This window comes from Glycine max, chromosome 6 (genome assembly GCF_000004515.6).
Source record: "Glycine max cultivar Williams 82 chromosome 6, Glycine_max_v4.0, whole genome shotgun sequence".
Taxonomy (NCBI): Eukaryota; Viridiplantae; Streptophyta; class Magnoliopsida; order Fabales; family Fabaceae; genus Glycine; species Glycine max.
The window spans coordinates 18,657,978-18,730,066 of NC_038242.2; the positions used below are offsets into that span (position 1 = coordinate 18,657,978).

General features: G+C 31.7%; 2 protein-coding genes and 1 non-coding gene across 6 annotated transcripts in view; 2 read left to right on the forward strand and 1 right to left on the reverse strand.

Annotated features, from left to right (window-relative positions):
- Positions 1 to 14,267, reverse strand: part of LOC100811503 (DExH-box ATP-dependent RNA helicase DExH14) — a 56,432-nt gene extending 42,165 nt beyond the window's left edge. Inside the window, exons 1-9 of one of the 2 annotated variants that reach the window (XM_003527061.5) lie at positions 13,976 to 14,267; positions 13,773 to 13,834; positions 13,487 to 13,658; positions 11,752 to 12,196; positions 11,588 to 11,653; positions 9,293 to 9,397; positions 8,874 to 9,176; positions 8,436 to 8,552; positions 8,245 to 8,304 (exon numbers count right to left, since the gene is read on the reverse strand). In XM_003527061.5, coding sequence (XP_003527109.1) covers positions 8,245 to 8,304; positions 8,436 to 8,552; positions 8,874 to 9,176; positions 9,293 to 9,397; positions 11,588 to 11,653; positions 11,752 to 12,196; positions 13,487 to 13,658; positions 13,773 to 13,834; positions 13,976 to 14,082 — 1,437 coding nt within the window. In that variant the 5' untranslated portion in view covers positions 14,083 to 14,267. Of the gene's footprint in view, positions 1 to 8,244; positions 8,305 to 8,435; positions 8,553 to 8,873; positions 9,177 to 9,292; positions 9,398 to 11,549; positions 11,654 to 11,751; positions 12,197 to 13,486; positions 13,659 to 13,772; positions 13,835 to 13,975 lie in introns of those variants that run through there. The other variant, XM_014776602.2, reaches the window with a different exon arrangement.
- An 11,547-nt stretch (positions 14,268 to 25,814) lies between these two features.
- Positions 25,815 to 54,726, forward strand: LOC100812033 (PLASMODESMATA CALLOSE-BINDING PROTEIN 3). Of its 3 annotated transcripts, none has more exons than XM_003527062.5 (4): positions 25,815 to 26,099; positions 26,403 to 26,639; positions 27,361 to 27,394; positions 54,213 to 54,726. In XM_003527062.5, exons 1-4 carry the CDS (start codon positions 26,048 to 26,050, stop codon positions 54,427 to 54,429), a joined length of 540 nt encoding a protein of 179 aa, XP_003527110.1. In that variant the 5' UTR covers positions 25,815 to 26,047; the 3' UTR covers positions 54,430 to 54,726. The 3 variants fall into 3 exon arrangements, with proteins under 3 accessions (XP_003527110.1, XP_006582014.1, XP_040872560.1); XM_006581951.4 differs by lacking the exon at positions 54,213 to 54,726 and adding an exon at positions 35,100 to 35,858; XM_041016626.1 differs by lacking the exon at positions 54,213 to 54,726 and adding an exon at positions 49,777 to 50,229 and having other exon boundaries at positions 25,818 to 26,099.
- On the forward strand, positions 39,596 to 39,766 carry MIR4382 (microRNA MIR4382). Its single transcript, NR_048710.1, has one exon. It is a non-coding gene; the product is annotated as a microRNA MIR4382 (primary transcript).
- Positions 54,727 to 72,089: the final 17,363 nt, after the last annotated feature.

Here is a 72,089-nt window from a genome sequence, read left to right on the forward strand (position 1 = left end):
GGACTATGGATCCCTAATATAGAGTATCTAAATTGAATTAGGAAACCATAATTCTGACAGTTTGCTTGGTCCACAACTACCCAACATACATATAGACTCCCACCCTAATCACATAAATGCCTCTTTCATATTGCTGGACCAATGATGAAGCGATACGTCAAAGTCCTTATTCAGATTTTTTTGCCAAGTCCAGCAAAGAAAAACTGCATCCTCCAGTATCTTACTACCATTAAAACTGTCCCCTTCAAAAACAATGTTATTTCAATGCTGCCAAATACTCCAAGTCAAGGAGATCCACCAATATTTCCAAATCTGAGAACTAGAGCCATTTTGATTCCAAACCACGTGCTGGAGGAAATGCATTATTGGGAGCTGTAGAAGTGGTCCTGAAGTGTTTGTCCACGATACTAATTCCCACCAGAGTGGCAGTATTTTGCTGCAACTAAAGAATAGATGTGTTGCATCCTCATCTTTATATTTGCAGAATGGACATGTGGGATCATTTATTTCCACATTTCTCCTGTGCAGGTTCATTTTTGTTGGTAATCTGTCCCTGAGTAGTCTCCACGCGAAGAACGCAGCTTTGCTAGGAGCCTTTACCTTCCATAACTCAATAAAAACACCATCCTGATTTTCATCAGTTTGGGTTGACATAAGCTTCTTGTACCCGCTCCCTGCTGAATAGACACCTGATGCATCTTCCTTCCAAATCCACTTGTCTTCTCGGTCCGGGTGGATGCTGATATCTTCTAGATCTTGTAAAAACTTTACAGCCATCTCCATCTCATCATCGAAAAGTTGCCTTCTCCATTTAAAGTCTCATTCCCAACCTGTAGCTATGAAATCGCCCATCATCTTTATGAGATGTTGTTGCTGTTTGGAAATAGAGAAAAGTGAGAAATATTTCAACTTAAATGGTACTTCATCCTCCTTCCATCCATCCTCCCAAAATTTTGCCTTTTCTCCACACCCCCTTTCCATTTTATCCCTTTATCAAAAACGCTATCATCTGCACCTGAAGGATCTATGATATTTATATCCTTCCACCATGTTGATACTCTACTGCCCCTTGTTGCTTCCTCCAAATTTCTCCAATCGCCATATTTTGAGTCCAATATTCTATCCCATAATTCTCCTTTGTTATGGAAAAAGCTCCATTTCCACTTTCCAAGGAGTGCATAGTTAAACTTCCTTAAGTCCCTGATCCCTATTCCACCTTTCTCCTTTGGTAGGCACACCGACTCCCACTTTACCCATGTTATCTTCTTCTCCTCCACACCTATGTCCCACAGAAATCGTCTCTGAATCCACACCAATTTGTCTAGATTTTTATTTGGAGCCCTGAAAAAAGATAAAAAAATATATAGGAATAGAATTTAGAACAGACTTTATGAGTGTTACCCTTCCCCCAAAAGATAATTGCTTTTGCTTCCATTTTGCCAATTTACTCTCACATTTCTTGACTATAGGATCCCATGTGTCGGACCACCTTGGATTTGCCCCAATCGGGAGGCCCAGATATAGAAATGGTATGGCCAATAACCTACAAGTTAAATACCTAGGAGCATCCTCCTTCCAACTCTCTAACATCCTAATTGTCCCAAAACTACTCTTTGAGAAATTAATTTTAAGGCCTGAGACAAGTTCAAAGCTTCTCAAAATCACCTTGATCGCTTTAACATTTTCCATGGATGCTTTCCCAAAAAAGAGTGTATCATCTGCATATTGTAATATGCTAACCTCCACCTCATTTCTACCCACTAAGAAGCCTTGAAACAGATTTTTCTTCGTCGCCTCTCTCATCAATCCATTTAGTCCCTCCGCAACAACGTTGAATAATAACGCAGCTAGTGGGTCCCCTTGTCTTAGACCTCTTTGGACTGTCATTAATCAATATGGAGATAGAAGCTGATTTTAGGCAGCCCTCAATCCATAATATCCATTTTTCACAAAAACCCATCCTCCTCAACATATATAGCAAAAAATCCCAAGAGACTAAATCGTAAGCCTTTTCAAAATCTGCTTTAAAAACCAAACACGGCCTATTTCTTGACTTTGCTTCATGGATTACTTCATTTGCAATGAGGGTGTTGTGTAGCAAATGACGGCCTTCTATGAATGTTGTTTGTCTCTCATCTATTAGTGTTGACAGCACCTCCTTCAACCTCCATGCTAGCACCCTTGACACAATTTTGTATATGCTACCTATTAGAGAAATAGGCATGTATTCATTTAAATTTTGTGGATCAGATACCTTTGGAATGAGCGCAATGAAGGAAGCATTGCAGCCCTTCGGGAGAGTTCCATGAACGAGAAACATATTTTAACCTATTTGAAATACTAATACTGATAGGACCCAGCTAATTGAAGAATTGCCACATGAGCAGCTGATTCACCAGAGATCAAGTGGACCCAAGACTTGGAAGGTGTATTCTAGAAGGAAGGGTAGAAAGGGTATTGGTGGCTAGTTAGTTACAATTGTGTGACGTGGTTAGGAGTGAGGAGAGTACCATTGCACTTCCTGGATATAAGGAGTGGGAGGGGGAATATTCAAGGGGGGGGATTATTGTAATATTCTAGAATGTATAGGGAGCTTTAGCTTCCTATTAGGAGCCCTGCTCTTGTCAGATCTGTGGATTGTTATTTCCTTTTCTGTTATTGTCTCCATTGTTGATCATAATAATAAAGCTCTCTATTCCTCCATTTTACTATTTTTACTGTTTGATTGTTTTATTGCTATTCTGGTACGTATCAAATACCCTTAAAAAGACTGAATGTTGAACGCTAGCAAGAAATCATGAAAATGATTATATCTCACATCAAAGAAGTAACATCCTTGAAGATGCACGTATCCCTTTTCAACCACAAAACCCCATAAATAGCACATTGCCACAAAACTATTAATCACATACCCCTCTCATGTTTGAAGTGCCATAGTGTAAGACATGTTTCCAACCCCAACACCTTCATACAACTTGGATATTTAAGTTGAAACCTCCATATGGATGGAAAGACATTATTGTTATTAGAAAAATATTTATTTTTTAATTTTTAGAGAAGTCGACTTCAAATATAATATAAAATACAGATAACCATATCTTTTCTTTTGTTTGGTTGAAGAGAAAGTGGAAGGAAAAGAAAGAATCTTAGAATGTGGATTTGGGCCTAACTTAAACCCAAAAGTTAGCTCATAGAGTAAGGATTGTCCCCCACTTATATATTCTATATTGGCCTTATCTCTAGTCAATGTAAGACTTGTGTTTTTCCCAATACACCCTCTCACGCCCAGCACTTTTGGTCTTGGTGCATGAATGACATGATGGGTGACTCATTTAATGGATCTAGGATAAGCTCTGATACCATCTTAGAATGTGAGTTTGGGCCTAACTCAACCCCAAAAGCTAGCTCTTAGAGTGAGAGTTGTCCCTCGCTTATATACTCTATATTGACCTTATCTCTAGCCAATGTAGGACTTGGATTTTTCCCAATAGAAAAAAACTGACTTCTAAAAAGAAAAACTTTCTTTGAACTCCCTTTCTATTCAAATTTCAAACTTTTATTTCCTTCCTTATTTTCCAACCCACCAAACAGACTAGGAAAAATAATTTTTCTCACATTTTTTTAGGCTCACTATCATAGAAAAAACTTAGAAAGTTGGTTTAAGAAGGTAAATATACTTTTCTTAAAAGATATAGCTTCATTCTCTTATTTTGAGATTTTTTGTTAAGAGACCAAATTCTTTCATTGTAAATTAGTGTCTGATTAAATTTTTTTGTTAAGATATATTGGTCCACCAATTTACCAATATGCTTTTCAGCAGATTAGGATGGGTTTTAAAGGTGGGGATGTAATTTAGGAGGGTTCACAAGCCAAGGGGCCTGATTATGTAACCTCCTGAGTGGGTGGAGTTCCCCAAGCTGAGTAGCTTGGCAGGTGGATCCACTACATTTTCTTTAACTCTTTTGTAACTATAGTACCCCTGGTACTGATATCTTAATATATATATATTCTATTTTGCTGATCAAAAAAAAAAATTAGTGTCTCTTGATATTCTTATTGAGGCTCATTATCATAAGAAAGAGGTGAATATACAAGAATATGCAAATATTACTAATATTTTATTTCATTAGCCTTTTCTCTCTCCCTATCTTTGTATGTGTGTGTGTGCTATCTCGATGTCCTATAGTATAGACATTATTAGTCAAGCCAAAGTGTCAATGTTGTACCCGATGTCCATATCAAAGTTTGTGCTTCACAATCACACACCCACTACTCACCGAAAATACCTAAAGCTTATTTCAAAGGGATCACACAATTGGGCAACGGAGAAATAAATGAGGCATAGTTTTAGAAGCATATCCTCACATGACAAATGTCAGAAGAGAGATCTATGTTAGCCTATCTAACTTGCAACAAGTCATCTATACTATTATAAAACTGTCTACACTATTATCAAGTGTTAATCACAAGACTTCGTTTCCTTCTCAATTCATGGATGGCATTTTTGTTTATATTTGGTTTTCTTTTGTCTTTTTCCCCGTGCCTTTCACAGAGGGCCATATTTTTTGTAGCAGTCTAGTACAATCAAGGATCCAAATTCTTATTCAAAGATGAGAAGAAATGGGAGCACAAGGACTGAAGGTAAGGCCAACAAGGACTGAAGTTCAATAGCTTGTCTATCATTAAAGTTTCTAAAGAAGTGGGCATTCCAACAATGATCAGAATCATGGAAACAAAAGGGTTAACTACGTTTTTAGTCCTTGAACTTTTTTGAATTTTCACTTTTAGTCCTTGAACTTTAAATTGACCAGTCTAAGTCCCTGATGTTTTAGTCTATCAATGGTTTTGGTCCTTGTCGATAAATCTCACTGTTAAGTGATGATGTGGCGCTAGATTTATTATTATTTAATTACATTTTCCGACAATTCATTTTCTGGCAGTTAAAAACCGCCACAAATTGCCTTTCCTTTTTCCCCTTTCCGGCCATGTAAAATTTCCAATCAAAAACTTGCTTCCAATGTACATAAGATTCAATCACAAATTCAACAAAGTTTCAATCTCCCGGTGATATATTCCTAACTCAAGTGGTCTTTAACCTTTTATCAATAAAAGCATTGTCCCTTTCACCTTATGCCTCCATTGTAGCTCGTAAGCATATGGAATCAACACCGTGGTCAACAAAATTAGAACTACTAACGTTTGTATATGATTTGGAGTAATCTATATTTGAAAGAACAAGGATGAACAAAACAAGTTGGTTGAGTGATTCAAGTCAAACATGCAATACACTCGCTGTAAACTGGAAATAGCAATTGTATGATTCAAGTCAAAGTAACAAAAAATGCAGGTGTGATTTGATTGCAATTGGAATGTGGAAAAATCCAAGGACGAGACACAAAGAAAATCATTGCATAAATGATTGATTATTAGATTTACCTAGAAGCAACATTGGCAACAAAGAGCAAGTACAACGTGCGGCCAAAAACACAAGAAGCTACAACATGACCAAACCCTCTTAACCCTACAACTACGCGGGGGTCCAATGTGAGCAAGACCACATCATTCTCTCCAGCTTCTCCCTCTCCAGTGAAATCCACGTTGATAGATTCGACAAATCTAACCCAGCTTCGCACACTCAGTCTCGATTTCAACGCGCAAAGGAATTCCCTCCATTCAAATCTGGCCTCTTGCATCAACCTCCACAACCTTCAAATTTGGCCAACGTGGTCGACATTGCTATTGTGAAACATCGTTTGTGCGTTTTGCTAGCAAGAACCAGACTGAGACCGAGATTCACGTGCGTCACTCATCTCTGTTTCATCTGCGACGATCATCATTGTTGCATTTGCAAGACCTCGTATTTGTCACAAGGGCTCTTGAGTTTCTGGGATTTTTGTTCTGATTGCAGGTTTGATGTTGGTGATGTTGGGATTTGACGAGTGTTTTGCGAATTAAGAGAAAGGGGAAAACAATTTCTAGTGGTTTACAAACCGGCAGAATTTGTTTAATATGTTTCAAAAATTATCGTCAAGCAATTCTTGGTAGTTTTTAACCACCAAAAAATGAAGAGTCGAAAAATGTAATTAAATTGTAATAAACCTAGCGCCATGTCATCACTTAACGGCAAGGACTAAAATCATTGACGGACTAAAACATCAGGGACTAAGACCAGTCAATTTAAAGTTCAAGGACTAAAAATGAAAACTCAAAAAAAGTTTAAGGGCTAAAAACATAGTTAAACCAAAACAAAAACATGCTTTCCTTGGAGATTGTGAACATCTGAGAGCCAAAAAAGATGAGGAAAATCTTCCAACCAGGGTATATCTTCCACATCCTCCCAAAATCTAATTTTTGAGCCATCTCCCAACTTTAAACAAATCAGATTGATTAAAGAAGAATATCCTTCACAAAGAAATTTACAAGGATCATGAAATCACATTCAATAGTTGATTTTTTTTTTCTGCAAAAATAATATTCTATTAATTGAGTACCAGTGGTACTAGAATTACAAACTACATTCCAGATTAGTCCCAATACATAAAGGTTGGGACCAAAATCTGGTATAATATCATTTTACATTCAATAGTTGATGAAAAGCAACTTATTGTGATACTAGGTTTCTTCCTCTTTCTCTTCCTCCTAGGTCATATATACCACCAGTCAAGATTCCTTGTAGTCTCATGTCTAACTTATTTCAATACCACTATACCCAATAGTTTTTAGTACCTATACCCTGCTCAAATAACCTTAAATGTCTTCAGAAACTACTATTTTGCATCCAATATAAGACCTGCAAAGCCATCAGGTTCATGTTTTATTCAAAAACCAGATTTCCTTATGCCTTTATCAATCTGACAGAATCTGATGTTTATTTATAATAGAACAGTAGAGGCTAGCTCCAAATAGAACCTCTGCTGAGAATACAGAAGCCCAGACTCCTCAGGCGAGAGCTGAGCTTCCTACCTCCAAAAATCTTCTCTCTGCCTCCTCAGTCACGTTATCCCCCTTATACCATTTCCCTCGCTTATTCTGGTGTCATTCCAGAATATTCATTTCCCCATGCCCATCATGCTCATTCCATCTCTCATCAGCAGAGACAATCATGAGCATGACCCCCTTCAATTAACTTCTGTTTTGGCCTAATTATTCTATGCCCGTAACATCCCCATTACTGCTCCCCTAATTTCTTCTTTTGTGCACCCTCCTCATCCTTTCTTTTTCCTGACCTATACTTTAGTAATTGGAAGAGGTCTATCAAAATTCTACAGCCTAGAGTTCTGGTCAAATAAATCCAAACTTTGAAAGTTGTAAATGAAAAGAACTGGAGAAAATTGAAAGAAGGCGGAGCTAGGACACTAGCCTTTTAACAGAATTTCTCATTTACCTTCAAGTTTGTGATACATATGCAGTGAATAATATCACATCCAAGGAAAAAAATGTCGATCCAGTTAGTGCAATACACAACAAAATGATGGTGAACACAACAGAAAATGAATTGTAAATTAAACTATAACCTCAGACAGATTTACAATCAAGGAAGAATGCAGGGAATAAACAAAGTAATCAGCCAGTAAATCTAGTGATGGACATGGATCCGGATTGATCCGATAACCCAACCAATCCAAACCAAATTGAAGGGTAAAAAGATACAGGTTGATTCGGATCATTGGTTTAGATTGAGGAGTGGGTACAGCAAAAGGATAGAGAGGTGGATTCACTGCCAGTGCTCAAAAGGGTTAGCTGCTGGGTTTGTTGCCACCACTGCACACTAAAGGAACCAGCTTGGGTGGCGATAATATGAAGGGACTTGCACACTGAACCCGTTAGCCTTTTGCATTTGTCTGGTAGTGGAAAGAACTGGATCTCTCTCTCAAATCATAAATTAATGGGAACAGTGGTGCATGGAAGGCCAAAAGGTTATTTTTATTATTAGAGAATGATTATCAAGTCATATTAATATGCAAAAGACGTTAAAGAAACTAAAAGCTGCCTGCTTGAAACACTGCTTTTTTCAATTTTCATTTTGGGTTAATGAAAAAAAATAGTTAAAATTCAAACCGATTACAGTTGAATGGTTTGGATCTAAATATCCTGTAAATCCAAACTGACCAACCCATGCCCAGCCCTTACATCCACATCTTTCTTTGTCCCATGACACCAGGGAAAGAAATCAATTCAAAACAGAGATAGAAATAAATTATATCTTTCGGTAAAAGAGTAAATATAAAGCAAGTGATTATTCACCTCGTGTAAAATGGAAACCATAGCTATGTTAGTTTTGCCCGCTCCTGTGGGAGCACACACCTGCAGGAACATGATAAGCACTTCATTACACTAGAAAAGTAACATTTTTTTCTCTTTTTGCTAAATGAAGGGCTTCTATAATCATTTTTAATTATTAACTATGTTTGAAAAATAGACCATAGATCACTCACTAAAATATTCTCATTAGTTCCATAAACAGTTGGAAAAATCCTGCTCTGAATGCGATTAAGTGATTTGTACCCACGGAACGCAGCTTGTGCAAAGTCATCTAACTCCCTGATTTCAATCTGAAAGTGCATAATTGTGGTAGATATGCATTAATAGTGCTATATCATAAACCAGTACTCAGAAGACCACTTGGGTATTGGGGGAAGCTATAGTCATGCATTTGTTAATATCTAATTAAAAATAGAAAATTTGCAAAGGTGAGTTTTAATTTTTTTAATTGTGGCATGGTATTCATAACCAAAGATCCAAGGGCAATAGCACTCCATGCATCACACCCTTCACTCACCTCATATGTTATTAAAGTTACAGTGAACAAAAATACTTTTAATCTCTCAATGAACAGTTGAATGAAATTCACAAATCATAAATAAGAGATATACCAGCTTTTCTCCAGGTTTCAATGGTGCAGTTGGTTTTGGGGGAATATTAACCTCTTCATACCCCTTAAAATGCTTCCTTACAGTTCCTTCAGGAAGAGCAGTAACAGCTATTGACTCGAACTTATCTCCAGAACCAATCATCTCATCAAACATTTTTTTCCTCTCACTTGCTTGATGTAAAGATGAGAAATCCAGTGCAGACAATTCACCATCACCAGCATGTTCTACTCCCCGTCTATTTCGTTTTTCCTCCTTGCGTCGAAGCTTGTCAATTTGCTTTTCTGATTCTGTTTGAACAGTCACCTACAAAACGCAATTCCTTAAGGAAGGCAGTGTTTTAAATAAAAAAGGAAACATGTCTGGATTTTACTTTATACAAGTGAAGAAGTACAGATAATTATAAAGAACATGATCAATACCTGTGTTCCATAACTAGGCATGCGAGACTGAGCATTTGAAGCATTTTTATCAGACTTCAATACCAATAAGCCATGATGAATAGAATCAACAATCTCCTTTCGATGCTGCAAATTATCACAAAAATGTCAACTATGACTCGAACAAATCCATAAACAAAAAAAACAAAAAAAAAACTTCAGTATCTTTCACTGTTTCTGTCAAAACTGTGTTACTCCTATTTTATGAAGTTTTATATTTTATCCCTGCTGTATTTTTATTCTGTATCTGTTTTGCATCTTGCTATTAATACTAGGTGTGTATATTAGGAAGCAATCCCATAATCACAGGGATTTGTCCCCTAGAATTAACTGTCCCTATTTCCTAAAATAGACAACAGGCTTGTGTGTATATATAGGCACCTGATGTACCGCATAAAACATATACAATAATATTATTCCTTCTAAAACTGAGATGGTATCAGAGCTCCTGATCTTTGGGAGCCTCTGACTACGCAACCCTAATCCTTATCGCAGCCTTCATTGTTGCACACCCTAATCCTTATCGCAGCCTCCATTTCTGCACACTTCACTCTGTACCTTGATTGCACCTATCTGTGATGGTTGAAATCGTGAACCCTATTCTGGAAATTGGGGACAAATCCCAGACTGCTGGTGAATTGCAGAATGTTCATTCTGCTTATCGATAAACTGGAAAGAATTATCTCAAATGACCTCAACTCATTAGGACCATCTTGAAAGGAAAAGGAAAGGTCAGTCACCTGATTGATGCTGCCCCTGATGAAAAGGATGTCAAGTTCAAATCATGGGATGAAGAAGACTCCATGATCATGGCATGGTTGAGGAATTCAATGGTCCCAAAAATCAGTGATACCTACATGTTCCTCAAATCAGCAAAGGAAATTTGGGAGGCCGTAGAACAAACATATTCTAAGGCCAAGGATGCTGCTCAAATCTATGATGTAAAGGTGAAAACCGTGGCTGCCAAACAAGGGAATATGCCAATCAACTCAAGTCTCTATGGATGGAACTGGACCATTACCGAGTTATAAAAGCTAAGTGTTCAGAAGACTCAGCAATCCTTAAGGAGTATATTGAACAAGATAGGGTCTATGATTTTTTGGTGGGCCTGAATCCTGAATATGACCAGGTCCAAATCCAAATCTTGGGAAAGGAGAAAGTCCCAAGGCTTAATGAAGTGGTAGTCATTATCCAGAGTGAAGAAAGTAGGAGAGGATTGATGCTGGAGACCCCAACTACCAAAAGCTCAGCAATGGTGGTCGAAGGAGGAACAACCATGGTTGCTGATCAGAAAAAATACGAGGGGGTCTGGTGTACCTACTACAACAAGTCACGCCACACAAGGGAGAAGTGCTGGAAATTACATGGAAAACCCCAAGCCAAGAATGGGGGCAGAAAGGAGAGCGAGAATGGGGACACAAGGGAGGCCCTCCAAGAAAGGGGGGACAAGCACACATTGCTAATAGACAAGGTGAAGGATCTGTCCAGCTAAATCATGAAGAGATAGAAAGAGTAAGATTCCTCCTTAGTAAATTGGAAAAGCCCACAAGTACGTGCTCCTTAACATATTCTAGTAAGTTTCTAGTTTCCTTTGGATTTAATGTTTCAGATACACCTTTTACCCATTATTGGATACTAGACTCAAGAGCCGCTGACCATATGACACCACTCCCAAAATACTTCTCCACATATTCTCCATGTCCTAGCAACAAGAATCTATGTATCATTAGCTTGTTGTAAGCGGTTCTGTTATAAAACAGCAACCAAATGCACAAATTTATCTACAATGTAACCTTAGTACCTCTGGTACTTTTCAATATATATAATATCTAATTTTGCTGAGCAAAAAAAAAAATGTATCTATTTTGTATCTTGCTATTAATACTAGGTGTGTATATTAGGAAGCAATCCCATAATCACAGGGATTTGTCCCCTAGAATTAATTGTCCCTATTTCCTAAAATAGCCAACAGGCTTGTGTATATATAGGCACCTGATGTACCTCATAAAAAATATACAATAATATTATTCCTTCTAAATTTGAGAGTTTCACTATAAGATAATTGATAGGCATGCCTTCAGTCTTAAAGTGAAGTTCATCAATCATTACAAAGAATTATTCAAACAAAGAAAAAAAATGTCAGATTTCAAGAAAACCTAACACAGCATATGAAGCAATCATTACTTGGATATGGATGAAGGAAGAGAAAAGTTCACAAAGAATTATCAATGGTAATAACCTTTTGAAAAAACGAGAGTGGAATTAGCATATTCTCACCAATAAAAAAATTTGCACAGTTTCAAATGCACTATCGCCAACAAGATCCAACAGATCTCCAGCTATCTTCAAGGAGAGAGGGAAAAAACAAAGTTTCAACATTGCAGAAAACTGTAGTTATATATTATATATACCTGTTAAAAAGAGATTGAGACAAGCAATACCTCTTCACCAGGCTTTTCGGAATAAAGAACCCGACAAATGGCCATTGCCAATTCATCTTGGGATAATTGTGAATTACAATTCTTAACTATTTTATCACATGCATCTCGTAACCAAGTCAGGTTGAACTTTTCCCTGTTAACAACAGAATGATCTGTTGGGACATTATGGCCATACTGTTCTTTGTGAAATTCTAATGAAACAGTGCTTTCAAAATCCATCATATCCCCATCATCTAAGGATACATCAACCAAGAAACGAGCTGGTGCTTGAAAAAACAAATCAGCTCCAAATTCTAAATCCTCGTTAGCATCTAGATTTCTTTCAAAAGAAATGGCAGAGTTTTTATTGCTCGGCTGCAAATTTAAAAGTCGCTGTGCTAGAGATGCAACTTGCCTCAACTTGGCATCAGTAACTGTGCGTCCAACAAGTTTTTGTAATTCTAACCTGCATACCAATGTTGCACACTGAAAGTTTAAAATCTTGAACAAATTCTCCAATCTCTCCATATTCAAGACACATAATAATCAATCATATATTTACGCCATATTATGGCCTCTGTATTTGGTAACATGCACCTGGCAATACAAATAAGAGAACTTCCACAAACAGTGTACTCAAAATCCTCTATACAATAGTTAGTAAGGCTCATTAAATTCTTTAGATCCAAAAGCCATGCAAAATTGAATAATTACTTCATGAAAAATGCAAAGGCACTGGTTAATGAACTAAAAGTGGAAAGCTCTTATTAAAAAATGTTATTAATGCACCCCCACCATGATTTCCAATGCATCCCCAACATAATTTCCAATAAAAATCTTCTACTATTGATTGCTTAACCAGAAACCTAAGGCCACCAACCAGCAGGACCCTTATTCCAATAAAGTGTGAAAGCGAGATCTCAAAAACCAACTATCAATGTGTGTTTGTTTACCAGTTTGAGCAGCAGTTTCAAATGTTCCAGTTCCACGAAATTAAGCGTGACAGGAGATTTTTGGTGGATTCATTCAACGGGATGTTAACACTTTTACAAACACCCTCAAGCATTTCAGAATTCAGATTACTGACAACTATTATCAAGGTTGTCAAACTCTCAAGTTAACTCACCATCAAACTCTTTTAGATAAAGATAAACTCAAGTAAACTCTTTAAACTCACGACTCAAGAAGAGAGTTAGCAAGTTTGAAATCAAATGTAATTTTTGCCCCCCATTGACCCTACAGTGTTAGTGTTTTACTACGGCTCAAATGATTTGAAGAAATTAACTCCTTTTTTAAATGATTTTACTTTAGGAACGTACGAATTTATCTATGATTTGATCATTTATATAGTTTGATCTTATTTAGTACTAATGTACTATCACACTTTATTGTTGTGATTTTTCATTTTACTTTATTATGGAGTTGAAATGTCATGTTAAGAGTAATATGTTACACATATAAGTTTTTTTAATATTATTTTTTATAGGGTCTTGCTAACCCATGCCCTAAGGCATTGGTTAAGGAACTAAAAAGAAAAAAGTATTTAGTGGGAAAATCATAGGAGAGTGCAAAAAAGATCATGCACAGCACAATTTTCCACCTTCTAATAAAAATATTTCTACTTAAGTTTCTTAACTAGTGCCCTTAGCATTTGCCTTTCTTATAATAGGTAAACTCTTACAAGTTTAAGAGTGGACTCTGCAGAAGATCCCCGAGTTTATGTAGACTCTCGAGTCTCGAGTTTGAGAATACTTACTTTTTATCTGAAATAATTTTATCAATGTGATCCTCCTCCTCCATTGGCCTGCCAAATAGCCGGTACATAGTCAGCGCCACCTCGTGGAACTCCTCGGAGCGCGTTTCTCCGTCAACCAAGTCCACCACCGCTCCTATAAACTGCTTGTAGGCCTGCCGCACGTCCGACGAAGCTGCTTCACCAATTCACCAAACACACAAACAAGTCATCGATCGCTATCAACATTCATTTTTTGCATCAATTGAAAATTACTAACACACTGCTTTTACAACCGCACACAACGTACCTTTTTCCCACCCGTGCACAATCTTCCGCGCCAGTTCCGATTCATCGAGTGAACTTGCGGAACTAAATGCCACAATTCAAAGAGTAAATATTAAACAATCAATTAATTGCACAAGCAACATGAAGCAATACCAAACAGGACGTAGAGGAAAAAGAGGAGAGAAAATGGAAAAACGTAATTGAGAATGCGATTAAATGGATTACTTGCTAGGTTTTTGGTTGTGGAGAATGGTTTTGCGATGAAGATAGTACTGGTCCACGTCGAAGGGATCTCTGAGAGAGTTGGTGAGGCGAGGAATCTGAAACAACATTTTCGACGATAACCTGAAACTCCTTGATCAGAACCGGTCGCTCCTCGAAAGAAGAACGAAGAAGATGATGATCGGTGGAGACGTGATACTGCGCTGTGATTCAACTCAAGTTGCCGGTTTCAAGGTCCGGGTTATGCTTATGTCTTGGACTTGAGCGAACCCTCACAGCGTAAATGGAGAAGATTTATAGTTACATGTCCATAAATTTCAAACACTTATAGGATATTTTTGACAAAACCAAAGTTAAAAGTTAATTAGAAGTTGAAAAGTTGGGTGACTTAAAGTTTTTATAACTTATTAAATAATAAATATTTAATAAAATTAATTATTAAAGTAGTTAAAAAAATAAAAAAAAATGATATATTTTAAAAGAATAATAAGAAAGTTGAATAAATATTTTAAAAATAAATTGAAATAAATAAAAAGTTAAAAGTTAATGTTAAAAAAAATATTTCAAGTTACATTTTGAAAAAAATGCTAAAAGATACTAAAAAACACTAGGATGTACTTAAAAAAGATTATTTATCGAACAGTCAAGTAAGTTTTTCAATTATTAAAAAAAAGTTTGAAACTAACTAAAATTGTTTGTCCAACATACCCTAGTTGACATCTTTGTTTTCTCTTTATCTCTATTTTTTCTATTAAATCATATCACTCATCATACATGTTATATAGCATATAGGTGTCTATGTATATTTATTTGTGAATGAATCTTCTCTCATCCAAAATAAAAGGAGACACTCTTATTTGATAAAGGCATATCATTTGATCAAATGTGCAATTGAGATTAAATATCAACTAAACTCTTCGTATCACTCCCCCTTAACATATATTTTTCCCCGCAAACTCATCCAGTGAGGACTATGAGAATTAGCATTCATGTGTTTATAATTGGACATGCTGATAAGCCCACCCATGAAGCCCACATTTTAAACGGGCTTATTTTTTTAACCCGCACCCGTCCTGCATAGCATGTGGGCTTTGCGAATCGGCCTATATTCACACAAGAAAAATTACCCCATTTTAAAAACAATTGTGAATTGTCTAAAAAAAACATTTTAAATGCACATAAATACAATACAAATGAATAGTGTCAAGTCTTAATCCAAACAAGTCTCTAGTGCAAATTTTAAATGCACATAAATGCAATTCAAATAGGTAATATCAAGTCCTCAAGTCTAAATTAGGTGAAATGTAAAGTCTAAATCTAAACAAGTCTAAGTGCAAATAATACAATACACATAGATATTCATTTTTATTTTCAAAATAACACAACATCAAATAATCAATCTTCTTTATTGACAATGTTTGACCACATCCTTGATGCAGTTAGTTCCTCCAATTTTTCAATCTAAGATTCATTAACAAATCATCATTAAAAATAAAATAAGAAAACAAAATTCATGGGAAATTGAGAATCATTGAGTGGTATCTCTTCATTTTATTCATTATTTATTTCATCCACCATATCAACACCATCATTTACGGAATCATGGTAGTAATTCATATTTCATAATACAAAGCTGAAATCAATTCAAAATATATATTCCAATTCAGTAACAATTAAATAAGTAACCTATATTCAGATTTCAGAGTAACAAAATATATATTCCCAATTCAGATTCAGACTAAAAATACATAACAGGTCATATTTAAAATTAGAATCCAATACAACTCACAAGTCACCCAAAATTAAACTACAATATGTGGGTCCATATTTAAAATAAACCAAAAGAAACTAAGGGGTGTATTCAATTAGGATTTCAAAGGATTTTAAAAGATTTTTTTTTATAAAAAAAATCTTAAAATATTCAATCAAGATTTTTAAATAATAGAAATAAGTCTTGTGGTATTCAATTAATATTATTAAGATTCTTTTATGAATTCAATAAAAATCGTTGATATTCAATTAAGTTTTTTTACAACTTAAAAAAAGTTTTTTGGTATTCAAAAGTATATAGGTTTCAATGGATTCTTTTTTAGGATAGATTTTAATGGATTTCATAAAACTTTTTAATAGAAAATACACATAAAACAATCTCACTTCAACCCTTGAGATTTCATGAGACTTTCTTTCTTTCTTTTTTTCCTACCAATTGACATATTTTTATTTTTCTATCATACATAATTTCTTGTTTCATTGTTGAATGCAGTAAACATTCATAATTTGTTTTTACTCTTTCGACCCATGAACATGTCCTAGAATGTGTGATACCAGAGATCTTCACAATTTTTTGAATTTGGGTCATCTTGATTACATGTTTATTTTTAATGAACGTGAAAAGTCAATTCATGTATAATTAGATACATATATAAATGGTTTATTTTTTGGTACATGAGTTTTTTTGCTACATCTATAAATGGGGTTTAAAACAATTGTTGGGTATGATTTTTGTTTGGTATGATCGTTATTGTGGAAATGACTGCAAGTATCCATGCTACTGACAAACATTGCGATATATAATTTTTATACAATTAACATGATTGATGATTAAAAAGGAATGAGCCTATTGTACTTGCAAATATGTTAGGGGAAATTGATTTGTTATGTAACAGGAGGTTTAGGGTTTTTTATAGATGATTTTATTTAAATTGTTAGGTGAGAAAAATTCATGCATTTTTATCAATAATTTTGAATGTTTTTTAAAAATTTACGGAGTCCTTTAAAATCTTAAAAATCCATGTCTTTTTAAATCTTATGAATTCCTATTTTATAAATTCTTTAAAATTCTAAATGCAAAATTCTAATCGTAAAAGTCTTTTAAAAAAATCTTAAAAGTCTTACATTCTTACAGTCTTTTAAAATCGACAAGGTTTTTTTATACTAAAATAATTTTCTAAATTCCTAATCCAATACACCTCCCCTAAGTCACAACCGTACACCACTTAAAAGAATAAAAAATGTAAAACATCCTTTTACATGTAGTTTAAATCATGCACGCCCACACTCCACACCTATTAGAAGCATGATCTTGCTTGACGCAAATGCGCTTTGGCATTCACAACGCACGGTCATGTACAAAGACAACATGTCTGTGTTGTGTTTGTGGAAACAATTTTCTACCAAAAACACAATAGATACGTGAGAAACAAAATCCAAAAAGGGTTTGACAAGTACAAAAGCACATATATCACAATTAGATCAAACATTTAATAAATATTATTCAACAAACATATCATATATGGAGATAAATCATGTTAAACATACTTTCACGCAAAAGAAAGCACTTAAGAACTCATGGTAATCATGCGACCAATGCTCTGATACAACTATTGGGGTTTCATGGTCTATAATATAAATTTTTTTTCTAAATAAAGCATAAGCATAAAGAACTCCATGTAACATCTCAAGTTTTGAGTACTAGGAATATACCATAGAGAGAACTATTATTAGGACCGTTCTGTTATATTTTTTGTAAATATTTATTAATTATTTTTATATTATTAGTTTTGTCCTAAGCATGACTTGTGTTGTGATAGTGTGTTTCTATACACATGTGTATTTTGTGTATATTATTGTTATTATTATTGTTGTTGTTGTATTTATTATATTATATTATATTTGGTGTTATAAGAGTATTAGATTAACTTTTTATAGTTAAAATGCTTGAAAAGTTGTCTTAGTGATAGTTTTATGATGACAACCCTAGATAGACCACATCATATCTTGAGTTATAATTGTCCGTTGAGATGTTTTTTGCTTTGTTGGAAAGCTTGTTGAGCATGCTACAATTCATCCATACACCTTAAAAACCAAAATCAACTTCTATCTTAGAGAAAATTAACTCCAAAGTAGGTATTTGATCATGAAAAACTCTCTAAGTCTCACATTGGACAAAATAACCTTATGAATCCCTTTCTTCCCTTATATAGAGAGGAGATCAACAAGCCTTATAGGCACCAGTGGGCTTAGAGTTAGGCACAGAGCCCCTCATACAATATTTTTATATTTCCCTTTGAGTTTTCAAACTCGGGAAATTTAGACAACTGGAGATTGTGTTTTAAATCACAATCAAGTTTTTGTCATAGTAAGAGTTGTCGTGGAGATCATGGTGGACAAAGTCATTGGATCAATGCGTTCTTGGGAGTGGTCATGAGATCGTCTTCCTTTTTGTTTTTGAGGAATTGTTTCATTTGAGGTTAGGGGGAGTGGGTTCTCTCTTTTTCTTTTGTTGTATGAGTGGTAATGAACCACAGGTAGATTGTATAATTTTAGGTTTATGATTATAGTAAGTTTATTTTCTTGGATGGGTTGTGAATACCCTAAAACACTTTGTTTTGTTATGATTTATGTGAATTTGGTTGTTGTATGTTTTGATGTTTTTTCATTTTGATGTTCTTGAAATTGAATTTGATAATTGATGTTGGACGCATGTGCTGATTTTCTGATAGAAAATGCTAACTTATAACACCAAAACGTGTACTTAAATGATAGAATTAGACTTTTTTTTTCTTCGTAGGAGTTGTATCCCTGGATGTTATCTAGTTAAGGGATTTGATTTCACTCAAAAAGGATTTATATAACTGCATATATTGCAATTTTAGTGAGTAAAGGCTAAGCTATCAGAATTATGCAGTCAGTTTGTATATTTTCTAATTTTAGGTTTCTAAACGATTCAAAGGGATTTTGAGGTCAACATAGGAGTTGTAGACAACTGTCCTATCTTTCTAATTAGATAAGAAGCAACTTAATAGGATTAGTAAAACTCTAAACGTGATTATTATACTCTATGAAGGTCATAGTAATGTAGGAGGAAAAATGAATATGCAATATAAATATCATAATGAGTGGTAGTACGATGGATGAGGTTTATACTTATGATTTGACGAATGAAGTGATGCAATGATATTGTTGTGTAAATGAATGAATGTGCTTATGTTTGATATTATATCTAAATGCACGAATGAAGTTATGCAATGATATTGTTGTGTAAATGAATGAATGTGCTCATGTTTGATATTATGTCTAAATGCATGATGTCCATGAGTATATATGAAAGTAATATGTCATGGTATGTGTATGTGTTGCAAAAAATGTTAGGAGAACCTATCCTAGTGGAATAGGAATCTCCAAGGGAATTTGAAAATAAACCATGTGCATATTATCTATGAACCATACATCATGTTGTGTATACGTGTTTTAAAGTGAATGACGTTTATGAACCTAATCGGGAGGTCATGAATGAGTTGATGTGTGACTCTGACCTTGGGGGTGCAACGGTTTGGAATCTCCTTTAAGCTCATGTTGATCACATGTGTTGGAGTATCTTTGCAAGGTTGAAACACCCTAACGTGCCACCAACAATGTCATCTCAGTGAGAGTGATAGTGTCGAGTTGCTCATTGTGTGGCAATTCATCGACTACATGGAATCCCGGACTACATTCACAATGTTTTTCAAAATGGTACCACATGCATACGAGTCTACGGGTCTAATCTGCATCTCATTTCATTTATGAATTTGTGTATGGAATGTTTGATTTGGATGAGGCATGTGTATGTTGTGGAACATAATTGTTTATAAATGTATCTTATATCTTTATAACTTCCTTAATGTTTTAAATTTATTGTGAGATGTATCTCACACCCCGTCTATTTGTATTGTTTGTGTTTGGGCCAAAGGTCACCCTTGTAGGTGAGTCTCCGTAAGGTTATGATGATGATGTTACATGAGAGATTTACGTCTCCACTTTATATTACTATTAATTTTAGGGTTATGGATGTTCTGAAACAATGTAATATTGGGACAATGTTTTATTCATTTATCTAAGGATTAAACTAAAAAGTAGTTTTTCACCATATTTTATTTAATATGGTTTGTATGGACTTTGGAGCACCAAGATTTGTTTAACATGGAGTTAGGTTATTTATTGATTTGTTTTCTTTAAGTTTACAAATTTTTGACATGTAATACTTTTACCGTGAAATAAGTGTTTTTTTTTTAAAGTTGATGCATCCTTTTAATTAAATTTCACTACCAACGTATTTAGAAAATATTATAAGTGTATACATCTTGGGGTAGAAAGGTGTTACACCACAATCGAATCACACCAGAATAAGAGAGATTCAGAGGTTGTGCAAGTATGAGACTGTACAACTGAGGATGACTCAAAGAAATTAATTGGTACTACCTATAAAAACAAGATGCATATACTTTTCAAGAGCTCATCCCTTAAGAACTTTATAGTTAAGTGTGCTTGGCTTGGAGTATTTATGGGATGAGTGACCTTCTGAGAAGTTTCTCGAAAAATGTGTAAGGAAAAAACACGCTTAAAAGTCTTGTGTTAGTTTGTGGGGTCAATCATTGATCCTGGAAACAGGCAAAGTTGATTTTTGAGATCTCGGAAAGAACTACCTATGGAGGGTTCTAACTAACACAAATATTAAGTGAAGTGTCATCGTGTAAAGTGTCGTGGTGTGAGAACCACCAAGAAGTTGAAAATCAGGATGTTACAAATGGTATAAGAGCATACCTCTCTTCCAGTATGGTGTGGTTCGAGGACGAATCAAACGAAAGTTGGTGGACATGTAACACCCTGGTCGAATCACACCAGAATGAGAAGGATCCGAAGGTTATGCAGGTATGAGACTGTACAATTAAAGATGACTTAAGAGAATTAATTGATACTACCTATAAAAACAAGATGCATCTACTTTTCAGTAGCCCATCACTTAAGAACTTCATAGGTAAGCAAGCTTGGCTTGGAGTAGTTATGAGATGGATGACCTTCTAGGAAGTTTTTCGGAAAATGTGTGAGTAAGGACAAGACACGCTTAAAAGTATTGTATTGGTTTGTGGGGTCAATCATTGATCCTAGAAGCAGGCAAAACTGATTTTTGAGGTATCGAAAAGGGTTATTTACGGAGGGTTCTAACTAAAAAGGATGTTGAGTGAATATTAACCGCGTGAAGTGTCATAATAAAAAAGCCATCGAGAAGTTGAAAATCAGGGATGTTACACTCCATCCCATGGACCACACATTATGCAAGAGTCACTAAGGGTTTAGATGTTACCTTTGTAGTGCGCTTTCAAACAATGAAGAGGTTGTCTTTAATCACCAAATGTCAAAAGTACGTCGCCTCTACTTAGTTTCATGTGCATCATCAGTTTCACTCTCTCTCTCGCTCTCATATATTTAGGAGACTGATATAATCCAAATCTCAATTATAGTTTATCTTATCAAATCTTATTTGATTACATATACAAATAAGGCTAAAATATTTTTTTCTTCCCTATAAATATCAAAATGTTCGAAATTTGTCCCTACAAAATTTTCAGTATGTTTTTCGTCCTTGTAAAATTGAAATGTGTTATTTTTTGCCTAGAACTAGGTTGGACAAATTCGAACCTAAGTGTCTAATGTGTGTCCACTAAAAATTAGACACATGGAGCTATATTTCCTATTTCTCTTCCCTGATTCTCTCTCCTTCAACCCCCTCTTGAACCACATCCACCTAATCTCTTCTCCTCCCCTAGCGACGAAGACTTCTCCACTGCGCTCTCCACCCTCCACCTCCCCTTATTGGAGCGCCTCATCCTCCGCCACAACGTCAACCCCTCATCCACCACACATGCGGCACCTTCGTTGCCATCTTCCAAATCCTCGTTGTGTTAACCTCAAGCCCCTCGTCCTCGACACCTTAGCCGCATCTTCCACCACTGCGTCTACTTCCATGACATCCTCGTCGTCGGCTGCTCCATCGCCAGAAAACCCCAAACAACCTCCATACTTCCTCGGGCTAGACCTTGATTCCTTCGCCTACCGCGTCTTTGTTAGACGCCCTGTCGAGAAAACTACCTTGGTGCATTTGACATCGTTGTGAGGCAAATTTTGATGGTGATGTTTAGAGGCAAACATGGACGATTTGATTTGATGGCATGTTTGGTGTTTAATGATGTAGGTGGTCTACTAGTTTTGCTGGTGGTTCTTATGGGTGGTGGCGTTAAGGTGGTGGTTGTTATGGGTTTGGGAGAAAGGGGTATTTTGCCAAAAAAAAGAAATCCTACAATTTGCTGTGGTTTTTAACCGCCATCAAGGTTTTCAAACTCTAGAGTCAACTCGTAGACTCTTACAAGTTTAAAAGTTTACTTCAGCCCTGTGAGTCGACTAGGAAGCAAACTCGTTTTTGGGCAGTCTCAGAGCAGACTCGGTGGACTTGGGGTAGACTCGTGTAAACTCACGAGTCTGGACCAAGTCACACGAGTTTAGTTGGAAATTTTTTTTCCCGCAAAACGGCATCGTTTTTGTGAGATTGTGTTGTGTCTGATTTAGGGATTTGCTTCGTGCTCATGCATTTTGTCTTTCTCCCTCAAAGCCTCAAACCATATGAGAGTTGGAGGAGCTGCTCAAAGCCTCAGACGAGACGAGATGAGACGACACACACTAGAGTGCGATTCGCGACACGTGACACCAGGCGACACGCGACACAGCGACGCGCAGTGCGATGGCTGCCTTGTTCTGTTGGAAGCCGCGAGTCCCACAAGGTCCACGACGAGCTAGAGAGAAGCCACGACCCACGAGGTCCACGACGAGCTAGAGAGAAGCAGAAGCCACGAGTTTGGGGGGTGAGAATTTCAGAAATTTCATGGTGTTAGGCTGTTAGCTTAGTGCTCTAAGTCTCCTTTCTATTGTTGACTTGTTGTGAACTAAAAGACATGTTAATCTGAACAAACATATGGTTCCAAGTGAATTTTTTAAGTAACAAATTGCCACTAGGAATTAGGAAAAGCCAGAGAGGGAAAAAATGAAGTGACCTTGTCGAATTTGATTCCTGTGGCTTTAGAATTTGATTCTTTGTGACCTTGTCGAATTTTATTCATTATGCAATTATGAGTATGACACATAAATCACTCAAGCTGGTATCATTGTATAATTTGTATCAGTAAGAGATTTCAGATTTATATACATATAAAGCACTCAAGCTGGTATCATTGTATCAGTAACTAAGAGATTTCAAATTTATTATTTATATATGTCAAGCACTTGAGACTGGTAGTGGTATCACTGTATCAGTAAGAGATTTATATATGTCAATTGTCAAGCACTCAAGACTGGTAGTGGCTACATGTTAAATTCTCTAATTGCCTATTATATTTTGTTCCTGTTAGTACTCTTAGAGAACAATATATAGTAAATTAGTAATACACAGTACACACACCTTGTGGTTGCCATAATTGCCTCTTATATTATGTTCCTGATAATTTTCTAATTGCCTATTATATTTTGTTCCTGTTAATCCTGTAATTGCCTCTTATATTATGTTCCTGTTAATTCTCTAATCTCTATTACCACCACATAACTGCAAGTAGGATTTAGGTGCATTTACCACCACATAATTGCCTCTTATATTATGTTCCTGTTAATTCTCTAATTGCCTATTATATTCTATTACTGTTAATTCTGTAATTACCTCTTATATTATATTATGTTCCTGTTAATTCTCTAATCTCTATTACCACCGCGTAACACATAATTGCAAGTAGGATTTAGGTGCATTTACCACCACATAATTGCCTCTTATGGTGCATTCTGAATATATTTACTTATTATCCATATTTTTTTTACAAAGTAGACTCTTACGAGTCAACTCTACGAAGCTCTCACGAGTCTGCGTAGACTCTTGATATTGATAACCTTGACCTCCATAAATGGTGATTTATTTGTTTTTATTTTTTTTACAAGTTTTGGCCATTTTTAACCCCCATAAATTACATTTTGTAATTTAAATTAAAAAAATCATGTCTAGCTTAAGGCCAAAAAATAACACATTTTAATTTTATAAGGACGAAAAACATACTGAAAATTTTGCAAGGACAAGTTTCAAACATTTCATTATTTATAGGGACAAAAAACATATTTTAGCCTACAAATAATTATCTTATCTTATTAGATATATAGATGATGAATTAAATCATATCTAATTAATTATCTTATTCGATTGGATCTCATTTAATTAAATATGGTGTTAATTAATTAAATCATATTTTATTAATTAACTATGAACTAAATTAAATCACATTTATCTACTCCAATTAACCACTCTACATGTGTGATCATGTAGGCTCTCACTAGACTCACAATAATATTATCCTTATAATGTTATTTACAATGATTGGTATCTAACAATGTGTTGTTGCCACACATCCCATGAGAAAATTAGTGATTTGATTTTAACCTTACCGCAACCATTTCCACCATGTAACCCTTGTCCCTTCATCCAAATGTCTTGATTCAACATGAGGCTTAAAAGTGTCATCAAAGTGTCAATGAGATTGAACATGAGTCCCTCAACTGATTCAAAATAGCCAATGAATGGGCTTTTATCAAAGTCTCAAATTGAGTGTTAGAGGTTTGTTAGTCATTTTTGTTTCTTGCTTCAAAAATTTGTGATAACTAAAAATCGTTACAATTTATTTAATTCTTTCAAAACACACGTCATGTTATCACTTGACGGTCAAAATAGACAAAAAAGACTAAAAGTCATGACGGAGAAAAAGTTGAAAGACGTTGACCAATCTTCAAAATGTTTAAGGACTAAAACCATAAATGTGAAAAAGTTCAAACACGAAAAACATAGTTTTTCCTTCTTATACACTTCTTTCTTTTCTCTCTCTCATTTTCCTCATTTCTCCCACTTGCCTATGCCTGCCCTCTCTTCTACCTTTTGTTAGCATGCTCTGCTGTCGTTAAACACCAAGGTGCAAGACTTGTCTTCCTATTGCATGCTAGCCTTCGTCATGTTTAGATTAAAGTCGAAAAAATATTTTTTGCAAACTCTAATGCAATTACAAGTTTCAATGTAGAGTATAAAAAAGATTGTTCCTTTGTGGGGAAACAAAATGTTAGAGAAGAAAACATGATTTTTTCTCATATATACAAAAAAATTACCAAAACATACAACTTCCCCCATTATATACACAAATATACATATTTACTATTCATAGTGTAAATTTGGGTTTGAGTGACCCAAATTTACACTGACTTTGAAAAAAATTTGATTTTTTACGTTGAGAATTTAGGTCTCTCAACCCGAATCTCAGTGTATTTTTTGTTTTTTTTTTTAAATAATTTTTAAAAATATTTTTAGAAATATATATAAATAAATAAAATTAATAATATTTTTAAATAATTTTGTTTAATTTCATAATGTTCTCTAATTTTATTAATTTCTTTTATTTATATATATTTCTAAAAATTATTTTAAAAAATATTTTTAAAAAAATTTAAAAAAGAATAAAAAAACACATTGAGAATTTGGATAGGAGAGACCGGAGTTCTCAACTTAAAAAATCATTTTTTTTCAAAATCACAATCTAAGTTTGGATTCCCCAATCTGAATTTATACTATGAATGATAAACATGTATATTTATGTAAATAATAAGGAAAGTTGTATTTTTTGGTAAAAAAAATTATATATATGAGAAAAAAATCAAGAAAACATTTATTTTGATCTCCATTGTCTTTGGATGCTAATAAAAAAACGTTTTTTTAGAAATATATATAAATAAAAGAAATCTTAATAAAATACACACTCTTATAACAACACAGGAGGTAAGAGTTCTCTGTTCCTCTGCTCATGCCACGCACTCTGTTAAGCCTTCCACGAGTCCCTATGCAAATATTTTCTCCCTTTATACAAGTAAAAGAACATGAAACCATAAAAATAGCATAAATCAACTCATAGCCGTAACTATATTAATGCAATGCAAGTGTACCAAAACCAAAAGTACTCACAACAAGAGACACCAAACGGGTCCATCATTCCACCACACACCGTTTACACAACTTTCTTTCTTTTATTGCATCAAAAATTCAAAATCAAAATCATCTCTTTTATTTATTTTTATATTTTTGTCTTGGTGACTCTCATTTTCTGATCTCACACCACTTTCTCTCTCTTCTACTCTCTAGCAACCATTCCAAATAACCCCTTCTCTCTCCTTCCACCTCTAAAAATCAGCAACATGGCCTTGTTTGCTCTTGCAGTGCTTCTTTTAGCCTTCACTGGCTCTTCAAGTAAGCCCTTTAACTATTCAACCACCACATTATATCTTCTTTCATCTGAACCAACAAAGCATCTTTTTTTTTTTTTTTAAACTCTTTTTGGCTAAACACGGGGTTAAGATCTTCTTTTTTTTATGTTAGAACATAATACAGTTACCGTGTATCAATCATATGCATAGAGTGTAACAACATAATTCCACGTTTGTTGAAATATGATTTAAACACGTTTTGCTTTATTTGGAATATATATGTGTACTTGTAACTTGTAATTTCTTTTTTTTGGCTTAAACTTGTTTATGTGGAATAATGTAATAGGTGCCACTTGGTGTGTTTGCAAGGAAGGAAGTGATGCAATATTGCAGAAAACCTTAGATTATGCTTGTGGAGCTGGGGCTGATTGTAACCCTTTGCATCAGAATGGCCCTTGTTTCCAACCCAACACTGTGAGAGCTCACTGTAACTATGCAGTTAACAGCTATTTCCAAAGGAAGGGTCAAGCACAAGGATCCTGTGACTTTGCAGGAACCGCCACTGTTACTGCATCAGATCCCAGTAATTCCTCCACCCCACTGTTTTCATCCTTTTTCTTTCATGAAAAAAAATAAAAATTGGTCATAATAAAATTAAAAAAAATTAAAGGATTCTAGTAGTTTTTTATTTGGTTTTTACTGTGAGACTCAGACATATGTTTACCTTCCGTGCTTCTTTTAATTTATTGGGTAAGAGAGTAATCTTATTCCTTGTTTGATGTTAATCCAAAATAATCTTACATATGAGAATTAAACACAAATTATTTTATTAAATAGATTATTTTTACTTAAATAAATATAACAAAATCTTAGCCCACTATCCATCCTTTAAAACTTCATTATTTTGAAGTGATTATAAGATTAATCCTCCTAAACTTGGTCATATTTAAAATTTTTTACCTCTCCACAATGTTTTGTAGAAATCCAATTTAGATTGTTCCCACAAGTTGAATGCCTATTGTCTACTGGGTTAGACCCAAATAATTTATGATTTTAGTACTACCTTTTAAAAATCTTTCTCTTCTTTAGTGTCCTTAAACTTATTTAAATTTACTAGTGACCCAATATTAAAATTGTTATATTTCCAAGGATAATTTACTAGTGACCCAATATCAAAATTGTTATATTTCCAAGGATATCATAGAAACTGTCTAAAAGAGTAAAACCAAGGAACACAAATTGTTTTGAAAAATAACCTCTGACCCTGGTTTTTGATTCCCTTGTTTGTTGTTTTTTATGAGCAGGCACTGGAGGTTGTTCCTACCCTGCAAGCGCCAGGTATGCATCTTAAACCCCTCTTGCTCTTCTTCTTTTGTTTCCTTTTTTTTTTTAGCTTGGAATTTGATTCTTCTAACCTTTGAACAATTTTACAAATTTCCCCTTTAACTACCTAGTTTAATTTTTATTTTCCTTTTCTTAAAGTTGTAGTATATGGTAGCTGGTATTGTCTATAGTACACACATGTAGTAGAATAGTGGCTATTGACTTTATGTGGTAGCAAGTGACTTTACTTTTCTCATAATAATAGAGACTGTGAGCACTGCTTAAATTAAAATTATCTATCCCCCACAAAAGGTTCTCTTTTGGGGGGAAGTGGGGGGAGAGTGTGCATTATTCATTTGTTTGGCATATTCTCAGCTTGACCAACGAGTAATGTAGTTGGATTTCCAAACCATATTCATATGAAAGGGTTGTTCCTGGTCTTACAGATTTTGTGAGCTTTATAAAAAAAAATTCACGTGTTACATTTTGATTCAGAGAATAATGAATTATGATAAAAAAAAGAGAATAATGAATTGAAACGGTCGATTATGTCGTAGGGATTATTTTAATAAAATATTATTTATTTTTTAAAATTTTCTCGTAAAGTTAAAACAAATATAAATATTTTTTTAAAGATAAATTGAACTAAACACAAATATATTTATATTATTTATATAATATTTTTTACAACATTAATGTTTTTCATTTTTCTTAACTTATATTTTTTGTTGCAAAAATATTTGTATAAATAAGTTATATCAATCTGCCATGGTGATAAAGGTTCAGATGTTCGATATTACTATATAGTATTTAATATTTAACTCAATTACATGTATAATATTGTTTTTTTCTGTGAAGTTGGGTTTGTTGTGCACTTACAATTTATTAATATTTTTTACAATAATGGGAGTAATATTTTAAAATTTACCGAGCTTAAACAAGTTAATAATTAATAATGATACAGGTTCTGTGACTTAGAGTATGACAGTGTAAATATGTGAATAAATGAAGGTCATTTGATAGAGTTTACCTGAAATATTTTAAGTGCGGATTAAAACCCTGATCTTTTTAAAGTTGAAAAAGAAAAATATCTGATTTGGTAATTCATCTTTTCTACTTTCACAATCAAAATGTATGAGTGGAGGTATTTCATATATTCCCATATATAAAAGAATTATAATGATACTAACATATAAAAAGATTTACATTGCTATTACATTATTTTTTAAATAATAAAAAAATAAAAATATACTCTAAAGTCTAAACGTATATTCTTTTTGTATTTGTTTTTTTAAAATTAAGTTAAATAAAAACTGTGAAATTTTAATGTTAATTGTCATTACTACTTATTTTTTAAAGGAACGCGCTTCATTCATCCATAATTAATATCTTGATCTGAATAATTGATATTAAATGTCAGAGGAGGCTACACAAGCAACATATAAAATCATATGTTGATGTAGGACGGCTAAATTTACCATATGTCATTTCTCTTTTTTTACCAATGTCAAATATTTATGAGTTTGTGACGATGCTCATCGATGGAAATTAAAGTTTCGTTCTAGTAATTTGAACATTAAAGTTCCACATGAGCTATTGAGGCAAAACTCTTCATTTTGATTAAAAAAATAACACTACAGTCCCTTAAGCAACAATACTTAAATTTTGTTAATTAAAAGCAACGACCTAGCTAAAAGGGATGGGAAGTGAATCTCGATCCCAAATTTGATTTGATTTTCTGTTTTCTTTTTGCAAAATAATAGATACGTAATGTTTTATTCAAACGTTTATACGTATTACTTTATTTATTTATTTATTCATAATTTTTTAAGACCAGGTACCTTCCATTCTTGTAGTGGGAAAAATATAACACTGCCTTTTCGTAGGATAAGTCCAAATCTAGCGCTACTTTTATTTATTTTGCAGTAGCTACGTGGTCCATTGTAGGCCAACCTCTTTTTCTCATTTGACCAATACTTCAATTGCATGATGATGCTGCAGACCCATTCATTGCTCATTTATTGGTGGCAAGAGTGATTTTAATATATATTCTTTGATTCTTTAATTAAATACATTATTAAGTAAGCTTGTTAAATAATTTAAATTTACGTTTGTGCTATCAAGATTGATTTATAATATTTAATTTAAGAATAAAAAATATCATAACAATATTAAAAAATATATGACTTGACTATCTCAGCGCAAGAATAATGTAATACCATAGTAGGAGTGGCAGCGAGTTTTAACCCTCCATAGTTACTGTAGTAATTGGGACCATATGATATCTTATCAAGAACGAAAAAGAAAAATTAAAAGATAAATATGACCAATTAAGCTCCTCTTATCTCATTTATTTACCTTTCCGAGAACAAACTTACTAATGGGATGTAAGTTAAAAAAACAACAAAGGAGTAGAAAACAGGGTTTGGAGTACCCATCATCTTTTTCACGGAACAGTAGTTATTCTGGGTACATGATGATGATATAACTTTAATAAAAAAAATAACTTGTAGGATAATGCTTGGAGATTTGAGCCAATAACTTTGGAAAAGTGTAGATTTTCTTGATGAATATGATATGACTGATGACCCATCTTGTGTAAAAATTATTATTTGATTCAGAATAGTAATGGTTTGGTTAATTGTTAAGTGGTAGAAATTTTCAATTTATAATAAAATTATTAAGACTATATAATCCAAAATCATATAATAATTGCTCCATTATGTGGGAGCACTTTGGACCCCAAGAGATTTGCTTCATTAATGGGCCTTCTTTGTTGTTTTAAATTCGAATCTATAATTTCGTCGTTGTTCTTTAAGCTAGTTGAAAAATATTTTCAAACAAATTGAATAATTTTATTTTTGTGTGTTGTGGGGTGAATGAACGTTATACATATACTCAATAAGAGTGGCATGATTAGGCCATAATTTGCAATAAAAAGAAAAATAAAAGTCTACGTATTTTGATTAAAATAATTTTTTTAAAAATAAACAATTTTGACCAAACTCAAGTAATTTTGCAAGCTTTGGTGGATATTGATTGTTCTTTTACTTCCATGTGTAAAAATGTTGTACCCCAACATAATTGTTTTAGAAGTAATATAATAATTAAAAGACATAATAATTAATGATACAGAAATCAGAAATTTTATTATCCAATTATCTACAAAATGTAATATCTTTGGCAATAAAATCTTTATAAATAAAGCAAATGTTGTGGACTTGCAACCAACCAAAGAAAAAATGATTTTAAGACTTGATTTTATCGTACATGATAACATATCAGTCACTATTACCAAAGATTACTTATTAATTTCTACAAATTCACAAATGTCATCGATAATAGACGAACTTACATCAGAGTTACGAACATAGCGTGGTGATACACCCACTAATGTTAGTGATCAATGTCCTTGTGACACACCTAGAAGCTGTAAAATAAAAGAATCACAAAATTATAGTAGGATGGACACTTTAGAAACTTCCCATGATTCTTACCATGAAAATATTTTAGAAAGCATAAAAACAGAAATCGAACTACAATATGAATTATCCGTAGCATAATCTGATTAAAATTCCGTCAAAATTAATAAAATTATAACTTTCGATAATATACAATAGATTAAACAAAATAAGCATAATAGGAGAACACCCTACAAAATATTGAGAAAAAGATCTTGTTATATGTAAATTAGAAATTATAAACTAAGATCTGATAATTAAAACTAAATATATTCAGTATGGGAACTTCAAACAAGAGAAATGTAAAAATCACATAAAAACCCTCTTGAATCTAAAAGTTAAAGTACCCAGCACTAGTCTCCAAATAAGCCCTGCTTTTATTGTTAATAAGATGGATACACTATTCCTTCTAAAGATGTGTTGATAAACAAGATACAGAAAGTCAAATGGTTTTCTAAATTTGATCTAAAATCTGGATTTCACCAAGTTAAGATGTACCCCGATTCTATAAAATGAACTGTCTTTTCTTGTTCAGAAGGATTATTCGAATGGAAAATAATGTCTTTCGGATTGAAAAACACACCACAAATTTTCCAAAGAAAAATGGATAATATTTTTGGAAATTACAAAGAATTTACTTGTCCATATATAGATGATGTACTCGTCTTTTCAAAAACTAAAGAAGAACATTATCTACATCTCAAACAAGTTCTTCATTTATTTGAAAAATTTGGCTTAATTATTTCAAAGTAAAAAATGGAGATTTGCAAGACTCATATTTCTTTCCTGGGAGCAGAAATAGGAAACAGGAAAATAAGGCTTCAACCTCATATTTCCCAAAAAATTCTTAGTTTCCCAAATAAAATGGAAGACATAAAAACCCTGAGAGTTTTTCTAGGCATGCTCAATTATGCAAGAAATTTCATTAAAGATCTAGGAAAATACACCGCTCCTCTTTACAACAAAACATCTTTGACAGGACAAAGGAAATTCAATACATAGGATATAAAATTAGTCCAGAAAATAAAAGAAATGATTAATAATTTGTCATATCTATCTTTACCACTAGATTCCGACTATTTAGTCATAGAATCTGATGGTTGTGAACAGGGATGGGGAGCCATCCTAAAGAAAAGAAAAATAAAAATGAAAAAATTCATGATGAAGAAACCTGTAGGTATGCTTTAGGAAAATACCACACAAAACCACATGTATACTTAACTTTTACAGATTACAAAGTAAATGTCGTAATAAATGCTTTAGAAGGATTTAAACTCTTCTTGATTAATAAAAGTGAAATTACCATAAAAACCGATTACGAAGCAATAATTGCTTATGGTAGCCAACAAATAAATACTGATAAAGAGCCTCACAAAAGATGACTTTTGTTCCAAGAATATGTTTATCATAACGGAATAAAAATAAATTTTGAACACATAAAAGGAGTTAAGAATGTTGCTCCTAATATTCTTTCTCGTTTTGTAGGGATACAACAAGATAAAGCCCTGTAAGTCTCTTACCAAAATATAAAACAAAAAAATGAAGTTTGGTAATCAAGAATTGTCTGTACTTACAAACGAGTTTCACTACCCCGGTAGGGAAGCTGTCAATGACAAATTTAATTGCCTTATTGATAATATTTGGAATATTCCAAAACATACAAACAATAATGAGCAATTCATTTGTTCATTGAAAAGGGTATAATTTGTGTCTTATACAACTTGTGCATAGCAAATAACCAAGGAGTCTCTCTCCTTACAAAACCCTCTCCTTCTAGGAAAGGTTATACAGCTTGTGTCTTGTTATCAGGCCCCATAAAGGTGTTTATACCAATTTTAAAGACCTTTGCTTTGCAAAGGAGGGTATTCAAAACCCAATTTACAAAGGATTTTATTCAAGGGAAGAAGTAGAAAAAGTCCTTGAACTAAATACCACAGACATCAATAAAATAAAAAAGGCCCTTGAACCAAAAAACACGATTATAGTCATAAATGCTGACCAAACCAAGACCAGTCACAAAACCTATAAAGACTCAGTCAGCCCAAATATCCCCGGACCAATAAATGGCTTGAACCTAGACAATTTCAAGAAAATACATAACTTATTGTTTAAGGTACACAACAACCAAACCCAAATTCCGAGTCTCTACATAGGCGTGCATGCTTATTTCAATAAAAAATTTGTATGCACCAATAAAACCCCATTTTGCAAAGACAAAACCAATTGTCCTTGCAAAATAAAATTCCTTTTTAGAAAAGTCAGATTAGACCTAGACCAGTTTAAGTCCTTTGGATATGAGGACTTAGCAATCTCCACGAAGAGTCTACTAGATTATAGATGTTTGGAATCAATCTTGATTCCTCCATCGGATAGATTTGAAGGATTTAACCCCCTCAATTATTGAAGTTATAAACCTAATACAAGCAGAAATGATGGATTACATTACCATCAAAATAACAACCTGTCCGAGAAATTTTTCTGCTCAAAATTACCCCTGCCATGTCATGAAACTCCTACCAGAGGATCATAGAAACTTTTCCTGTCTGTTCAATGATGAATACGAAAGTTGGAATGTACAGGGTAACACACAATACTAATATAGCCTTATAAGGGCACAAATACAAGGGTATCAATGGTTCTTCCTAGAATCAGACAAACGAGAGTTTGACCTAATAAGAGAAACTCATGACACAAAGCTCTTCCAACCATCATACAATGGGAAGTTCTTTATTCCTTTCCCGATTAATCACAACAATAAATTGGTCCAATTCTTCCAAAAAGAGAAGAAAGATAAAGAGATTTATGAAGCCAGTGGATGTCATGGACAACAAACTCCTCCTTTTCCATTCACTGATCTCTCAATGGAAGACTCATCAGACATTTTCTATTCTGAAAATATCTAAGAAGAAGAAGATGTTACTATTACAAAATCAACAAAGAACTGAAGACAGAAGTATCTTGCCAAAATACAACTGTAAATTCAAGGTGAGAATCTTTATTGTTGCAAAGACTCTAACACTGGGTCTATCTATAATTTTTTTTTAGTAAAAAGAGCCCTATGACAAAGTAAATGAACAGTAACTTTACTGTGCTTGACTGAAGGGACTTTTGTCTTTTTCTTTATGTTTTCTCTATATAATGGGTCTTCGGACTCAGTTGTAGGCATGTCAGAAAACACTAGAAAAACAAGTGAGAGAAACAGAGAGGAAAAAGTTTGTAATAATGCATTATGCAATAATATCAAGCTTCTTTTCGAATCTTCCCCCCTTGATTTTTCCGTCAAACTGTAAGTATGATATCCAATATGTCTGGCTAAATTCTTTGAAGGCACCCTCAAGGGGCCTTAGTTATCTTTATTTAGAAAATGCGAATATGATTTAGAACCCAGATGTTTACTTTACTTTTGAATTTTTCTTTTTTTTGTTTGTTTTTTGAAAACCTGGGATTTGTAAGCTTGCAAAAGTGTGCTCTTGATATCTATTTTTGAAAAACAATGGAAGTCCTTTATGGTTAGGCTGGTGCTTAGAGAAAAATAAGATCATCGTAAGACTCAAAGAATGTGGGCTGGTAAGGATCTTCAGTACTCGGCTTAATATTCAGAAAACCGATAAGGATCTTGCAATTTTTTTTTTAAAAAAGAGAGTCTAGATCATCATATTCTATATTTTTCTTAGATGAGATAACATATAGTGTCCACTTGAGGAGTGCCTTCTATCCATCTAATTTGATCCTTTCTTCCGCTTATCGCTTACTCTTAACTGTGTATTTTATTTATTTGTTAAAATATAATATAAATCTAAATAGGAGGCTCTGCCACCTTTGCTGATTTATATTATATTATTGTACTACTATTTTTACTTTTATTGTACTACTATTTTCACTTTTTCGTTGTTTAAAATACAAGCTTGATATTATTGCACAATGAACTATTACAAACTTTTTCCTCTCTATTTCTCTCACTTGTTTTTCTAGTGTTTTCTGGCGTGTCTACAACTGAGTCCGAAGACCCTTTATATAGAGAAAACAGAAAGAAAAAGACAAAAGCCCTTTCAGTCAAGAACAGTAAAGTTACTCTTCATTTACTTTGTCGTAGGGCTCTTTTTACTATAAAATTTTATAGATAGACCAAGTGTCAGAGTCTTTGCAATAGTAAAGATTCCCGCCTTGAATTTACAACTGTATTTTGGCAGGATACTTCTGTCTTCAGTTCTTTGTTGATTTTGTAATAGTAACATCTTCTTCTTCTTGGATATTTCCAGAATCAGAAAATGTCTGATGAGTCTTCCATTGAGAGATCAGTGGATGGAAAAGGAGGAGTCTATTGTCCATGACATCCACTGGCTTCGTAAATCTCTTTATCTTTCTTCTCTTTTTGGAAGAATTGGACCAATTTTTTGTTGTGATCAACTGGGAAGGGAATGAAGAACTTCCCATAGTATGATGGTTGGAAGAGCTTTGTGTCATAAGTTTCTCTTATTAGGTCAAACTCTCGTTTGTCTGATTCTGAGAAGAACCATTGGTACCCTTGTATTTGTGCCCTCATGAGGCTGTATTGGTACTGTGTGTTACCCTGTACATCCCAACTTTCATATTCATCATTGAACAGACAGGGAAAATTTCTATGATCCTCTGGTAGGAGTTTCATGACATGGCAAGGGTAATTTTGTGCAGAAAAATTGTTCGGGTAGGTTGTTATTTTGATGGCAATGTAATCCATCATTTCTGCTTGTATTAGGTTTATAGCTTCATTAATTGAGGGGTTAAATCCTTCAAATCTATCCGATGGAGGAATCAAGATTGATTCCAAACATCCATAATCCAGTAGGCTCTTCGTGGAGATCGCTAAGTCCTCATATCCAAAGGATTTAAACTAGTCCAGGTTTAATCTGGCTTTTCTGAAAAGGAATTTTATTTTGCAAGGACAATTGGTTTTGTCTTCGCAAAATGGGGTTTTGTTGGTGCATACAAATTTTTGATTGAAATAAGCATGCACGCCTATGTAGAGACCCGAAATTTGGGTTTGGTTGTTGTGTACCTTAAACAATAAGTTCTGTATTTTCTTGAAATTGTCTAGGTTCAAGCCATTTATTGGTCCGTGGATATTTGGGCTGACTAAGTCTTTATAGGTTTTGTGGCTGATCTTGGTTTGGTCAGCATTTATGACTATAGTCGGTTCAAGGGCCTTTTTTATTTTATTGATATCTATGGTATTTAGTTCAATGACTTTTTCTGCTTCTTCCCTTGAATAGAATCCTTTGTAAATTGGGCTTTAAATACCCTCCTTTGCAAGGCAAAGGTCTTTAAAATTGGTATAAACTCCTTTATGGGGCCTGATAACAAGACACAAGCTGTATAACCTTTCCTAGAAGGAGAGACTTTTGTAAGGAGAGGGACTCCTTGGTTATCTGCTATGCAGAAGTAGTATAAGGCATAAATTATGCCATTTTCATTGAACAAACGAATTGCTCATTATTGTTTGTATGCTTTGGAATATTTCAAATATTATCAATGAGGAAATTAAATTTGTCATTGACAGTTTCCTTATCGGGGTAGTGAAACTCGTTTGTAAGTACAGACAATTCTTGATTACCAAACTTCATTTTTTTGTTTTATATTTTGGTAAGAGACTTATAAGGCTTCATCTTGTTGTATCCCTACAAAACGAGAAATAATATCAGCAGCAACATTCTTAACTCCTTTTATGTGTTCAAAATTTATTTTTATTCAGTTATGATAAACATATTCTTGGAACAAAAGTCATCTTTTGTGAGGCTTTTTATTAGTATTTAATTGTTGGCTACCATAAGCCATTATTGCTTCGCAATCGGTTCTTATGGTAATTTCACTTTTATTAATCAAGAAGAGTTTAAATCCTTCTAAAACATTTATTATGACATTTACTTTGTAATATGTAGAAGTTGAGTATACTTGTGGTTTTGTGTGGTATTTTCCTGAAGCATGCCTACAGATTTCTTCATCATGAATTTTTTTCATTTTTATTTTTCTTTTTCTTTTGGATGGCTCTCCATCCTTGTTCACAACCATCACATTCTTTGACTAAATAGTCGGAATCTAGTGGTAAAGATAGATATGACAAATTATTAACCATTTCTTTTATTTTTTGGACTAATTTTATATCCTCTGTATTGAATTTCCTTTGTCCTGTCAAAGATTTTTGTTGTAAAGAGGAGTGGTGTATTTTCCTAGATCTTTAATAAAATTTCTTGCATAATTAAGCAGGCCTAGAAAAGCTCTCAGGGTTTTTATGTCTTCCATTTTATCTGGGAAACCAAGAATTTTTTGGGAGATATGAGGCTGAAGCCTTATTTTCCCGTTTCCTATTTCTGTTCCTTAGAAAGAAATATGAGTCTTGCAAATCTCCATTTTTGACTTTGAAATAATTAAGCCAAATTTTTTAAATAAATGAAGAACTTGTTTGAGATGTAGATAATGGTCTTCTTTAGTTTTTGAAAAGACGAGTACATCATCTATATATGTATTAGTAAATTCTTTGTAATTTTCAAAAATATTATCCATTTTTCTTTGGAAAATTTGTGGTGCGTTTTTCAATCCGAAAGGCATTACTTTTCATTCGAATAATCCTTTTGAACAAGAAGAGGCAGTCCATTTTATAGAATTGGAATGCATCTTAACTTGGTGAAATCCAGATTTTAGATCAAATTTAGAAAACCATTTGGTTTTCTGTATCTTGTTTATCAACACATCTTTAGAAAGAATAGTGTATCCATCTATGTAAGTGTTGTCATTAAGCCTTTTGTAATTATATGTATTTATATAAGTTTTATTTTTATTTTTATTTTCTATATTATATTTATCTTTTAAAATAATGCTTGTGATTTAGTGACAATATTTTTTTTTATCTATATTAAAATATTCATGTTATTTATTATAATATAGATAAACATAGTGTCAATAAATTACATACATATATATTTTAAAAAATAAAAAATACTTTGATTTTATTTAATAAATAACAAGAATATCTTAATATAGGTAAAAAAAAAATATTGTCATTAAATCACATATATAGATATTAAAAAGATAATAAAATATTGTCATTTTATGAAATTATAATTTATGTAAAAAATATACATTAAAGATAAAATTTATATTATATATTTACTTTATAAAATAATTTTTGAATAGTGTAATAAAAATACATAAGATTTTAAAAATATAATATATAAAATAAAAATATATTTTGAAATATAAGAGACTCAAATAGTGAATTAAAAAATAGGAGAACCGATTTAGTGTAATAGACAAAATAGGAAGATAAACTTTTGGTCGTCCTTTTGTTCTTGGTTGTATGTTGTTCTAGGTATACTAGAAGTGGTATCTAAACCTTGGAGGTTTACAATAGGGAACTGATTGTGTGACTCAGATCTAGTTAATCCTACTGGAATTGAACGGGTTCTCACCGAGAAAGACCTTCTTGCTGACTCATATTTAGACCAAGAGGCTTCTATCCTTGATGAGAAAGAATTTCTCCTGTTAAAGGTTATTTCTACCTTACCAGAATTGTCTTGTTTAATTTGTTCTATGGTTGGAGCAGGTCAGGGAACAAACAGTGTGGCCTTATCCATAACCTATTTTTCAGGAAGAGTTACCTCATCCCATTTTATTGTTCTCGGGAGAGAAACATTGGCCTTTGTCATATCAGTAATAAACAAAGTTGTCTCTCCTCTTTATGGTTTTAATAGGACTCTTGACGCACAAGTATTCATGACTTTGTACTGAATCCTGTAGATTAAGGCCGTCAAAATTGATCATTCTTTCATGTCAAGGCCATGAAAGTGGATATTTAAGAACAGAGGGTCAAGAATGTTTCTGTCCATCAAACTCACTGTTTTGTTTGGATAACAATTGAAGTATACTGACCTTGTCCTAGGCTTGTTTCTACTGTTCCTATCAAGGAATCTTCAAATTTGTTATGCCTAATGTCTCTAAGGCACATTAATATTGCTGCATCTATGTCCATCTCAATTCAGGACTTGATGACTACTTGTACACATCCTATGTGTAGATATTTGTATTTATGACTATGCTCATAAATTGAATTTTTTGAAAGTAAATGAAATTCTTCCCCTATATCTTATCCTAAAGGAATATTATTCTCTATAGTTTTGATTATGTAATCAAAATTATGTTTGCCTTTAATTGTCTCAAGAACATACAGTGTATCTTGAGGGATTTCTGGAATATTTCAGTCATCCATATTTTGATTTATATCTTCGAATCTGACTTCTCATCGAAGAGATTATGTTTAGGAGCGACCTCGTGGGTCTGGTTTTCTTGCTCGTTGAGCAAATTGGTGTTTCTTGGGAAATTTATTGAGGATAATGATGAAGATGAGTTAGATCTAAAAGAAATACGTGAGAAAGAACGTAAAAGACGTGACATAATTAATTCATCCTCTAGTATCTTTGCCTTCATGTGGTTCCATAGAAATGTTTCCATAAGGTTATATGTTACTAAATTTCTTGGATCTGAAAAAAAAATTAACTCTTTTTTTTATCGGACAATATAGTTTGAACATTAGTCTTATAGTCACTAGTATATTTTGCCTTAATATTTTATTTGAACAATACACCTTAGCCTTACTGTCCTTTCTCATCCACGAGACTTACTGCTACAGTATCATTCAACTAAAATATCAGACTGATGTACTTCCAGAAATATTGTTCAAACATATACTGCTTAAAAGTACTGTACATCCATGAAAATAGTTACCGTACATAAATTCAGATCCATGAAATCAGTTAACATATGCCCTTACAGACAATATTCCTACTTCCCCATCTGGCTCTGATACCAGAGATCAAACTTAAAGTCATATGGGGAAGTAGGAATAGTGTCCGTAAGGATATATGTTAACTGATTTCATGGATCTGAAACTATGTACAGAAAATATTTTCCAATGATGTATAGTACGCTTAATTTAAAGAGTACATGTTTGAACCATACTCTTGGAAGTACAACAGTCTGGTATTTTAGTTGAATGGTACTGTAGTAGTAAGACCCGTGAATGAGAAAGGGCAGTAAGGCTAAGGTGTACTGTTCAAGTAAAATATTAAGACATAATATACTGGCGGCTATAGGAGTAACTTCAAATTGTATTGTTCTTAAAAAAAAGAGTTATTTTTTTTTAATTTTTCAGATCCAAGAAATTTAGTAACATATAATCTTATGGAATTACTTCTATGAAACCAAATGAAGACAAAGATACTAGAGGATGAAATTATTATGTCGTGTTTTTTTACGGTCCTTCTCCCGTATTTCTTTTCGTTCTAATTCATCATCATCCTCCTCAAATAGTTCTTCTAGACACCTAAATTTGCTCAATGAGCAAGAAAACCAGACCCACGAGGTCGCCCCAAAACCCAATCTCTTCGATGAGGAGGTCCGATTCGAAGAAATAAATCAAAATATGAATGACTGGAGTATTCCGGAAATCCCTCAGGACTCACTGTATGTTCTTGAGACAATCAAAGACAAACATAATTTTAATTACATAATCAAAACTGTAGAAAATAATATTCCTCTAGGACATGATATAGTGGAAGAATTTCATTTACTTTCAAAAAACTCAATTTATGAACATAGTCGAAAATACAAATACCTACACATAGGATGTGTACAAGTAGCCATCAAGCCTTTAATTGATATGGGCATAGATGCCGCAGTATTAATGTGTCTTAGAGATATTAGGCACAACAAATTCGAAGATTCCTTAATAGGAACGGTAGAAACAAGCTTAGGACAAGGTCCAGTCTATTTCAATTGTTATCCAAACAAAACAGTGAGTCTAGTGGATAGAAACATTCTTGACTCTCTGTTCCTAAACATCCACTTTCATGGACTTGACATGAAAGAAGGATCAATCCCAACATCATTAATATATAGGATTCAGTACAAGGTCATGAACAGTTATGCATCACGAGTCCTTCTAAAACCACAAAGAGGTGAGACAACTTTGTTTATCACTGATATGACAAAGGCCAATGTTTCTCTCCCAAGAACCATAAAATGGGATGAGGTAACTCTCCCTGAAAAATGGGTCATGGACAAGGCCACACCGTCAGTCCCCTGACCCGCTCCAACTATAGAACAAATTAAGCAAGATAACTCTGGTAAGGTAGAAATAACCTTTAATAGGAGAAATTCCTTTTCATCAAGAATAGGAGCCTCAAGATCCGAATACGAATCGACAAAAGGGTCTTTTTCGGTAAGAACCTGATCAATTCAAGTAGGATTAACTAGATCTATGTCACAAAACTAGTTTACTAGTATAAACCTCCAAGGATTAGATACAACTTCTAGTATACCTAGAACAATATACAATCAAGAGCAAGAGGACGACCAAAAGTCGATCCAATCTCCAACATACTCTTCTATGCATTAACCTTATGATGTTATCTGACAAATTTAGCATTGATAAGGATACCCTTAAGAAAGACTTTTATTCTCTAGAGAATGAACCTCAAAAGAGATGGTTTTTTCAATATTTTAAGGGTTCAGATAGAAAACAAATCCAAGACAAGTTTTATAAATTTTTCAAAAGAGTCAAGATCAACATATTTTTCTTTGATTGGTTCCATGCCTATACTAACAACCAATGTCATTACAAACTAGCAAATCAAAGATGATGAGTTGATCCAATTGGAATTACCTCCAACAACTCATTACCAATTACCAAAGGTCAAAGCCAGTAATGATAATCCTGTCATGGCCACGCCATTCAAAACAAAAGATGTCAATGAAGAAATAACTTCCAAAGACATCAAGAGCCTAATGGAATAAGCTAAGTATACCAATAAATACCTTCAAGTTTTAGGAGAATCCATTAAAACAAAGGCAACTCCTAAATAGAAAACTCATGAAGAATCTTTGTCAAATGTCCTTATAGAAAAACCCTTATTCAAACCTTTTAAGGTTAGTGAAAAGGCAAAACAAAAAATTAGGGAACTTAGGAAAAACAAATCCTTTACGAAAGAAGTAGGTGACAACAATAGTGAATTATTAAACAAGATTGATAGTTTACTTAGAGTCATCCCTGAAACTCCCCAACCTTCGGAAGAAACATAAAAAATGAGAACAAGAAGCACCTCCAAATTAATTAATGATATTAATGAAGATAGTGATCAAAATTCAAAACACGCAACTGAAATAGGTTCAGTATCTGAGAAGGATATAAATCCAATAAATTCCAGACATTGGAAAACACCCTCCAAACTTTATTACCAAAGACCAACCGCCCTTGACCTCCTGTTAGAAGAAAGAGGCGAGAATAATTTTAAAAGTTTCAGCGTAAACAACATTTATGAATGGAATATAGATGCCCAAACAGAGTATAATATTATGAATACACTCCAACACATGACAATGGTAGTCACGGCTTACCAGACATCCCATGAGTGTTCGAAGGAAACAATGATCGATATCCTAGTGGCAGGATTTTCCGACCAATTAAAGGGATGGTGTGATAATTATCTCACTAATGATGAAAAATAAAAAATTTACGGCGCAGTCAAAACAGATCTCAATGGAAAAGTCATTACAAATGATGATAATAAGGAGATTCTTGACACTGTTAATACCCTTATTTTTACAATAGCTCAACACTTTATCGGTGACCCATCACTTTAGAAAGATAGGTCAGCATAATTATTATCCAATCTTAAGTGTAGAACTTTAGCGGATTTTAGGTGGTATAGAGACACCTTCCTAACTAGAGTTTACACAAGAGAGGATAGCCAACAACCTTTCTGGAAAGAAAAATTTCTAGTCGGTCTTCCAATATCATTAGGAGATAAGGTTAGAGACAAAATCCTTAGCCAATCTATCAATGGAGACATCCCATATGAGAATTTAAGTTATTTTCAATTAATTTCATATGTCCAGAAAGTAGCTTTGATCATCTGTCAAGATGACAAAATCCAAAGACAATTAGCCAAAGAGAAGGCCCAGACAAAGAGAGATTTAGGATCTTTCTGCGAACAATTTGGACTACCCGCCTGTCCAAAGCAAAAGAAGAAACAAAACCTTAGCAAAGAATCCCATGGAAGTAAAACCTTCAATCAAAAGAGATTTCCAAGAAGGAAATACTCGCATAAACCCCCAACCAGCAAAGAGACTGAAACTTCAAAGCCAAAACGTAAAACCCAAGATAACATGCTACAATTGTGGGAAACAGGGCCACATTAGCAAATACTATAGGTTAAAGAAAAAAATTAAGAAACCTTAACCTAGATCCAACTATTGAAGATCGGATTAATAATTTGCTTATCGAGACCTTAGAGGAAGAATTGGAAAATACATCCTCTACATCCTCTGAAGAGAATCTAAACCTAATTCAACAAGATGACCAACCATCGTCTACAGACGATGAAGATATACAAGAAATCAATACTCTAACAAGAGAGCAAGATCGCTTGTTCGAAGCAATCAATTCCATACCAGACCCCCTAGAAAAGAAGGTTTTCCTGGAAAAACTGAGAAAGTCTTTGGAAACCAAACCCAAGCCAAAATACTTTATTACAAATAATAAATTTGATGTTAGCAATATATTCAAAAGATTAGAAAACATTTCAGCAAAACCAACCATAATCCAAGATCTCCAGACAGAGATTAATAATTTGAAAAAAGAAGTTAAGGAACTTCGACAACAACAAGAAATTCATTAGATCATCCTATATCAACTAGAAGAAAATAGTGATTCTGAGAAAGATGTAGAAAATGAAAATCTAGAAGATGAAATATTTATGGGATTAATCAACAAGATTAAGATCCAAAAATTTTATATAAACATTAGAATCATTATTAATGATTTTGTTTTAGAAACAATGACCCTATTTGACACCGAGGCTGAATCAAACTGTATTTTGGAAGGATTAGTTCCTACAAAATTCTTTGAGAAAACCTCAGAAAAACTAAGTACGGACAATGACTCAAAATTAAAGATTAATTACAAATTATCAAGCGTAATCATAGAAAATCAGGGTCTTAGGATTAACACAAACTTTCTTCTGGTAAAAAACCTAAAGAATGAGGTTATCTTAGGAACACCCTTCATTAGAGCCTTATTCCCCCTTCAGATATCTAGGGAAGGAATAACTACCACTCATTTGGGAAGAAAAATTATATTTAATTTTTCTACTAAACCAATCACAAGAAATATAAATTTCATAGAAAAGAAAATTAGTCAAATCAATTTCTTAAAAGAAGAAAACTCTTTTAGTAACATTTAGTCACAATTGGAAAAACCACAAGTAAAAGAGAAAATCCAAACCTTGTTACAACATATCCAATTAACCATTTGTTCCGACTTGCCACATGCATTCTGGAATCGTAAGAAACATATTGTTGGTCTCCCTTATGAGAAAGATTTTAGGGAAAAACAAATTCCCACAAAAGCTAGACCAATCCAAATGAATGAAGAATTTCTCCAATATTTCCAAAAAGAAATTAAAGGTTTGATTAGAAAGAGTGAAAGCCCATGGTCTTGCGCTGCTTTCTACGTCAATAAACAATCAGAGCTTGAACGGAGTGCACCTCGTTTAGTCATAAATTATAAACCTTTAAACCAAGCTTTACAATGGATTAGGTATCATATTTCAAACAAAAAAGATTTACTTAACAGATTAAATTCCACAAAAATATTTTCCAAATTTGACATGAAATCTGAATTTTGGCAAATCCAGATACAAGAATTTGATAGGTACAAAACTGCCTTTACAGTACCTTTCGGGCAATACGAATGGAATGTTATGTCATTCGGTTTGAAGAACGTCCCATCAGAATTCCAAAAAATCATGAACGATATTTTCAATCCCTATTCAAAATTTGTCATTGTCTACATAGATGATGTTTTAATCTTCTACCAAAACATAGACCAACATTTTAAACACTTGCAAACTTTTATTCACATCATCAAACAAAACGGTCTCGCCGTCTCCAAAATAAAGATCAATCTATTTCAAACAAAGATTTGATTCCTTGGTCATAACATTCACCAGGGTACAATCATACCTATAGATAGATCAATAGAATTCGCGGACAAATTCCCCAACCAATTTTTGACAAAACCCAGCTACAAAGATTTCTTGGTTGTTTGAACTATGTAGGAGAATTTGTACTATACTTAAACAATATTGTCAAGCCATTGCATGATAGGTTGAAGAAAACTCCGCCTCCTTGGTCTGACATCCATACTCAAACTGTCAAAGACATCAAACTCAAAGTCCAATCCATAAAATGTCTGTATCTCCCAATTCCACAGGCATTCAAAATTGTTGAAACTGATGCATCTGACATAGGTTATGGTGGTATCCTTAAACAAAGAGTCCATGACCAAGAACATGTCATTGCATACACATGAAAGCATTGGAATTCTGCATAACTAAAATATTCAACTGTTAAAAAGAAAGTTTTAGCAATTGTTTTGTGCATTTCCAAATTTCAATCTGATTTATTAAATCAGAAATTTTTAATTCGGGTTGATTGTAAATCAGCCAAAGATATTTTACAAAAATATGTAAAAAACCTTACCTCGAAACAGATTTTTGCAAGATGACAGTAATTTTAAGTGTTTTTTATTTTGATATAGAATATATCAAGGGCACATCAAACTCTCTATCTGACTATCTTACCCATGAATTCTTATAGAAAAATTCTCATGCTGCCTAAGGGGTCCGGAACCTCCCTACGGGGAGGAAAAAGCACAGGTAAAGGTTTTAAGTTGGCCCCACCTGAGCCAACCATCAAAAGGAGTTCTTCCATATCCTCTAGGTCACCAATCCAGGCCGGGGCATCTTCCCAGAAACCCAAAAAAGAAGGGTCATCGACCCAAATAGTCACCATCAAACTTGAGTCATCCACTCAGGATCTCCCAAAACTGCAACCGCAAAACAAACAAAGGCCGACTATGCCTTCTCAGTACAAACTCTGCAGGCCCTACAAGAAATGGGTCTAACCAAACTCCCAAAAATAGTTAAAAAGACTTGCGCAGACATTGCCTCTGAATCTGATGATGATTCTGAAAGAGCCCTACAAACCATGATTCAAAATTCCTCACAATCGAAAATAATTGCCAATCCTAAAGGGAAACAAACCCTATCTCAACCACAAACACCACCAAACAAACTAATAGTTATGTTTATAAAAAATAAATTTTCAACTGTTTTGCAAAGATCCCTTTAAGGCTACAGCTAAGGCTTTCCCTCCAGGATTCCATTTCAAACCCACCACTATCAATAAAACAAGGACTTTTTATGAGTTCATACTGATAGACTCAAACTCAGTGTCTATCAAACATTTCAAAGATCCAAAAGACCAATCTTTAAGCACTCATTCAACAATCCAGATCCTAAAGGTAATGCAACCAAGACAATTTGGACCAAACCTAAATCAAGCCAAGAAATTCTTTGCACCCTTTGATCCTGTAGGTTATACCTATTGGGATTATATTGATGTCTGGACCAAAGTATTTTGGCACCAAAATACCAGATTCAAACATTAATGGCTTATTTACTTTAAGACTAACATAGTCTACAATTTTCCCAATTGGTTTCTTCAATGGTGGGACTTCTTCGGCCCAATACCTGAAATTTTCCTGGAACAAGTCCAACAAGGATATGCTCAATTTAACAAACTATACAATTCCCAAGAATCGAGAATTCCAGCATACCTCAAATATTTTTCTAGTTTCGCTTTATCCTGGATTTTCTCCTGGTAATACAGGTATAGCAAAACTGAAGGAAACAAAAATTTCTTGTCACTTCAGAGACACACCTTTGTAAAGTGGTGGGCACAATTTGATGTATCCAAAGTAGAACCATAACAGGTCAAGCTTTGGTTTAAGGCTCATCCAGAGCTCCTCAAAGCAACTGATCCTGAGACTTCATTGTTTCTTAACCAGAAGTCCCAACTCGCTGCATTCCTTGTAAGTTCCAGATCAAGGGAAAGTCTGGCCAAAAATCTCAAAGAAGTCTTACAAATCCTTCAGCAAGAAGAAGATGAAGGTTCCTCCTCAAAGAAGGAAGAAACTAACTCTTCAGAAGAAGATGATCCTTTTTACCAAAACAAAGATGTCAATTTTGGTATTTCTTTAAATGATGATTAATTGCTATTTACCTGTACTATACAAATAGTTCCGATCACATAACCGGTACTGTTGCAACAGTAACACAATTTGGCTATAAAAGGAGTCCTCGACTCAGTTTTGAGGCACCCTTCCAGATAGTCAGATTTGAGATATTAGAGAGAGAAGCTCTATTAGGGAAAAACTCTTTGTAATTTTTCTTTCGATTTCAATAAATTCAAGTTTTCTCTTCATATCTCTTCTCCCTCTTGACCAATCCTGTGCGACTCTGCCACCGCTTCGGTTTCTTCTCTTTTATCCCCTTACCGATCCTCTGCGGCTCTATTGCTGCTTCGGTTTCTTTTATGTTGCTTTCTTTTTAATCTATTTTATAGTTTTCTTTTGATATATATATCAACGCCAAAATGGAGGCCATTATTATGAAGCCATTGATGAGTACAAAAGTAGTTGCTTCATTTCATGACCATAGTTTCTCATTATCTTTTGTGAAGAAGATCAATAGTACTTTCATTTTATTCACCAAATTAGAAGTCCAATGTTAAACATTTTTTGATAAGTATCACGAGTGTGAACCATATCATAAATTTGCAGTTGCAACTCCTCTTTATCTACAATTAAAGCATTGATCTCATGCATGCTCTATGATATTATATATCTCAAGCATTGATCTACCATGTATATGATCATATGAAAAAATAGCTTTGTTGGTAGAAATATAATTATATCTTCATGTTGGAATTTAGAGGATCCTTATGAAATACCAATATAACCACCAGGAACACATTACGTTAGATTATTAAGAAGAGTTTTAGGAATACCTGAATCCATAATGGTTGATCAAACAAACGCATCGGAATTTGAATCCGTATGTGATTTCTTTCTATGTATTCTTCTTAGGATCTGTTACGGAACGAATAATCGGCTAACAACATAATCGGTGACTTCATGGTTCTTCCTCAACTGGAAACTCTTTATTCCTTAATAGGACCTTCATAACCCTTTAGATAGGGAGAAGAGAAATTATATGTGACGGTTCGGTATATTGGAGACCATAGCCTTTTTATAGCGTATCAACCTAATAGGGTTCCCATTATCCCCTAATAGACCAACACTGACATCTGCTCATTTAAGTCCATATCCTTTTATTTAGTTGTCTAGCAGGCTCACTTAATTTGATCACATAAAATAAAACTCATTAATGATAAATAACTAATATAATTATCTTATAATTTTAGCCCACATTAATTATTGGAATAGAAAATTCTAACAATCTCTCACTTGGGCTACATATTGTAACAATTATATCAAACTTTAGACATCTACCTTTAGTATGTATGCTATTTACCTTTAGACTTCCACCTTAACAACCTGATCCATCTCATATATCAATAATGGAATCACTACATCTTTCGTCACTACAACAAATGTAACTAGACCCCAATGACCACCACATCAATACACCCAATAGCATAGGTCAATATGGATAAACAACATGAAAATTACATGCAATGTGATCTTAGTCATGCCTATTTCCAATTGGTCCAAACTTTATTTTTTAAAGAGATAAATCCAAACACAACATAAATATTGCAAACAAAACAAGCTTATAATGAAATGATAAACTTCAACTTTATTTTTGCAGAAATCCAAACAACTATATGTTTGTAAACCATAAGATATAGAACATAAGTAAGACTCGCACTAAACTAAGGTACTATCAGGAATTACACTCATATAAGCAGTGTGCTCATGAAAAACTTCAAGTTTCATACCTTTAGTAAGTGGATCAGCTAGCATGGAATGAGTCTCTATATGTTCTATACAACTTTGTATTTTCAGGATTCTTTATTTAACAACCAAATACTTTATGTCAACAAACTTTTACTTGGTTGAATCCTTAATAAGACCGCTAAGATATTGTCCCAATAAACATTCGATGATTACTTAATGTTGGCGACAATAGGCAAACAAGTTACAATAATTTAGCAATCATAAATTCTAGTATGGTGTCTCATAGCAAAATATTAACTCCACCAACACGGTTAAATATGGATCCTTATGTGGAGTGATTACTATTAAGACATTCTAAAAAAGTCAAAGTCAGAATACCCAATGATCTCTAAACTTCTAGACTTTCAATATGAAAACATGTAGTTTCTTGTTCTCTTCAATTAACGCATAATGTGCTTTACTACTTTCTAGTGTTGCATACCAAGATTACTCATATATCACCTTAGGACTCCCACAAAAAATTATTTTATGACAATAAAAAATAAACTTAAGAATACATGATAAATTGCAATATAACTGTTTTGCAACAATAAATCGTATGATGATAGTAGGATGTCATCAACATATAATACCAAAATAATATGCTCCCACTAATCTTTTAGTATATGCAATCATCAACCAAATTTACCTCAACATCATAAGAAGTAATCTTGATGAATTTTGTAATACCATAGACGAGAGACTTGTTTAAAAGCATAAATGGATTTATTTAGTTTGCATACCACAGACTTTAGATCACCTTAAACAAGGTTTTCTAGTTGCACCGTATAAATTGATTCATCAATATTTTCATTTAGAAACGTAATATTTACATCCATCTATGCAAAACAATTATCTATAGTGTCATTATAGTCCTAAGAAAGTCTTTATAAGAAATCAAAGAGAATGTCTCTTTGTGATCAATGTCTTCCTTCTTGTAGAATTTTTGGCGACAAGACAAATTTTATATATCTCAATATTACCCATTGAGTCGCTTTCGACTATAGATATTTATCTACAATTTATGAGTTTCACACTTTCATGCAATTTGACGATATCTCAAATGTCATGTTCAACCATCAGTTTTATTACATCATTTATGGCATCAATCCACTTGAGAGTTAGAGCACAACATGACTTGAAGGTCAATTAGACCTTCTTAGTCAACCTAATGTTATATTCATGTTCTTCAAGAAATATGACATAATCATATCAAATTACATTTTTCCTTTCTCTGGTGAATCTTCTTAATGACACTTCTTGAGGCTATTGAGTTTGAACTTTAGATGGTGCTTGAGAGAATCTTAGTGTTGTCTTGTCTTTTAATAAGGTTAGGAGTAACATCATTATTTAATTATCATATCTGTTTCTTGAACAATGGTAAGTACAAGGACTTATCTATTATCAATAACAGATTATTCTTTAAAGACAACAATCCTTGTGTTTCCTTCCCCTCCAAACTCAATTTCCTCAAGGAGTCTTGCACGTCTCAAACATGATCTTAAAGTGAGATTGTAAAACTTATACATTTGAGAGCTTTAAATGTAACAAAATTTATAACTGATTATCTTTAAGTCCAACTTACCTTCATGCAACCTATAAGACATTGCTTCGACTGAACATCCTTAAATGTGTATATGTCTAATGTTGGAATTTCTCCGACTCATACCTATAGGGTTTAAGTCCAACTTACCTTCATGCAGCCTATAAGACATTGCTTCAACTGAACATCCCTAAATGTGTATATGTCTAATGTTGAAATTTCACCGACTCATACCTATAGGGTAGTGACTACTTTAATTGGTACCCTAAAATGATATAAATTGCATTCATTAATGTCTTTCCCCAAAGTGACTTTGGTAGAGAAGAATTAGACTTCTTACCATATGTGTACAAGTCTAGTTTCATCATTCTTCAACTTTGTTCATGCTAGGTTTGCTTAACATTACATGTTGTAAAACAATTTCACAATTATTGAAGAAAAACACATGGGAGACTCCAAACGTTGTACCTTATGTCATATATCCATAGTATTCCCCACGGTCACATTTGACAACCTTAATTTTCTTTCTTTTTCATAGTTGAAGTTCAACTTCATCTTTGAAAGACTAAATGTCTAGAGACAAAACTTCTCATAATTTAAATAAAAAGGAATCCTCTATGAACATAATAAAATAGATTTGTTCATTCCATGAATCCATAAGGAATAGAACACAAATATATGTATGTATAAGTTCTAAGACATCCTTAGTTCTTTTAGCACCTGAATTTCATTTTGTTTGTTTATTTTTCCTTTATATACTCAATATAGACTATAAGGTCCAACCAATATAAATGATCTATAATTTCTTATAACACAAGCATCCAAAATCTCTATTAAGAGATATGACTTAAGCACTTATGTTAAACAAAATTTTAATTTTAAGTTTCAAACCACCCAAAATTATTTGCAATAGGAAACTTAAATATCCATAAAAGAACTCATAACTTGCAACATTTGAATCACAAGAGAGACAAACTTTATTATTTCTAATTGAACAAGAATAATTAAATTTGTCTAAATTAGAAATAAATTTTGGTTTAATAAACAACTCAATATATGTCTCAACCAAATTCAAATGAAATAGAGTATTTTAAAGCAACATAAAAGTTCTCATAGCTTCAACAACAACTTTATGTCATCGCCCACATAGATGAATCTTTCATTATGACTTGGCGGATGACTCCATAGATAACATCGTATAGACATTAACATCCTTCGATACAAAACTAAATTAACTTTAAAATAAACAAAAATGAGAAGTTTACCATTCTTCACACACTAAATAGTATATTTGAGACTCCATTTTTTTTAATATGCCTCATCCTACAAAATTAACAAGAAAATTTCCTATCTTGTTCTCTTATTTCTTCTCTAGAAAAAAGTATGCAATATCCTCAACTCTCAACTGACTCCTTTTCAAACTCTAAATTCTATACATGCAAATTTGGGATTCAAATAATGAGTAATTTAAATCATAGTCGTAACAACAACAACAATTAAAAAAGAGAATAATAAACATAAAATGCACAAATAATCTTTATGGTAATTTTCAAGACCCAAACAAGATACCTAGCGCACCATTAATCATCAATCTTTGGATTGAAAAAGACTAACTGCAAATGGTACTCTCAATACATTGATCAAACATTGGTGATAAGTCCTATCAAACAAAGATTGTCTTTGGACACACCATTGCTTACATGGAAAACTTATTTGATGATTACTCCGGTCAAATAATGATTGTCTTTGAACATTTCATTATTCACATGGAAAATCACACTATTTATAATCGCCACATGTTTACCATCACAAACATGTAATTATTTTGCCAAATTGTGTCTTCCTTTGGGCCGAGCACAATTCGCATGAATAATTTCTTGCAACATCCATGTAAATTCAATGAAATCAACTTATGCAACAAATGTTACTTTGACAACATGTTGTTTTAATTAATTTAACCAAAAAATATAAGATAATTTAATATAATAAAGAGGAGGTCTTAAAATTACATCACTTTCATATATAATTTAGTTACATAAAAATATATATGATAGAACATGCAAATATTTTACAGACTCATCACAAGATACCTAACACAACATTAATTCCTGGAGAAATTAATTTGTAATTGATACTCTCAATGCAATGATCAAATATTGACAATAAATTATGTCAAATAATAACTTTTCTTTGGACTCACTATTATTCACACAAAAATACCTTTATAATTATCACACATTTATCATTATAGGTACAAAATATTATTTCTTTGGACTCACTATTATTTACACGAAATTATGTGAAATTTTAATTAAATCAATTTTCATAATAGGGGTTACTTTTGCAATATATCGTGTCAATCTATTTAAATAAAAAATACTAGACATACAAATAAATGAGAATGATCTATTATTGTTAAATTTACATTCAATCATGATAGCAAAAAAATATAAACATGAATTACAACAAGTAAATATCATATTCTTAAACTATATTTAATGCTATGATTAATTTATACTTAAAATACCCCAAGTAAATATTGCATCCGTAAATAACGTTAACACAAATTTATGAAAGGAATTAAAAAAACATGTATAAATTCCTAAAAGAAATCTTTAAAATATTTTATATAAATAAAAAAATAATATTATTCATAAAAAAATATTTCCTTAGTACTGATTTATGTTTGTGATGTTTGTGCAATGCACCTTAGAGATTAGAACCTTCAACTTTAACTTTAATTTGCTCCCATGTTAGGAAACCAGAGTTATATAAATAAAATATATATAATAGCGTTTCTCCTTTGATTTATTAGCATTACAAGAAACATGAAGCACAAATTTTACCCAAAAGGAAGTAAAACAAACCAATACACGATTAGATGACGTTAAAAGCCAATCGTTAAAAACTATGATCAGGAAAACAACAAAGCAACATTTTTTTTGGATGAAATAGAAAAACAACCTAATTCCTACAAACCAGTCTATTGCAAAAAAAAAAAACTTTAATTCCCAATAATCTAACACTAATGGTAGCTATGATACCACTTGTTGAAATTTTAGAGGATCCTTATAAAATACTAATATAACCCCTAGGAACACATTACGTTAGATTATCAAGAAGAGTTTTAGAAATACCTAAATCCATAATGATTGATCAAAATAACACAGCGGAATCTAAATCCATAGGTGATTTTTGATCTATGTACTCTTTTTAGGATTTGTTACAAAACGAATAACCGGCTAACAACGTAACCAATGACTTCATGGTTCTTCCTCAACTAGACCTCTTTATTCCTTAATAGGACCTTTATAACTCTTTAGATGGGGAGAAGAGAAACTATATGTGACGGCTAGGTATATTGGGGATCATAACCTTCTTATAGCCTATTAACCTAACAGGTTCTCATTATCCCCTAATGTGCCAACAGTGACATCTGTTCATTTAAGTCTATATCCTCTGATTTAATTGTCTAACGGACTCACTTAATTTGATCACATAAAATAAAACTCACTAATGATAAATAGCTAATATAATTGTCTTATAATATTAGCCTACATTAATTATTGGAATAGAAAATTCCAACACTTCAAGCATATCTACCATGTATAGTCTTTGAGTATTCAATTGGAAATATCTTGTTGCATACTAAATTGATGTGTATGATAAATTTATTTATTATTGTAATAATTAATTTAAAATTATAATTATCATGATTTTTGATGGGTTGATAATCTTAAAAAAATATTATACTTAAGAGCACATAAAAATTGAACTTAAAAGGAAAATTAAGCATGTGTTTTAGTCACTTTAAAATATTTTGAGATGGCTTTAGAGAGGCTTAATTAAAACTATAGGTTTTGAACATTAACCATGTCCTTGTGATTGTGTTCTAGTAATAACATTCTGACCCTTGGTGTCCCTTTTCCTATATAGCACTGCAGGCACTGCCACAACCAGTGGCACCACCACTTCCTTTCCATACAGTTCCACCCCTGGAGTATTGGGAGGGATTGGCAGTGGTATGGGCCCTTCTGGAATTGGCACCAATTCAAATGATAGCCATGGTGGACTTAGACTTGTGGACACTAGTTTCTTCTTCATGCCCCTCTTTTCAGCCTTGGTGATGATCATGCTTCTTTGGTGGGGCTAAAAAAAGTGGTTACTAGCTTTTGCATGACTTTGACCATGTTAATTATCATGATGGACAAATGTTGATGTTGTATTTTACTACGCATAAATGGGTATGCATGTGAGTCTAGTAATTAGTTATGTTCTTCTCTAGGTATTTAATTAATTAGAGACATTAGTTTTGGGTTACTTTTTATAATCACTATTTTTCTCCTAACTTTACCTCTTCTACTTGGGTGAAAAGGGCTAAATGGTTCTTTCCAAGTAGTGCTAAGGTGTTGCAATGGACTCACTCTTTGCTTATTATGTATTTTTTCTCCATTTTGCCTTTTTTTTTTATTAATTTTCAAAATAGGTAGATTTAAAAAAAAATACGAAAACAAGTAAGTCATCTTTTGAAGGACGATTTCAAATATAAAAAAAATCATGTTTCAAAATATGATTTCTTTACATGTATATCTAATCTAGAGGTGTAATAGTTATAGGGGTGTTCATGGGTCATGGTTGACGTGTGACCCAACCTATCCAATTATATTGGATTAGGTTTAAAAATATTTGGATGAAATCCCATCCGACTCAATATAGATCCAATTATATTAACCTGTGATCCAACCCAAATGATCATATTATAATAATAATAATATTATTATTATTATTATTATTATTATTATTATTGATAAGAATATAATAAAATACAAAATGAGAATCTGAAATTTCTTTATGCAAAAAATTTAAATATTCTATGCAATTATTATGTTATACATTTTAAAGAAAACTATTTTATTTTAAAAAAATTGTTCTCAAATTTTTAATTTTTAAATTTTATGACCCAATTGATCAAATCCAATCATGATATGATTGAGTTGGATTGAGTTTGACAAAAAAATCATTGGAACCCAAAATATTTTAATTGGATTAGATGATGAGTTTCTTTAAATCTGATCCAATCGATGTACACTTCTAAGTAGTTAATACTAGGAGGATAATTTGGGTCCCTTATTCCTGTGGTGTTTATAGCTAGCTTGGATAAAGAATCACTTAAAAAATGTTAATAATTAATAAGGATATTGAAATACTCAACTAGGTTCATGTGTCATTTAAAACAGCTAGTTGAATTTTTTACAATACATAAAAAGGAAAAGTTTTAAGAATTTAATTTTTACAGTGTAATTTAACATTGTTATTCAATGAAAATCTTATTATATTAAAAGTAAGTTTAGGATTATTTTTTACCTTGACAACTTTCCCGCCTAAAACAAGTTTTTTTTTTTTTAATTTATCCATAGACTATATGTTCATAGCATAGGTTTATATCTATATTCGTTAAGAAAAAGGTTTACATCTACGTGTATGAATGATTTACTTTCATATTACTGTTAATTGTTTTCTTTATTGTCAAAAAACAAATACCAAACAAGATGAAAGTAAATCATATTATTGAAATGATTAGTTTGCTTCTTGGACATAAGAACTTAGGAAAATCTTGAAAGATTAAAAGATAAAATATGTTTGAGATTCCTGTAAAATTTAAAAAATATTAATTTAATCCTTATAAAAAATTATATTAATTTAGTTCTTATAAAAATAAAATATATTTTTGATGGTTCTGATAATTTTGTTAAATAATTGTCTGATGTGATTAATAGATTTAATTATTTTTTTTAACTTTTCAAGTATATTTAGAAGACACCACAACCTACCTATTTTGTTATTTCATCTTCCCCTAATCTCACTAGAAAATGTGAGAAAATCATCAAGAAGTGACTAAAAATTGCAATTCTTTGGAGTTTTAGCCGTTGTAAATTGTTTAATTTATTTTGAGTGATTTTAACTGTCATATATTATTTAATTCATTTATAATCAAATTACACATGTAAGTCTCTTAACCACATGGCCATCTAAGGGAGTTACTATTGAGAACCAACAAAAATATATTTTATTTTTACACAGACCAAATTAATATAAATATTTTTATAAGGACAAAATTAATATTTTTAAATTTTACAGGGATCTTAAACATATTTTACCCAAGATTAAATTATTATGAGTCTTTTTTGTTTATTCCATCTTTCCATTTTAGATATTTGTTTGGCCCTTAATTTTTTTAAGGTATGCATAAAATATAATGAATAAGGATAAATACTTCATCATAAAATTAAAAGTTTACTAAAAATCATATTAACATGTCAAAAGAAATTATATTGTGTTCTAATTTTTAAAAAATTTCAATTAATTTAATAGAAAATTTATTATAATGTAGTTTTAATTTCCTTAATTTCTTCTTAATTAACTTTCCTTTATATAATCAAAATTGAATTCTCTTTGAAATAATTATTTTATATTTATTTAATAAGACTATGGAAAGTCAAGTTTAATTAAAGCATTTTTATAATATTTCACATAACATTTAAAATTTTAAAATCTCTAAAAATGGAGGCAAATCATTATTTATTAATTTTCTTAATTTTAAACGTTAATGTCTACATATAAATTGATTAATATAGAAAACGTGGATAAAATAAGATACGCAGGACTAAATATTTTGTAAAAAAGCACACTAACATATCAACTACCGTATAAATAATTTTTAAATATATTTTTAGTTACTCAAATTTAGGGGTCGGTCATTTTTAATCTTTTGAATTATTTTTTTAGTTTTTTAATCCTGCCATAATTTTTTTTTGACACGAATTGTACATTTAAAGTTTTAAACCATACAAAATTAATCAAGAGAGATTAAAAATAATATTTTTAAAATCTGAGGTACTAAAAAATATAAATTTTAATTTGAAAGATTAAAAAAGATGAATATCAAATTTATCATATTTAAGTCTAAAAATTATAAATGTTTATGGTTTTAGTATCCTTCTCTGATTCATTGCTTTAACAGGTTCAATATGAATATATTTTATTTTTTATTTTTTCTCAGCTAAATAATTTCTAATTTATGTTGAATATTAAAATTTATAACTAAATTTATTAATATAGAAATAGATGTCAAATATAACCCCGTAGGATGATTTTTTTTTATGAAACCAAGTAGGAGAATTTGAATTTAAAACATATTTTTTTAAAAAAAGAAACCTATTTTTTTCTATTAAAGGTATTGAAATTAAATAATTATTTGTTTATAGAAATATAAAAATATTTATTTAATTTTCATAAAAAATAAAATTACAAATTTCATTTCAAAAATATTTACAAATGATATAAATTATAATTTAAATAATGGTAAATGATTTGGTCCCTAAATATATAAGTCAGTCATAATTTAATCCCTAAAAGAAAAAAAATTTATTTAATTCCTAAGAGTGTATAAAATGCGACAATTACATCATGCTATTAAATTTTGTAGGACCATTTTATCAAATAAGCTAAAATATTCAAGAACTAATTTGACATAAAATAATAATAAAGTTCAAAGAATAATTTTTTTATTAATTTATACCACAACACATATTTGTTACAGGTTTTATACATTAAGAAACTAAATTAAAATTTTTATTCTTTCAAAAACTAAATTGTTATCAATTTACTCATTTAAGACCAAAATGATAATTTAGCTTTTAAAAAACTACCACATTCTTCCTTCAACATACAAAGACATAGAAAGCCTGATGGTCATTTTGCCTTTAAATAACTATTAGTGGCATCGTGTAATCATGTTACAAAGAAAAACTTTTGTTTAAAAGAACACTATTATATTTTGTTGAGAGGTAAGTCGAGTCTCACCCCCAACTACATTCATTTTAATTGTTTAGTTACAACCTTTATTTTAAAACTTTCAATCTTTCATCTCATCATCCACTCCTAATAAATTGTGAGTGAAAGAATGAACCTCAGTAACTGCAATGTGTTGTCCTCACTGGTCACTATTATCACTAATAATCTAATAATAATAATAATAAACCTTTTAAATTATCTATAATATATATATATATATTATAAATATATACATAATAATAATTTAATATTCAACAACAAGTTCAAGGTTGGGTCAACAAATTCATAAATCAAGACTTGAGACCCAACCAATATGACAACAAGTTTGAATTAGTCAAATTGGGTTTGATTCAAACACACTAAATACTTGATCCAAACTGTTATGGTCAATTCAAATTCATGTAAGTGATGCATACCTGTGAATGCTCCTACTCTTAAGGTTGAGTCCATAATAATCAATTTTTTTTTTAATATGTGCAATCAAATAATTTCTAGGTGATTTTTTTTTTTTGCTTAAATATATTTGTAACCTCTTAAATTTGGGTTTTTTTTAGTTTTTATCCCTCAATTAAAAACTGTTCTTTTTAATTTCTCAAATTCGTGAAATATTATTTGTAGTTCTCCAAAATGAATTTGAGGATATAAAAAGACATATTTTTTGCTTTTCTTTAGCCCCTAAAGTGAAGTTGAGGGACTACAAATATCATTTAATGAATTTGAGTGACTAAAAGAATAAAATTTTAATTGAGGACCAAAACAAAAAAATATTTTAAATTTAAGTAACTAAAAATATATTTAAACTTTTTTATTCCTTATAATCAAATTTATATTTTAAAAACAAAATTAAAAACATTACTTGCTTAAATGGAGTAGCACATGAAATGTCTTGTAAGGTGTACTTGAAATGTCATCTTCCATAGAAAAACGTCACATGATAGATGTATGTATGCAATAAATAATATGATTTATTCGATAATTATTAATAAATGTAATTATTCTTATTTAATGTAAATATTTTCTTAAATCTTTTTGTCCTTTAGTTAATTCTAAAAACGACCTTTAAATCAAATAATTATTAGAAAAAAATAACTTCTCAAATAAAATTATTAAAAAATAACTCCTCAAATGTGAAGTTATTTACATCTTTTAAAAAATATTAATTTAAAACTATAAAAGAAAATAAAAGAGAACAGATGATAAAAGAAAAATAAATAAAGTAAGAATTAAGGTTGTTTAATTGAGATGAAATAAAGTTCAATAGAAAAAATATTTAAATTAAAGTTGTTTTTGTATATAATAAATGAAAAAATACATTGTTAAATTACTGAAAGAGTCACTTTATCCTTGAGTACATTAGTATTTATTATTGTTAATAATATTTTATTACTATTATTTTATTTTATTTTAAAAAAACATTATTTACTTTTATAATATACGTTAAAATGGTAATTATTGAGCATGAAACAATGAATATAAAGCAAACATGCACAGCAAAGGCTCACCACATATTTTGTAACCACAGGGTCATTTTTAATTGTCAATGCAAAAATCGACTAGGAGAGTGGAGGTTTTTAAGTTTTAACCTAGGAGTCCAGCAGGTTTTTTAGAGCATTATCTTCCGAATTTAACCATGCTTTTGATATTCTCTTTCTTTCATGCTCTCCCATCTTTACAATGTACCGATTTTTTTTTTTTTTGAGAGGCATGCACCAAACATATAATTAGTGTTGGTTGTGTTGCCCATAAAAAATTAACATACTATTTAACTATTTTTTTTAGAATATTATCTTCCCATTATCAAAAAATAAAAGAATATTATGTTCTTAATTTAATCCTGCCTTTTGGTATTTCTTCTCTTTTCTTGTTCTCTCCTTTCTTTCTAATGTACCAAACACATAGTTAGTGTTAAGTAGCATGTAATATTTTTTTAATAACAGTAACATATATTAATTAACACTTATAACATACTCAAAAATAAATATCACACATTGATATATATATATATGTGTGTGTTAATTAAAACAAATTTTGTTCTATTAGATGCAGAAACATATCTTAACATTATTATGTATAATCTATTTTAATAACATAATAAATTTGAATACAAAGCATATTTTTTTAAAATAAAATAATGCAGATTAAAATTAATAAGTATATTTTAATTAAACTAAATAATATATTTCAAACCAAATAATATTTATTAATTTGTCTTTGTACTCGAGGGGTAACGATTTTTTTATGCTAGAAGTAAACTATAATAATTATTTTTTTGCCGATATTTTTAAAATATTTTTTTTAATTAAATATCATGTCTGAAAATTAAAGAAATAATTCTTTAAATACATTATATGCCTATAAATATGTAATTATTTAAATTGACTATTTTAATTGGCTAGAATATATATTCTATTCTTTATTGCTCTAAAAAATATAATTCCTAAATTTAATTGTTTTTATGATATATAATAATAATTTATTTCACAGTAAATAATAATAATAATTTATTCATTTTAAAAATATTAAAACAAAATCAACGTCAGTTGATTACATAAAAGATACTCCCTGAGTCCCATTATAATTAGAAGAGAATATTTTTCTTACTAATTAAATATCTACATTCTATTAAAATAAATGTCTCACTAATTAATATCTTTTTGTAACATCTCATTAATTAATATTACATTTATTCCTATTTATAAGACTGGATTATTTAATTCATCAAAATTAAAAAAATAGTTAAATTAGTTCATCAAATTAATTTTTTTTTAAATTTTATATATATATATATATATATATATATATATATATATATATATATATATTTAAAAATCATTACAATTAATGTTCTTCTCTCTCTTAACAATAAATTTGTCATAATGTTTGCTAATGCCACATCTTTCTTATTTTTAATTAGAGACAATCTAATCTAAAAAACAATCAATATAAAAAATATTATGGATTTGATATTATAAAGGAACAAACAATATTTTTCATTTAGGTTTTATAAACAAAAAAAAGGTAGTATGATTTATTAAATGAATGAAAAATAAAATAATAATTTTTTTTCTAAAGTCCCCTTATTTTGTGCAGAAAAAAGGGCACCAAAATTTTCTTACTTTATATTATAAAAGATATAATTCCTTAATCGAATTATTTTTTCGATATATATATTATAATAATAATAATAATAATAATAATAATAATAATAATAATCTATTTCTTTTATGAATATTAAGCCAAAATCATTGTAAATTGATTTTATAAAAACTAGTCTGTAACCCGTGCATACGTACGGGTCGTTTGTAATTTATTTAGCATGCATGCTTATTTGTTTTGCAAGACAGAAGTAAAATGAGAGGCAATATGAAAATTAAAATAGATTTAATGTCAATAATAATTTAGTAGGCAGTATGAAAATTAAAATAGATTTAACATCGATAATAATTTAATAGGCAGTATGGAAATTAGAATAGATTTAAAATGAGAGGCACTATGGAATTTGTCAGAAATCTCCACCAAACACCACCAGCTTACCTCCAAAGATTTTACCAGGACTGGACTTGGCCTTAATAATATCTCTTAGACTTTGATCAAGTGCTTCAAAACAAAATTTGTGAGCCATTGGGACTTCATCCCAAATAATTAGGCTTGCTTCATTCAATTATTCAGCTATACACACGGGTCATTTTGTAATTTATTTAGCAAGCATTGTAATTTTCAAAGTGAGAAAAAACAAACATGCTACAAAAAAAAAATCAATTTTTGAGAGTAGAGAAATCAGGTTTGTAAAAAATTAGTGACCAGAAAGAAGCATACAAACTCCTGTCATCACAACATAAAAAAGGACCTTCAGCTAGAGCCTACATAATAATAATAATAATAATAACAACAACAACAACAACAACAACAACACTACAAAAATAGAACCGAATATTTATAATAATATTGTGATTAAAAATAAAAATATTGGATTTGTATTTATGAGATGTGAAAAATGAATTAATGAAACGCAAATTGAATTTGATTAATAGTAGATTGTAATCTTAGAAGTAAATAGAAAATAGAATGCAATTGTCTATCAGCAAGTCAGCTTAAACTTAAGTTGAATAAATGTTATAAGTTAGAAAATTCTTAGAAAATATCAGTGTTTGAATTCTGATGATAAAAACTGATAGAAAACCATGAAATTATGTATATATACTAATTAAATTCATATTGTGTTATATATAGGTTTGCCATATCATTTGTTTATTATATTCGAGACACTTTTAGTTTCATCTTCTAATTACAAATTAAATTTGCAGAATTTTGTTTTTAGTTTACAAAGTGAATTTGAGGGACTGAAAATAATAATTCTTTAGTCCTCCAAAATGAAATTGAGACACTAAATGCAACATTATGAAAATTTAAAGTACTAAACAAATAGATCTATAATTGGAAGATCAAAACTTAAAATGTTTTATTTTAAGAAATTAACAACACGTTGAATCATAATATATTTAGATTTACCTTGTGTTATTAAGGACTTCTCTTTCTTGTGGGCAGAGAAGTGTTTGTTGAGTTTTTTTTAAAATATTTTTATAATTAAGACATTCTAAACTTATATATACTTTTTTTATTAATAATTTGAATATTCATTTGTTGTTATTGTTATTATTATTATTATTATTATTTGTGGAAGCAATGCCTTCCAAGATTATTTTGATGATGCCAAAAAATCAAGAGTCAAATAAGTTTCAAGAATTAAGATCAAGATTCAAGAATAATCAAAATCAAGATTCAAGATTCAATTAAAGAATCAAGACTCAAGATTCAAGAGAAGACTCAATCAAGATAAGTATTAAAGAAGTTTTTAAAAAACTATTGAATAGTACAATTTTGTTCAAAAGAATTTTTCAAAGAAAAAAATCTTTTACCAAAGAGTTTTACTCTCTGGTTATTGATTACCAGAAGGCAGTAATCGATTACCAATAGCCAACTTTCTTTTCAAACTAATTTACAAAGCTGTAATCGATTACCATAATCATGTAATCGATTACCAATGTTTTAAAACGTTAGATTTCAAATTTCAAGAGTCACAACTTGTGATAAAACATTTTCAAATCATTTCAAACTTGTGTAATCGATTACACAATACTTGTAATCGATTACCAGTGTTTTTAAACGTTTTGATTTTCAAATTCAAACATGAAGAGTTACATCTGTTGATGTGTAATCGATTACACTATGATGGTAATCGAATACCAGTGACTTATTTTGAAAAATAAATTACCAAAAGTCACAATTTTTAAAGTGACTTGTTTTTGAAGAGTTTTTCAAAAAGTCATAACCTTTAAGTGACTAGTTTTCAAAAAGAGTTACAACTTTTAAAGTGACTATTTTTTTAAAAGAGTCACAACTTTTAAAGGGACTAGTTTTAAAGAAATTGCCAAGAGTCACAAACTTTAACTTGAGTCATCAAATGATTATAAATATGTGACCATGACACGAATTTCAATAAGAGATTCCTTTCATTCAAAGTAACAACTTTCAGATTTCTTTCATTCATTCAAAGCATTCTTCTAAGAGTTTTTGTTCAATACTTTCTTTATTCAAGAAAAGTTCATTGGCCAAAAACTTGTGTTATTCTTTTTCTTCATTCCTTCTTCCTCTTGACAAAAGATTTCAAAGGACTAACCGCCTGAGATATCTTCTGTTTCTTACAAAAGATTTCAAAGGACTAACCGCCTAAGATATCTTTTTCCCCTTCCCTTTATACAAAAGATTTCAAAGGACTAACCGCCTGAGATATCTTTCGTATCCCCATCACAGAGAATTCAAGGGACTAACCGCCTAAGAATTCTTTGTCTTAACACATTGGAGGGTACATCCTTTGTGGTACAAGTAGAGGGTACATCTACTTGGGTTGTAATACTGAGAACAAGAGAGGGTACATCTCTTGTGGATCAGTTCAAGTGGAGGGTACATCCACTTGGTTGTTCAAAGAGAACAAGGGAGGGTACATCCCTTATGGATCTTTGCTTGTAAAGGATTTTACAAGGTTATTGGAAATCTTAAGAACCGGTGGTTGCTTGGGGATTGGACGTAGGCACGGGATGTGGCCGAACCAGTATAAATCTTGTGTTTGTCTTCTTCTTCCCTACACTCTTTATCTTTCCACTATGTACCTTTTATTTCTGCTTTACTTTTGTCTAAGTTATTGTTTTTTTTTTCTTTACTTCCTCATAACTTAGTTGTAAAGCCTAATTGAATCTAGTAATATTAAGAAGGATAAATTTTTAATTAGTCAAGACACGTTCATAATTAATTCAACTCCCCATTCTTAAGTATTATGATGCCACTTGATCCAACAAGTGGTATCAGAGCAGGTATCTTGAGAAAAGTTTCACAACTTCAAGATAAATGACCTCTTTAAATTCTCTGTTTTTTTTAAAAGTAATTTCAGGAATAGGTCAAATCAAAAATCATTTCAAGATCATGATGAAGATCAAGCCAACTTATGTCTCATGACAAAATATCATGAGAACAACGAGGAAGAATTTGTAAGGAAGAAGTGGTACATCGACAGTGGATGTTCCAAGCATATGACGGGAGATGTATCCAAGTTTACAACCATTTCCCCCAAGAAAAGTGGACATGTTACATACGATGACAACAACAAAGGGAAAAATATTGGAGTCGGCAAAATAGGTACGAGTTCCTCTACTCCTATTGAAAATGTGTTACTTGTAGAATGTTTAAAGCATAGCCTATTGAGTGTTAGTCAATTATGTGATAGAGGATATAAAGTATCTTTTGATTCTGAAAAATGTGTTATCAAGCATGAGCATGACAAAGATATTGAGCATATAGGTTTCAGAGAAAATAATGTTTACATGATTGATTTGAAACAAAAATCTGAAAATGATAGATGCTTTCTAAGTAAAGATAGTGATCCTTGGTTATGGCATAAGAGAATTGCTCACATTAACATGGATCATCTAAATAGATTAATCTTAAATGACCTAGTTGTTGGTTTACCAAAATTAAAGTTTGAAAAAGATAAATTATGTGATGCATGCCAAAAAGGTAAACAAACAAGAGCATCTTTTAAATATAAAAATATTGTTTCTACCACTTAACCATTACAATTACTGCATATGGATTTGTTTGGACCCTCTAGAGTCATGAATTTTCGTGGTAGTTACTATGCATTAGTAATTGCTGATGATTATTCTAGGTATACTTGCACTTTATTTCTTACTCACAAAAATGATGCATTTCATGCATTTATGAGACTTGCCAAAGTCATCCAAAACAAGAGAAGTCTCAAAATCATCTCCATTAGAAGTGATCATGGAGGTGAATTTGAAAACAAAGATTTTGAAATGTTTTGCGATGAACATGACATAGAACACAGCTTTTCTGCACCTAGGACACCTCAACAAAATGGTGTAGTAGAAAGGAAAAATAGATCTTTAGAAGAAATAACTAGAACCCTTTTAAATGAAACTCCACTTCCAAAATATTTTTGGGCTGAAGCTGTCAACATCACATGTTTTATTATGAATAGAGCCTTAATAAAACTCATTCTTAAGAAAACCCCATATGAACTATTTAACAATAGAAAACCAAAATTGCTCATTTACATGTTTTTGGATGTAAATGTTTTGTCCTAAACAATGGTAAAGAAAGCCTAGGTAAATTTGATGCTAAGGCGGATGAGGGCATCTTCCTTGATTATTCCCTACATAGCAAAGCCTTTAGGATATACAACAAAAGAACCATGACAATTGAGGAATCAATACATATTTCTTTTGATGAAACTAATATTACCTCTCCAAGAAAAGATTTTCTTGATGATATTGCAGATTCTTTGGAAGATATGCACAATCAAGAAAGGAATCTAAAAAGGAAGAGAAATGAAGAAAACAAGGATGTTCAAGATGACATAGCCCAAGAAAATGATGATCTTCCCAAAGAATGGAAAACCTCAAGAAATCATCCTCTTGACAATATCATCAGAGATATCTCAAACGGGGTAACAACTAGACACTCTCTCAAAGATTTATGCAATAACATGGCATTTGTTTCTATGATAAAACCTAAAAACTTTAAATAAGACATAATAGATGATCAATGGATAGTTGTTATGCAAGAAGAGTTAAATCAATTTGAGAGAAATAATATTTGGGAACTAGTTGAGAAACCACATAACTACCCCATTATAGGAACAAAATGGGTATTTAGAAATAAACTAGATAAAAACGGTATAGTAATTAGAAATAAATCTAGACTAGTTGCAAAAGGGTACAACCAAGAAGAAGGGATAAACTATGAAGAAAACTTTGCACCCGTAGCTAGATTAGAAGCCATTATGATGCTTTTAGCTTATGCATCTATTATGAACTTTAAACTATATCAAATGGATGTCAAGAGTGTCTTCCTAAATGGTCTAATCCAAGAGGAGGTATATGTAGAACAACCTCCCGGGTTTGAAGACTCACAAAAATTAGATCATGTTTGTAGATTAAAGAAAACACTTTATGGGTTAAAACAAGCACCTAGGGCTTGGTATGAAAGATTAAGTAAATTCCTATTAGAAAAGAATTTCATTCGAGGAAAGGTAGATACCACCTTATTCATAAAGAAGAAGAATAATGATATCTTATTGGTACAAATTTATGTTGATGATATAATCTTTGGATCTACTAATGAATCGGTGTACAAATTTAACTTGAGTCATCAAATGATTATAAATATGTGACCATGACACGAATTTCAATAAGAGATTCCTTTCATTCAAAGTAACAACTTTCAGATTTCTTTCATTCATTCAAAACATTCTTCTAAGAGTTTTTGTTCAATACTTTCTTTATTCAAGAAAAGTTCATTGGCCAAAAACTTGTGCTATTCTTTTTCTTCATTCCTTCTTCCTCTTGACAAAAGATTTCAAAGGACTAACCGCCTGAGATATCTTATGTTTCTTACAAAATATTTCAAAGGACTAACCGCCTGAGATATCTTTTTCCCCTTCCCTTTATACAAAAGATTTCAAAGGACTAACCGCCTGAGATATCTTTTGTATCCCCATCACAGAGAATTCAAGGGACTAACCGCCTAAGAATTCTTTGTCTTAACGCATTGGAGGGTACATTCTTTGTGGTACAAGTAGAGGGTATATCTATTTGGATTGTAATACTGAGAACAAGAGAGGGTACATCTCTTGTGGATCAGTTCAAGTGGAGGGTACATCTCTTGTGGATCAGTTCAAGTGGAGGGTACATCCACTTGGTTGTTCAAAGAGAACAAGGGAGGATACATCCCTTGTGGATCTTTGCTTGTAAAGGATTTTACAAGGTTATTGGAATCTCAAGAATCGGTGGTTGCTTAGGGACTAGACATAGGCACGGGTTGTGGCCGAACCAGTATAAATCTTGTGTTTGTCTTCTTCTTTCCTACACTCTTTATTTATTTCCGCTTTTCTCTACTCTCAAAAAGTGATTTTTTTGTTGCATGTTTGTTCATTTTTTGTGTGAAAGGGAATAAAATGGATAAACAAAATATTATTCCTAATAAGGAAGGAAAGAAAATTTTGAATTCCATAAAAAAATGTCCATAACCACAAAACTATTTGTAAAATATCAATAAAATTATAAAAAAAGGGAAGCATGCATTCACAAATTACTCATAAAATTTATCAGTCTGAGAACAAAATATACATGTCTTGCAAATGGAAACAATTAGTAGCGAAGAAAAATTAAGAGATAGGAAATATCAGTGTTAACTCCTGTCATGACAACATAAGAAAGGGCCTTCAGCTAGAGCCTACATATAATAATAATAATAATAATAATAATAATAATAATAATAATAATAATAATAATAATAATAATAATAATAATAATTTAACATTTTATTTTATTTGTTAAATTCTTTGTATCATTGATCGATGATAACTTTTTTCCAGTATAACTTTATTTTGATAATTTTGTGATCAAATGACAATATCATTTATGTACACTTTATTCATTAATTAAATTATTGTTGAATAAAGTAAAGTTATCAAACTTTATAAGCTATTTTTATTTATTTTTTAGATGAATAAATTGGACCGCAACTATCCTATATTGTATCACCTAGCTGAAGAAAACCGAAGAAGGAAAAGCTAAACAACAATACAAAAGAAGAAATGGCTTTTCTCGGGACATTTCGATGGAGACCAGAGGAAGCAAGCGTGTTGCATAATAGCAATTGACACACTCCTAATTTATTTAAAGATCAAAATGAAAACTCCTTCAATTCTTATATTACATACACCCCAACAAAAAAGGAAAAAAAAAAGAAAAGGATAGAGAAGCTTAACTTTCCTAGTCTAGTCATTTATCGTTGGGCAAAAAAAAAGTTTTTTATTTTCTTCTCTCTCTCAAAGCAATCAAATCTACATCTTTTTTGTGATTAGATATTTTCCTCTACTGTGTAACTTTCCTAGGCTAGTATTTTATTGTTGGGCAGAGAGAGAGAGAGGTTTTTTATTTTTTTTTCTCTCTCTATCAAAGCAGTCAAATCTGCATTTTTCTTCTTTGTCCATCACAATCACATGTTTCATCTATCTCAACTTGATCAATTTCTTATTCTTCTTCTTCAATATTGATAAATTTAACACCTTCATCATGATCACCATGATAGCATCCCTATAACAACAAAATCCCAAAAATAAAAAAGCTTCATTAGAAAAGGATTCACAATAGAAAACAATGATACAATTTCCAAATAGAAACCAACTTCAAATCCTTTATTTTTTATTTATCGGTGAACAAATCAAAAGAAACAAACAAAAACAATGTTTTTTGATAGGGATCATTAACTATGGAATGCAAATTACGATAAAAGAACATAACAAAGCAAAAATGATTAAAACAGGATGAAAAATTTTGGGCTTTTCTAGTTCGGTCAAAAGGAAATTTCCTTGTTGCCATTTCAAACGTCAATTCATTTGATTGATCATTAAAAAAATAGAAGAATAACAATCACATGAATGAAGAGAACAAATAAAATGTATGATATCATTCTCGTAGTCTTGAATTGTGAACTTAATCATGTGAAGAGCACAAACATCTTGGGTGCAGTGGTTGATGCAACCCACATTAGGCTGTGATTGTGGACCAAAACCAAGCCTTAACTGCAACTACAATTTAAAGCCTTTTTTTTTTTGCATATGCAATCTGGTTTCTCATTCTTTACAAAAGGATAAGTGCCATTCAATAATCAGTTAAGAAAATACAAACATATAACAAGAGCTTGCATCAAACATCACAAGAGATCGAGAAATGGCAAACTTAGAATAAGAGTATGATATAAACAATATAAATATCAGAATACTTTTGGAGACTCCAATAATTGTGTCCTTAGTTTTGCTATTTTTGTCTTGAGCTGCCCAAGATGATACTATGCACAATACCCATATTCAAATTCAAATGCATTAAATTATCAAAGACATAGAAGATAAACCCAAAACCAAAATTAGACCATAAGGCAAAGTGGGAAAAAACAAACATGCAAAAAAAAATCACTTTTTGAGAGCAGAGAAATTAGGTTTGGAAAAAATTAGTGACCAGAAAGAAGCATGCAACTCCTGTCATCACAACATAAAAAGGGCATTCAGCTAGAGCCTACATAATAATAATAATAATAATAACAACAACAACAACAACAACAACAACAACAACAACAACAACAACAACAAAATTAAATAGAATCTTTATCCAGCTTCATGCAACAACAATAAAATTTATGATTTAAAATGCAAAATTGCAGTATGATGTAAACAGTATAAATAGCAACATACTTTTGGAGGTTCCAATAATTGTGTCCTCAATTTTGCTATATTTGTCTTGAGCTGCCTGAGATGATACTCTGCACAGTACCCATATTCAAATTCAAATGCATTAAATTATCAAAGACATAGAAGATAGACCCGAAACCAAAATTAGACCATAAGGCAAAGTGAGAAAAAACAAGCGTGAAACAAAAAAAAATCACTTTTTGAGAGTAGAGAAATCAGATTTGGAAAAATCTAGTGACCAGAAAGAAGCATGCAATTCCTGTCATCACAACATAGAAAAGGGTCTTCAGCTAGAGCCTACATAATAATAATAATAATAATAATAACAACAACAACAACAACAACAACAACAACAATAAAATTAAATACAATTCAAATCTATAAATAACAACATACTTTTGGAGGCTCCAATAATTATGTCTTTAGTTTTGCTATTTTTGTCTTGAGCTGCCTGAGATGATACTGTGCATGGTACCTATATTCAAATTCAAATGCATTAAATTATCAAAGACATAGAAGATAAACCCCAAACCAAAATTAGACCATAAGGCAAAGTGAGAAAAAACAAACACGCAAAAAAAAATCACTTTTTGAGAGCAGAGAAATCAGGTTTGGAAAAAATTAGTAATAACAACAATAAAATTAAATAGAATCTTTATCCAGCTTCCTGCAACAACAATAAAATTTATGATTTAAAATGCAAAATTCCAGTATGATATAAACAGTATAAATAGTAGCATACTTTTGGAGACTCCAATAATTGTGTCCTTAGTTTTGCTATTTTTGTCTTGAGCTGCCCAAGATGATACTCTGCACAATACCCATATTCAAATTCAAATGCATTAAATTATCAAAGACATAGAAGATAAACCCAAATTGTAGTATGGTATAAACAATATAAATAGCATCATACTTTTGGAGGCTCCAATAATTGTGTCCTCAGTTTTTCTATTTTTGCCTTGAGCTGCCCGAGATGATACTCTGCATAGTACCCATATTCAAATTCAAATGCATTAAATTATCAAAGACATAGAAGATAAACCAAAATTGCAGTATGATATAAACAGTACAAATAGCAGCATACTTTTGGAGGCTCCAATAATTGTGTCCTCACAACATAAAAAAAGGTCTTTAGCTAGAGCCTACATAATAGTAGTAGTAGTAGTAGTAATAATAATAATAATAATAATAGTATGTTTGAAAACTCGAGGAGAAGTAAGAAATTACTTCCAAAATGTGAAAGTTATAACTATTAGCTTCCGAGTAGGAAACATATGAGAAGTGGAACTACACACACTACAATCAAAGTGAACAACACATACCTCATCAAGCATACCAATTAGTTTGGCTTTCTTCATCTGAATTTCTTGTCTTTCTGAAGTTGATAGATTTGAAAACCTGTTCTCAGTTTGGATTTTATCATAAACCATGCTAAGTTCTATCATATTTCTTGGAGCACAACCTTTATTTTTTCCTTGGAGGGATTTTGATTTTAGCAAGATGAACCATCTGAAAGTTTTCGTTTCCCTCTATTATTCTGGATGCTAGCTTTGTATGTTAGACCTTCAAGGCTTCAACATATAACTATTTCAATTGGCCATCAATTTGTTTCCTTACAAAATGTAGGATCAGAAAAGTCATTAGTAGCTTTTAAAATGAGTTATCTAAATATATTTTCTGATATTTCTGTAAACCATTTGCTTAAAACGATAGTTAAAATCAGATAAAAACTTTATGCCAGTACCACATGAGCTATCGAACATCAACTTATCAGGCCAAAAACAAATTAAAAGGACAATTTCTGATTGAAAAATTGTCATTAACATTGAAGAACTCAACTACAAACTAGAGAATAAAACAGTTCAAAACTATAAAGATGAGTGTGTGAATTTAATCGAAGAATCTACATGAAATTAAACAAATGAGTTAAAGAGTTGATTTAAGGTGAACCCTTCAACTTCACCCTCATGGAAATTTTCACTTTTGCATCATATAAGGTCGTCACAATTTTAACTCATGTGTGACTCATAGAAAAATCAAATTTATAATGCCACAAACACACAAAAAATAAAATAAATATAATATAATAATCAAGAAAAAAGAAGAAAATTATCTCATAATAGAAAATTCAAGTT

Coding starts and splice junctions, on each gene's coding strand:
- LOC100812033 (XM_003527062.5), top strand. CDS start 26,048: ATGGCCTTGTTTGCTCTTGCAGTGCTTCTTTTAGCCTTCACTGGCTCT. Junction 26,640..27,360: donor TGTTACTGCATCAGATCCCA/GTAATTCCTCCA, acceptor TTTTATGAGCAG/GCACTGGAGGTTGTTCCTAC. Junction 27,395..54,212: donor TCCTACCCTGCAAGCGCCAG/GTATGCATCTTA, acceptor TTTCCTATATAG/CACTGCAGGCACTGCCACAA.